Genomic DNA, 72,089 nt, shown 5'->3' on the forward strand with positions numbered 1-72,089 from the left:
TTCGAAAAGTGCAGAATTCCATGTGTTAAAGGCGATATTGCTGAAAAAGACCAGGGCAAGAAGGTCATCGTAAGTGGCGTCGTACACCCCATAACTGTTCTTGCAATTGGCCCGAAGACCAACAAGAGACACCCGGGCTAAAATTGTTGGTACAGGTAATCAAATGCCAAAAGCCTCGTTAACAAGGATGCTGAGATTATAGCACCGACACACCGGAGAGAATTTTACTTAGCCCGACATTGTAGGACTCGACTATACAAGAGGTGTGCTCCTGTTTATGATAGAAAACCTAACAGAGTCCAGTAAAGACGAGCTAAACAACTCATGTACATGTTCTTTCAGTCTTACAATGTGTAAATCACTTTTCCTCTAGAGCAAAAAAAAAAGAAGCTTTTAAACTCCAAATTTAGCCACAAAGGGGCTTCTTGTTTTTCACTGTTCGCTCCTAAATTATTTGTACCTATCAACTTTACTCCTCTTTCATTTTCGTGAAGGGTGGACCAAGGGTTACAGAAACATCACAGGAGGAGAAGGTAGAATGCTCCAACCCGAATGTAAACGCGGACAAGAAATGACCAAAACGGTTATAGGCTTAAAATTTCCACAAATACGATATGGTTGCAACAGACTTAAACATTTCATGAATCAGGATAATTAAAGTTCTTTCTCGCAATATTTCTTTGCCCTCCCATCTTAGATACACCGCGTGTATTATGAGTCACTTCAGTTTTTCTTACGAGGAAATTCGGGGCGAACTCTAAACAACTTCCCAGGGAATTTTCCATATTAATAAAATAACATCAGTCCCAACCTATCCTAACCTAACCAAGAATAAAGCACTTCCAATCTAGGAGACGCATATTAAGTTAGGTTAGGTTACGTAGGTTAAATCAGACTTGGTTGGTTTGTTTGTCTTAATTACCATAAATCACGGGTGGCGGGTTGGTTGATGTATCCGGCCATGAGACACTCTTCATGTATGGCCTTCCCCAATAATATTGCCAAACTAATAATACAAAAATTGTCGTAAAACCTCTTTATTTATCGGTATCTATTAATTTAATAAACAATTTATAATCGTTTGAACAAAGATGTTCAAATGTTGCAGCTGCCGGTTTTTCGTTTTTATGTCTACAGATGTTTGCCTTTGCGCTCGTGTATATAGACAACTGATAACAAGGAAAAACAAACGTATAATTTTGCAAGACCTCCACACCTTCATGGATATTCCAAAGGTAAGAAACACATTTTCTTTTGTAAATATTTTTTACCTAAAGCGGCTCAATAACACGCACTCTTGTAAACAATTACCAACAATTATTCACCATAGCAAAACAAAAAGTTTGTAATAGTCAGTGACGCTTCCTCGCTTTAACAAGCAGCAATTTGAGGATATTTTTCTAAAGAAGAAAACAGGAAGGAATACATATTTCGGAACATCTGAGATTTTACGATTTCTTCCGTTCAGCTCACAAGACGTGTTCATTGTTCACACCAGACATGCTTTCAAAAACTTACCACCTACAGCTACATTAAATTATTTATCGTGTGAAAAACGTTGAATCGTTTTATTTATTTATGATCTTCCCTATTTGCGCAAATGCTTAAATAAAATTATACACTGGAAGGGATGCTGTTACCTTCTTGCCTAGCATCGGAGATTTAAATATACCTTCGACCGAAAATAATTTAATATTGAGGTTAATATTCCGCAAACAACAGAAAACGAGTCTAAATCGTATACCAATTACCAAGAATATCCACTGTAATACGAGGTATATTACTGTAGTTAAATAACGAACCCAAAACAAAGAACTTACCTATAAGGGACTTGGTGGAACTGAAGCCTGCAGACCCTATGATCACTTCACACTCACTAAGAACACTCGATTTGTTAATAAAACTATTTTCTTTAGCCCTTCAGTTAAACACATATTACATGTCAATAACTCTTATCTTAGTGTCTATAAATCAACTTAAAACTATTATTTACACAAGCGATTAGCGACATGTCTCTATGGCCGCCTCTAAACTCTAGTTGCCAAAAGTTCCCTAGATAAGCCCTCAAAATTTCCCTGTTTGTCGCAGAATTGTCGTAAATTAATTTTGCTATACTGTATATTTATAAGTAATATATAAACATATGTAATTTATTTTTAAGAAATAAGTTATTTAACACAATCAGAAATTATTATAGCCAAAGTAACAGTTATAAATAAGCACGTACTCACTCTTGTGTTCTGTTCTTGTTGAAGATCTCTAGCTTTATAAATTTGGTCTGCCATAAACTATAGAATTATGCGTTAGAATGAAACAAAGGTGTATTAATGTATTGATTTTTTGCACAATCTTCCATACACTAATACTGGATCAGTAAGGTTAATTTTTTGCAGAATCTAAGATGCACCTTCGATATAAAGTCAAGACATCTTAATCTGAGTGTTGCAATAGTTGTTTGTCGTCGATGTCATGACTGAAATAGGTTTAGCATTGGCAGAGGTCAGATTTCTCTAGATTTGGGCGTGTTATATGTTGAACTCGTTTCTTCCCTATAAGCCTTGGAAATACCCCAAAACACTGAGACCGTGACGTCATAGTCGTCTGCCGCAGTGATTGGCAGATTTTCGGAATGAGTTGTTTCAATATTAACATAAACAACATTACGATGTATACATCTAAATATTAGTACACACGCTTTATTATTTTGAGAAACCAATTAGATCTTGAGTCAGCGGAAGATGTAGAGAAAATACAAGAATATTATTAATTCTCAAGGTAATGTAGACGGTTCTACAGAGTTAATTAAAGGCTTGTAAGTTGCGTCCTTATCATTCTCCAGTAGTCAGTGAATTGTTTCCTAGATAAGCAAGTGTTGTGACTGCTGACGTTGATCAAAGTGGTGGCAGAGCTCACAGTGTGTGCAGGCATAACATCACGAATCTAATCTATGTTATATACCTTACTAATGGCATATATAAGTTTCTCCATGTACGCCACCGAGCTTAACGTATGCAAAGGCTTTTTCAGGAACTATCGCCGCATATCAGTCCTCCCAACCTTAAGTAAGATACTCAAGAAGCTGGCATGTAGAAGAATAAACTCCTTCTGCACTGACAATAACATCCAGTTTGGTGTTTGGGCAAGAAAGTAACCCTGTGACATTTTTAACTCCTTTGTTGGTAGTCAGTTCACAGTCGAAGTATTTCTGGACTCTCAATAGCCTTTGATACCGTCCACAATACCACCCTTTGCTTCACACGTCTGCTATAACGATCATCAATTTGACTCCTCACATATTTTGTAAGGCATTCCACAAGGCTCTATTCTTGGACCAGTACTGTTGATGTATATAAATGATACAGTCCACTCTAGCACACTCGTAAAATATATTTTATTTTCATATGATAATAATCTGCATGTCAGTCACGGACAGTAGATCCTCATTGTTTAATAAGAAATATGAAGTGTGAATAAACTAAAGTCAGGAACTGAATAATGTGTAATCAATAGCCCTGAATCTTGAACAAACTCACTATACTACAATCTTTCACAGAAGAAAAAGTTTACCCTGACATCTTGACTCCCTTTACCTTGGCAGTACATCCTCAAACGTGAATAGAATACTAAATTCGTTGTGGTTGTGGCTGATGAACACCTCAACTGGAGAAACCACATACAAGCCATTCACAGTAATATCAATAAACAGTGCGGTATCCTGTACAACACTCGTCAGTCAGTCACTTGCCGCAAAACAATATTCTACCAACACTTGATTCAATGTCATATACTGTTGGGGGGGGGGGAGGGGGCTCTGGTTACTGCCCATCGTTTCATCATCTGAGGATATTAATACTTACTGCTGTCCTGTATCTATTTATGAATCATTTAACCACTTGGCTGAGAAAAGCAAACCCCCCACCCATCCCAGCAAAGACTCCAACCACTTCCTTTCTTTTTTCTTTTAATAATCTCTTAAAAGATGCTTACTGTTGGAATATTGAAATGATTGGAACACTTACTTTTTTACTGTTCCACAAAACTGATATGGTGATAAGAATTGCTCTTTGACAAAACCCAAGTTGTGTTACGGTCACTCACGTATCAGCTTACTGTACACCATTAACTATACTAAAAAAAAAAGATAAATAAATAAAAGATACAAAAAATAAGTCCAATATTTTTTCTAACACATCATTTGTATTCTCTGGTTTTATTGACTTTGTTTCTTTTTTATTTCCTCTCAATATACTGACTTTCTCTTGATATTCTTGTTTCATAATTTTAATGTATTTATATTTACATTTAGATCATTAATTTGAGTTCCTACTTGCGGTATCTTACTTTTTTGAATTTCACTTTGTACGTCGATTCGTCAAACTTATTCGAATTATTATCTCTGGGGTTTCGACTTTTTCTTATCTTCACTTCCTCTCGGCATTTTTATTTGTATTTTCTGTTGATCCTTTGCTCTTGTATTTTGTCAGCTTTATTTTTACTTTATCGCTTTGTTTTGACTTTCAATTGATATTTTCATCTTAATCTTTTTCCTGTTTACCTGAGGATAAGATATTAAATTTATATAACCTCTTTTGGTCACGCAAGTCTCTTAAATTGCAGTAGGTTCGGTTGGAATAGTTGATGTTAGGACGTTATTGCGTATTTTCGTTTGATTCCCCCAAAAAAATTATACATTATACATTATTTTGAAATATTCTGAATAATTCTACCTGCTGTATCATGGACACTGACTCCTCTGAACTTCACCGGATGCTCGTCACTTAATAGCGTTACGTAAGAAGGCAAAGGGGGGATCACCTTACTGGACCCTGCAACTACTGACAGATGGTTGGTTCACAAAACTTTCGTCTGCAGCTACCGTGACCTACTGCTGTCATTATTGGGATAATTGATCGTTTATATCAGTTTAGTAAAAAAATCATAAGACAACAATTCATTGATCATCAAACTAAAATTTATCATTAATTTTCATCCTATGTAGTGAAAAGAAAAAAAAGACGTGTCATGGTCGACGTTAATGGAGCTTACTTGAATGATAACTTGCGGTATATAAATATGTTGTGCAGCCACATCATAGTACGGTTGTTGCTCATAGCTCTTCGCTGACTAGGAAGACCAGCGCCAGGCAGTACACACTACCGCTATTTTACACACTAAAGGAGGCTGTGATGACACGAACAGTCTCCCACGCTCGCTACCTGCCCCGCTCAGTTCCGCCACTGTTCACAACCCATGTAGGGCTCCGTGTCACCCACTTTTCACATTTAGTATTTGTGTTACTTACCTACTCAACTTTCAGTCACAAGAGGAATCGAATAAGCAAAGTCTATAAAATTGCTTTAAGAATGACACCCCACAGTTCAGTTCAGTCTGGACTCGCATTCCCAAAGGTTCAGAAGTTAATTTCATACACCAAGGAAGGGATGAGAGAATTAATCTTGTTATGGTGAAAACTGTCAGTGTAATTTCGACATCAATTTCATCTCTGCCCTTGTGTCGTAGCTTCATTCAGAGGGAGATGCTTTTTCACTTCTAGTCTCCAACCAAAAATTTAACTTACGAATCTTTGAATAGCAAGTCCCGTAGGTACCCAAAACTTGAGCTCTAGGTGATACAGGAGGGAGAGAGAGCAGGAACATTCCCCACTAAAATCCCAAAGCCCCTTTAACGGGCCCCAAACTCAATACCATTCTGAGTTTGAGTGAACGTTAACATACGACGCGTCTCTCCCTCCTCCCTCCTCCCACGACAATGACGTGATTCACCCTGGGTCGCGAGGCCCCTCAGGACTAGAGTAATAACTTCAGAATATTGATTTAAGGGGGGACGGTGGTAGAAGCAGTATCGCTCTTGCCTCGCAAGCAAGATGTCGCGGGTTCGATTCCCGGGCCGGTGGAAGTTGTTTGGACATACTTCCTAGCCCCCATCCCTGTTCACCTAACAGTAAAGTAGGTACCTTTGGGAATCCGAGTCCAGACTGAACTGAACTGTTGGGTGTCATTCTTAAAACAATTTTATAGACTTTGCTTCTTCGACTCCCCTTGTGACTGAAAGTTGCGAATTCGTATTCAGGGAGTTGCTGGAGCTTCCAATAACTTGATGACATAAAAACCATTGACTCTTCAGGCTTCTACGTCCTAAACTCATGAGACACAAAGGCAGGCATGAACTTAGCATGCTTCCCTGTTGGGCGCTGTAAACGCTTCTGCGCTTCACCTTACACAAGGATGTAGGGGGGTGCCCAATAAAAAAAAAATAGTGATTTATATATATACAGAGTCTTAGAGCCATCCATTAGTGCAAGTGGATGATATCTCGAGAACACAGTACTGTACTTCTAATCTCGGTGGACAATACAGCTTCTTCAGAAGATGATGTGCGAAAGTTATAACACTGAGCAAATTTGCTGGCGAGTATCCAGAATTTTTTAGCTGACGTATGGAGTGTCAGAAAGGGTCGAGGAGCGTGATAAGTGGCTGGGGAAGGGTAAGGGCGGAGTTACTTCCTTTCTTCACCCAACATATTTATGATACATTTTGATTGCTCCAGCAGGAGCAGGAAGAAGATAACGCGAGGTAACGGGGTATAGGAAAGGTTGGTGCTCGTCCACGGGAGGGAAGACAACACTTGGACCCAGGAGAAGAGTAGTTTAGGTATTCTCACAAGAAATTAAACGAAGGAAAGGTTTGATTGAGAGGTGTGAATGTAGGTAAATACAGGGAAAGAAAAAACTAGTAAGAGAACACGTTGGGAGAAGCACAAAAGAAACGAGGGGGAAATTTTCCGGAGGGGAGACCGAGGAGAGAAGGGACAGAAGAGGGGTGGGGGGGGGGAGAAACTTTCAAATATTTTCTCATCTACTCACAATGGATGGTAATTTTGTATTCGTCTGCTTTTTCTATCTTACGAAATATTCCACAACCCCTTCACGCAAAATAGCATTAATCTAATTTTCTGTAAGAGTTGTTGGAAGATGTGAACTACAGTACAGTATAAGTGTTTAATAGCATCTATGAGAGAGGATTGCGTGTTAAGCCTGGATATCTGGGATCAAGGCAACTGTATCTCGGGGAAGAGTGGAAAGGTGATCCTCACTGCTCAAATTTGATTTACATCAACGGCGTAATCAAAGAGGGAACACCCCCCATCTTTCTCATGGAAATACGTATTGTACAGTATTTTGGCTGCTAAATTGGTGATATTTTGTTGACACTCGAAAAACATGATTGTGATTTTTGTATTTCTGTAAACTGTAATTGGTAATGACAATGAAGACCCGATCGTAATTTCCATTTAATTTTGGTGTATATTTTTGTGGGGCGAGGACGCCAGACACCCCCCCTCCCCTCCTCCAGCCACTCTCATTATGTCGCTTCATACCTCCTCCGGTAGCCAGGCAACCTTGGCTCTGGTGTACCCAAGTGAGATGACTTGGTTATTTTTTCTCATCGTACTCCACGGTTTTCACTGGTCTTGTCACTAAATTCAGTTGCCTCTGAAGATGTCTTGTGTGTGTGTGTGAGGTACCTAGAGTGCTGTTGTAAAATATGTCACCACATTCCTTCACTACTCTCCTAGATTTGGGTTATTGAATACTGAATGACTGATTGGTAAACTGAGTTTTATTGTGTTGATGAACATATTAAATACAATACATTAAGATGAAACATTTATATACAATGCAACAATAAATTCCTTGAACTTAACTGGATATATATTTATATATCAATTTCCAAAATACTGTACTATAATTTAAGTATAAAAATATTGGTGTCAAACATGTCCTCTCCAAGGATTAAAAATACTGTACGTATTTGTGGAAACAATCACAACAGACACACTGGAATGACCTTTATCCTGTTTTGAACATGTTCTGGTTGTTCTCCCATACAATTAAAACATATTCTTAAATCAAGAACTAATGATCAAATTTGAATGAGCCTTAAAGTACTGTAATGGAAGGCCAACTTCACATATCAATTACTTAACTACTGTATCTATGTTATCTAAGCCATTTTTCCCCACTCCAAAAATGGTGGTGTCAGAAATCTTCCCACATTCCACTTACTGAGTAGATCCATATATGTTAAGTGTCAAAAATATTCTGAAGAATTGTTAATGCTGTCACACACACATTATAGCAGCTACTAACTGTTCTGTTCACATATGCAGCAGTCATTAACTTGGTCTATTACATACAGTACTGTATACCATTATAATGGGTATTTATGAAGTTACTATGAAATGCATCAACAAATGCAAACACAGGTTTCAATAGCAGGGATGCAGGAAAGTAGAGACTTAAAGAAATTACAGTACTCCACCATAATGTCTTTTCTTAATTACAAGTTCAAGGACTTAGTGGGACCGAGTTATTGCACAAAAGATCTAAATATGAGAATCAACACTTGGATTCATGTGGTCCCTTGCAGCATATTATTATACAGTATAGACAACTGACAGGACAATGTGGCCCCATACCACTAGCTGCTCTGAAATTATTTTTTTCTTGATTTGGTGATACAGTACAGTACTACTATTACATCACACCTGAGTAGTCTGCCATATGGTCCCAAACTAAACATTATCAAAATATGGTAAATTCAAATTAATTTATTCCTTCCCCCTCTTGCTCTTCTTAAGTGCCAATGTTGATACACAGTACAGTATACAGACAGAACCTTCATTATTGTAAAGTGTTCAAATGGCTCAGTGTTAAAGATAATGCATAGAAAGATTTTGTACTGTTTCCTAAAGTTTGATCAACTATACATTATCATATTGATTACAGTCACATAATACTAGAATGGATACATAAGCAGTAAAGTACATCATGTTAAGCTTACTAAATGCTTTCAATAAAAAATTACTTGTTACTGAGCATCAACAAAGAAAAACAATACAGTATTGAGAACACGTCCACAACAGAGAATACGTCCAGTGTCTCCTCCTACTCCTCCTCACACTGAGAACAACTCGTATCTTCTTCACTGATGTAAAGGACTCACTTTACGGAAGTTTGGGACAGCTATCACAAAAGTTCAACTACGGTAAGTCTCGAAAAATCAAGACTAATATAATTTCACTATTTTCAGCTCTTTACATCAGCTTACTTATTAACAATGCTGTAATACTACAAATGGAATACAGTATAAAGATGGGAACATTATATTGTATATATTGTATATATTATTAATTCTATTACTGTATTATGTCAAGTAAAATATACAGTAGGAACTGTTTACTATAATTTTTTTGATTAATTCTTCCTAAAAATTCAAATTTTCTTTCTCATATACCCTGTATATACAGTTTAGATGTATGAAGTTTCTGTGCCATACTACTGTATAATAAACCTGAACATTTTCTTGTCACTTTATTCCTTAAAAAAAAAAAAACTGCTCTTGAAATAACAGACATGACCATAAATACATAAATGTATAATGTACAGATATATACATAACTTGAACGAAGTTTATATTTCCTCCACACTTATATCACAAAGTTGTTCATTACATGTCCCTGCTGACAAATTGACTTAACACATCATTTTCATCCTCAAATCACAGTACAGTATCGGCAGCAGATTCCAAACTAATACTGTACTAACTGACTGTACAATTTACAGCATAACAGCCACACTGAGGACACAAAACATGTTGCCTCTCATTACACAGTTGTACGTACTGTACGTATGTGTTTCAAGTTTTTTGCACGTCACAGTGATGGGGTTAAGAACTGACTATAGTAATGATGAAAACAATGGATGTTGCTCTGATACACTTATGATACTCTGAGAAGCATACTACAAAGGAAAGCTAAATTAATGGTGAATGAATATCAGAAAAGCCGTTGTAACAGACACTGTATAATACCATATGCACTATGATTTTGTACATGTGTAAATTCAAGATTCCAAAGACAATGTCAGAGTTTGTATTGCATGACCAGATAGATAACTAATATAGTTGTGGATTACAATGACAAATAATATTAAAATTCATATACAGTACTGAACACATCTCATAAAATATAACATCTATAAGTTTTCACCATCGTAGGTTACATATAATTCATACTGAGAATGCTATGAAAACTACGGTAATTTTTCAAGATAATTAGCTTTGATTAGGGCTACAGAATCATGCTCTAATGAATGTATGTGTCTGAATGTGAACTCACTCTCTTTCTCCTTCTCATTGAAATTCATACAAATTGTTTTATCTACCAGTACAGTACTTTGAGCAGAACATATATGCAATAGTCTCTCTTTAACTAGGAATAATTATGGAAGCATCCAGACAATAGTACAGTACAGACACCAAAATCAAAATCCCCACTCTTTAAGGCTGCATATGGAAATTATCACTGCAGGACACCTTTCTGTTTTCGAAAGGGTAGAAAGACGAATATATAAGTAATACAAGTAGAGTAATATAAGCCCTGCAGTAGATGGTTGTACTGTACCGTACTGTTGTGGAGATTTGTTGGTGTTGTGGAGGGCCTGAGTACCCCAGTGTTCACCAAGTTATGCTCCGCACCAACACAGTACAGTGCAGTATCTCACATGCTGACATAAACCTACCTACATGTGCAGATACAGTACAATGTTATTATAATGAATTAACAATAATTCATATTGCATCCACCTCCAGAATATTATAAGATACTGTACACAATAGGCCAGGTCATTTGGGTCTTTGTTCTTGCCAGTTTTTCAAATTTGGGGGGATTCTCCAATTGGGTATTGTCTCCTAATACAGTAGGGGCAAAAGCGAACCTCATTTTGACATAATTGTTGGATTTTTTGACGATGTAGATTTCTTATAAGATGATACTTATGTACATATGGAATAATGGAAAAATACATTTATGAAATAAAGATTAAAATACATACATACACGAAGCTTCTTTACAGACTCTCCTGTTAACTTTTTTTGCTTATTATGATGAGTGAAATTTTTTTTTTAATTTGCAGGCCATATAATTTTTAAATCACTTACTGGCCTTTTGAAAGACATTACCATGACAGCTGAAGGACAAGATTATGAAATATAAGGCACAGATAAGGCAAACACACTCCTTACACAACTAAACGATGGCAGTTGCTTGGGTACACAAAGATGGCTGACTGGCACACTATAACAATGAAGTGAAAAGACAGGTTTATGAAAGAATGTTTTCGGTTATAAAAATTGCCAGTTTTCAAGAAGCCCAGTATTTTTAATGCTAGATTATTGATGTTACACCTGTACAAACTCTACCACCTCTGTTGCTTGTGTAAGGACTGATAATCACGTAAGGGTGTGGTGAAGGGCAATGACCACACTCACCACAATATTTGTGATAATTTTAAACTCCATTTTCTCCTGTCTTTATGTATGAATACTAACAACAAAACACAAAAGAAGTTTGTAAACAAAACCAATATAATGTAAAATATAGCACTTCAAGACGGCCAGGAACAAAATTACCATGCATGTGTATGGGGAGTTGTGTGTGTGTATTTTACACTGTACAGTACAGTGTATAATAATGTTAATACAGTATTCTTGTTCTGCAACTTATCACATATACACACAATTTAATAATGTACATTTCCACAGAAAACTGTAACAGCAAGCTTTTACACATTGCTCTTTCAATTACTGTACTTTAAAAGTATAAGTGAATATGGACATCTAATATCTTCAAACACATTTGAGCAACACAGGTTTTATCTTGGGTTGGGGTTACTGTTGTTGGAAAAGGCAAAGTGCTGCTGAAAAGGAAAATTGACTGAAATGGGACTTGGGTGTTGGCCAGTTGCACACTGCTGACTATGGCCAGTTATGATCTGATCATGTTCAAGGTGTACACAGCTTGAAAATTTTAGCAAGTAAGTCTTCTCCACTCTGAGTGCAGGAGGTTCCAAGCTAAAAAAGCAATATACAAGAACCTTAAAAAGAATTACTGTAGGGTTTCTCAATATCACAATGTCTTAATTCTACATAAAATGTATTCAAGTAATATTATGACAAAACCATCAGAAGGAAGAAATTCAGCATAATTCTTCATCATGCAAAACTGATAATACACAGTGGCAACAATTTCCTTCAGATTTCCTAAAACAAAATTAAATTACAGCTTTCCTCAGATGAGTAACATGCACATTAAGTTTCAACATTAAAAAATAAAGACTAAGTATAACCTATATGATACACTGCTTCTTTAATACTTCCTCACCAACCAAATTATTTTTCAATTCAAAGTTTTTCTTTGTATGACTGCCATTCATCAAAGACATTTACAGCTCAGCTCTCCCCATACCAAAGACAATGAGAAACAAATACAGTTTCTTTTCTGAAGGTCTTAGCCACAAGGCATCACCACACCATGAAAAGATGAAACCCAATACAGTAGTAACTTTCAATACAATATACAATATTATACAAAAAAAAAAATCTACCTCCTGCTGAAATCATCATACAGTATATGAAACAATCATTAGTTGCTCCCACTAAACACTATGAGCGTTTGAATCAGTAAATAATATTTCTCCTAATTATGAGAATCAGGTGATGGATGAGAGATGTACAGGATACAGTACAGTACACACCAGAATGTGAAATCACAACTATGACAACAGAAATATATAATAAAAAGTACAGGAGAGTAAAAAGTTATGAATGCAAGCTAAAAAATATTAAGGAATAATGTTTAGTCTGTTTTAAAATATAAAGTGGTTTGCCAGATGGTGAGATTAAGAGAAATACCTCTCCTAGATTTACATAATCCAACTCAGACATCAGTTAAGGTGAGATGACCCCAGACACACACATATAAACACTAAGAAATCAACATTTCCATAAAATGCCTTAATTTTTCCTAAACATGAATTATAAACTCACAAAATAGAGATAAATTAATATGGCTTCAAAATAAAAATCTAGAAGCTTTGAAATTGAATTGATTATGCTCAGAAACATAACAGTATAGTACGGTAATAGAAGTACAAGTTCATATGGATATTAGTATTCATGCACAAAACTCTCTTCAACTCTAATCATTACTAAATTCCTTGTATGATTATTATTATAATTTATATAAAATGTGTTTAATTGTCCTCTGTGTTGGGGTTTTCTCTCATCTTGTACCCAAGTTTCTGTGTGATAATGTGACCAGCCTTATTATCTAGTTTATAAGTTTAAAAAACTTTACTGTTGCTCTAAGTTGATCTGTTGTATTAAATAGAATAAGAGAATTGCAAATTTTATAAATACTTTTATATTATAACAACATCTACACTACATTAAAACTTCACCTTTAAATAAAAAGGTTAAGTATATCATTCTGTGTTAAGCTACCATCAGTTCATCACTCAGCTAATTACTACCCAGAAAATTTGTCCTAATACTTTAATGAGATATTGCTGTAGTGACCTTTAACATACATATCATACTAGGCTGTGATTTATTAACATAGGTTCACACACTCCAAAAAGGATCTTTACAGAAGAGGGGTTCAGTGAATTTTAAAATGAACACCACAACTCCTGTTGTCTTGGTAGGGTTGTCAAAATCCTTCACCTGTTGTGTCATAATGTCTCACACAAAATCGTAAAGATTCTTTTTGGATTAAGTGTTCAGTAGCATCCATTTCATACATAAGTCACCTTCAGCAAGTTTTGGGGCTCTAATTGTGCTTTTAAGAGTGCATCATGAATAATGGATCATTCATCTTAATTTTCCTTAAAAATAAAATTTAATGGGTAGTATTCCTTCTACAACAAATAACACGGATCAACTGGGGTGTTTTTTTGTCTAAGAATAAATGTATTTTCAGCACAGTACACCAACAATAAGACATGGCTAAACTGTAAGTCTTCTTGTGGTGCTTGTCATGGCATTTACAGAAGTGGTTTAATCACCATTCCAGTTTTCTGACTAGTTACATTATATCCCTTCAATTATGGGTTCCTTCACCACACATTGTTGGAGATATGTACAGTACATGGTTATGAAGATTGTCTAATGCATCATCAACAGCCAGCCAACTCAAGACAATTTTTGACTGGACTAAATTAAGAGATTTTTGCTTGGAATAATTTATTCCAGATTCTGAGTAAATACCTGTACAGGTATGCTTTAAAATATGCCAAATGAGCCATCTTCTATGATTAAACCAGAGAAATTATTGCACCATCTTTGTGTGTGTATATATATATATATATATATATATATATATATATATATATAACATATATATATATAATATATATATATATATATATATATATATATATATATATATATATATATATATACCTAAACGGAATTGCTGCATGTCTTTATTCAAGACATCTTCATGTCTTGAATAGTGAAGCTACCGTTGTTTTCATTTTCCCGTGTGATTTTATCAAGATTTATCTTATCCACGTTTTCATTGTGGATTTACATGAAATATATATATATATATATATATATATATATATATATATATATTATATATATATACTGTATATATATATATATACAGTATATACAGTACTGTATACAGGGTATAACTTTAATATTGATACTACAGTATTCGCAAGTTAGAAGCACAGGGTCATTAAGAACAAAACATTCCATTTTAAAGTGATCCATCTCCCCATCAGTACTGTAAAATAATACTGTACAGTATTCACTGTTGTAACAAGATATAGCTTCTGACGTAATTTTAAGCATTTAACTAAATCTTATACTGTACAGTAATCTGTTCTTTCAACTATCCTCCACTTTTACTTCTTAGCCCAAACTGTTTCCCATATCAGTAGCTGAATTACCGTAATGCACAAGGATCAGAGCTACACTGCCAGCTGGAGGGAATTACTAAATTTTCATGATATAATAAATATGTAGACCTTTTAGCAATATTTCAAATGATATTGAGATATCAACGACACAAAACAACAAAATTAATGTGTGTGGAGAATAACCTTGCTTCTAAGGAAGACACCAATTTGACATGATTAATACATGGACAGCAATCATCTTTATCTTCTCTGTTGAACAAAGATTGCAAAACCGAGGTTCTTGGGAGTTTGGGTCGGTAATACACACAAAAGTTGTAATCTACTCTATAAACAGTTTTGCATGCCGTACATTTTCAAGCATACAAGTATATTCCTGATAAGAAAACCATCATTTCAATAATTCTACAGTGTACGTATAGGCCTTTGCCAAACCCACAGCAGCCTCGTTATTTTAATTATTTCCCAAAGGAAAAAAATAAACATGGACTGCGTAAGTTAGCTGGCACATTACTGACCAATCATGAGATAAAAGATTGTTTCTATACATTACTGTCAATGTTCTGAAACTAATAAAAACAGAATCAAACTCGACTTTTCAGCAAAGGAATTTTTACTATTTAAATGTACTTTATCATACGAACATTCTCAAGAGCCCCATCAAGGTCCCACATGTTCATTATGAAGTTCCTACCCTTGATAGAATATAAAAATAAATAAATAATCAAATAGATAAGGCACTCATCCGAAATCAAAATTGTATATTCGGTTCAATAAATTATTACACTTGATATAATTGCCACATGACAATTACTTCTGATGAACATATCAGTCAACAAGCCATATGAGCAAGTACTGTATTAAAAGAAATTTATATATGCACCTTCATTGCATGCAATTAAGGGAAACACTTGGCACTATGGAGTAGTTTTTTAACTTTATAACCTCAGTGTAAATTTACAGTCCAACCTAACCTTTTGTAACAGGCAAATGAAGAACAGATGATGAGCCTACCACACAAACAAGACTTACATACTAACATCATTAAGGTGAATTTTGAAATTTCTAAAACAAAACCTTAAAATAGCTTATCTACTGAATAACATATAAGGTTCTATACAGTAACTACAAAACTCTAAACACCAGAATCTGATCTGAACTCCATCATTGTGACTATTCCTATACTGTATTAATGTCTTTGTTTTTTTAATTAATTGGTCTCAGAATACACTCACCAATGCTAGTAACACCAAGCATATGAGGCATATAAGTTTCACTTTGTGGCACGAGCATTGAGGGAACCTGAGCCATTGCTTGTTGATATTGAGCGTGTGCCTGGGGGTTCTTTGGGGGTCGACCTCTTGGCCGTTTGGCAGGTGGCATAAGAGTAGGTTCAGGGGTCGTATTATTAGATTTCTGTGTCAGTACTTGCGAAGTGGGAACTGTGCCAGCTGGTTGATTTGCTTCAGAATCAGATTCTTGAGTGCCATCATCTGGATTGTATATTTGTTTTCTAATTTTACTTAATTTGTCCTCAGCGTCATGTCTCCGTAAATGGTCCTTAAGCTTGTCTCCCCGGGAAAAGTCTTTACCACAGATGCTACACATAAAGGGCTTCTCTCCCGTGTGCATGCGGCGATGACGCTTAAGATGTGAGGCTCTAGCAAAGTTCATCTGACAGAATTCACACTCAAATGGTCTTTCACCAGTATGTAATCGGATGTGGTCTCTGAGGCCGGACTGACTTTTGAACTCCTGTAAGAAAGACATACATGAGATTCTTGATGCAGAATACCATCACTCCAGTACTGTATCAAATGCTTCAGCAGTCAAAAAAATGCATGCAGTAGTTTCTTAGGGTAAAACAATTTTGGATTCAGCACATGAGAGTTAAAAGGAACAAAACATGCTTATCTATAATAACTGTACCACTGCCATCATGGATATTACCGTCAACTTAATAAAATCTAATTCTGATTAACCCTTTCAGTCCTACAGACGTACAGTAATGCGAGTCAAAGATTACAGACCAGAGATCTAAGGACGTACAAGACGCACTTGTTTTATTCCTTCCCGTCTCAAATATCCTGGAGCAGATAATGAGTTCTATAATGATGGCATATGATACCAGCAGTAATAAATCATCCTCATAAATTTCACTACTGCTCCATTAGCCTCCAAACACCACAGTGAAAGACAAATATCAGAACATAAATTTGGCAGCCACGAGAATGATACCCGTACATCAGGTAGGCGCAAATACGTACAAGAGTAAATGCAAACAAATGACAACAAGGGATGATATGCACACAGTTTTGATGTAAGTAAAGACATAGAGGAATATAATGATGATGATGAAGTTTAGCTTGAGTGTACCGGCATCTCCTTGTGCTGGACAAAGAGATGCCACAATGTTGTACTGTAGTGTCCCAAACTATCACACCACTAAGAAAACAACAATGAAACAGGAAATGCTAACCAAGATCTATTATTAACTAATTTTTATGTTTTATTGCTTTTAAGATTATGTTTAATTACCTGTACTGTAATTTATAAGGTCAAGTTACCCTTTTTATTTACTTTTTATTTTTTAAAGAACCTTAGGTTACAGGGATGCAAAACTGAAAAGGATTATGCTTAACAAAATTGTTTTCAACTGAATAGATATTGATTGTCATCTCTCAACAAAGATTATTACTGGTTGGTGTTCTCATTCTTGCTTGGCCTCTGTTCTCTTCACAATGTATCCAGACATGTTGCAATAGAAATAATATACTGTACATCATATATGAAACTGATACAGTGTAATAAGTAGCAATGCCAAAACACTCAATTTACTTCAGTTCCATTATAATTGGATGTGTAGGAATTCCATAGATATCGTTAGCACAAGAGGAATATTTGCCATTCCGACTCTACTCGGGTTATCACAAACACAATCATCAACTTCAAACTTGCACAATGTTAGATCATCACTTAGCCCAAACAATCACTGTTCCTTTCAAACCAATTACAATCCTTTCTATCTGTTATTTGTGTGTTGCAGTCCCCATTATGATCTACAGTATATCACTCTTAATTCATTTAGTTTCCATACAATTCATTTTCTCATTTCACTCCACTCAATTAAAATACTTGTATATAAGTTAAAAAAAAGCCCTTAGTATAAAAAGACTAACCTAGCTACAATAATCAGCCAGCAAGGGTATCTCACCTTCTTACACAAAGGACAAGGCATAGAGGCACTTTGAATCGCTTGTTGAAGGTAATAGTTCAAGTCAATTCTTCCATCACTTGTGACGTCAGCGATAGCTTCATTAGTTTCGGCTGGTTCCTCCTTCACACTCACTTCATGTTTGATGACCTCAAGTCTCTCGCTCTATAGACATATAATAAAAATTGTAAGGGCCATATTAATGTACTGTACAAGATATCAGTCATGATGCAGTATTTCAGGTTCTAAGAATACCTAATCCCCATTAATTCAATAACATTAGAGTTATGAATAAAATAATAATATAAAAACGGTATAACCATTTAACATCTTCACTATGATGACACCATTTCTAATATTTGATTTGGCTAATGTCACACAATTTTATTCAGCACAGAAGGGAGCCTGTACATATGGGGTTAAAATTATATTTGTTTTGAAATACAGTACAGCATCATATTATAATTCCTCAAGAACATCACGTTTGTTGGACTAAAACCAGGATCGGCCAGGAACAGTTCCATGACATTTAGTGAAAACAGACACTTAACATTTTTCACACCTGATTCACACAAATGATAAGATAATAATCTTTTGTCAATATAAAAAATTCCTAGATACAGTGGTTATGATGATCAGGTACTGTAAACTATTACCAAAGAAATCATTAAATAAAGATGCTGTACAGTACTTACCACCACGTCTTCATCTTCTTCATCCTCTTCATCTTCTTCATCAGCTTCTTCTTCTTCATTTTCATTATTGTTATTACCATTAACAAACTGTGGTGTGGAAGGTTCATCACCAGCTTCACTACCAGAAGTGCTGGAACTTGTATCAGACTTGCTTGGAGAATCTACCAGCTACACACAGGTGAAGTAGAGGAAATAAAAGGCTTTAGGGAAAAATTAAGAGGCTAAATTTGGACATACAATACTGTAGTCAATACTGTACTATACTACTAAAAAAAATTATAATTACAGGAAATATTTTTGCATGTATTCAATTCAAAATAAGAGCACAAATTTGTAAGGAAACAAATTTTAATCAAGAATTTTCAAATGAATGTAAACGGTGACTACCAATAACTAGAGGTAATATCCAGGAAAATTACAAGTTATGCCTTTTCATCAATACATACTCTGTCTCCTTCCTCAAGACCCAAAACATGTAGGTGTTTGGCAGTCCTAAGGAACGATGCTATGTGCTGCTGGTGGACGTCTACCTGGCCACGATATATAAATGAGACCAGGTAGAGAACATCTTGCACTGGGACCTCTGGCAGCAGCAGCGGGGCATCAGTGTCTGGACAAGCTCCTAAAACAATGGCTGAGAAGAAATAAAGCAGTTGTCTATTACCCATTAAAAAAGGAAATAAACTACAGGAAAACAATACTATACAGTATAATACATCATAAACTGAATTCTGAAGTAAAGAAGAATATTATGCTGTACTGTGCAACATTCAATAAGCAATACAGGCTGCTTACTTAGGGAAAACCATACCCTTTAATGCAAGTCAGGGTTAATTCAGTATTAGGTATACAAATACCATTCCTTCCCCATCACTCCTATCATCCTCAAAAAGGGAGATCAGATGAATCAACTGCCCTCATGCAGCAGATCTTACAGAGTTGTATCTGTCCTATAAGAACACAGCACCAAGACTTTTGCAGATTCATAAGATACAGGATACATTGTTACACTTTGTTTGACTTACAGAGGGTGGCAGAACCTATCTATAAATTTTTTTATTTCAACATGTAGTATCACAAAGTCAAGTTTCTGGTGAGCAAGGTCCATTGCATTAAGGTGAAAGTCAATTTTACCAACTATCATGAGAATTAATTGTATATACACAACCAAGCTTTGTACAATACACATTAGAGTACTGTAATACACAAGTATATCCCTTAAATTAAATGTTCAATTGTACTTCTCAAAAATGATAGGCATCAAGTTTCAATTACTGATAAGTGGTTACAGTGGCACTGAAAAATATATTATTTGTGATACAGTACCTGTACTTACTTCTACTGTAGGATTAATAATGTACTGTACTGAGGTCTGAATCTTACCTAGATATGGTGAGCAGAGGGACAGAACAGCTCGGTGTGCCCTAACAATACCTCCATCACACACTAGTGAGACATCAGTGTAGGCACGACCATGATGGAGGTCTGAGAGCATGCCGGTGAAGGTGGTGGCGTGAGAGTGCCATCTTAAGTGTAGTTGAGTGTCTTGTACGGACTCTCCCATCCTGCAGGAAAAAAATCTTATTCCATTATGTATTATAGACTACAATTAATATGATATTCCAGGGAGCGAGAAAAAACATATTAATGACAAAATACCTTATTCCATTGCATATTAATGTCAAAATAGTGATAATGTAATGATATAGTACTGTACACTTGTTTGTACCATATATCCTGATAATTACTAATATTCAAATGTTCAGTGTTGGACCTTGGTACAGTATAAAGGAATACTCTGGGTGTAACACTAGTGAGTAAAGAATGCACGAGTTGGTTGGTATCTTGCGAGATGAACACTGCGTAGATTGTGGGCGAAGGAAGATTATATGGCTGACTGAGTAAGAGGGAGAGCTGAGTGGCTGGGTGAGGACTGGATGGCTTAACAAGAGGGACTGGATGATGAAAGATAGAGAAGACTGGATGATAAATGAGAGAGAGAGAGAGAATACAAACTGATGGATGGTTGAATGGATAAACGTGGATATGAGAAAACTATCAGAAAAATTACTAAATGAGAAAAAGAAACAAAAATGTGAGTGGCAGACAGTACCTAGATGAGTAAAGACAGCATGAGTGGGTAACACAAGGAAAACATTTAAAGAGGACACTGTGGGTGTGGCAAAGGGGTGTAGTGAGAGACCTTACGTAGAAGAGGGAGGACGTGGGCAGTAGGTGGGACGCTAACACTAGGGCGGGTAGGGCGCGCCGCCACACAAACAAGGGATTGGCAGTGGCGGTGGCGGGGGTTGCGCGCCCGACCCACCAGGGAGGGGAAGGGGGGACTGGGACCACCACACAATTTGGCCGAGAGAGGGGGAGGGTGGGCTAGACACGGAGGGTGCGCGGGAACCAACCTCTTATGTTAGCAACACAATTTATGTTATTTGGTCGTTGGGTCTTCACATATATGGAGGTTTTGATGGTGGAGGTGTGTGGTAATGCTGAGAGCGAGGCAGAAGGACAGTGCCTCCTGCCTGCTGAGCTAAAGTATGGAAGGTGCTACAGGGCGGGGTTCTGCTCCCACCACCAGCACCCACGTCGACGCCACCACCCCTTCCTACATCACACACACCTCCCCTCCTGCCACCACCCCTCCTTACACCACACTCCTCCTCTTCCTACTATCCCACCACCCCTCCTTCCACAAAACCCATCCCCAACCACCAATCCCTCCTGACACCACCCTTCCTTAAACCAAACCGCTATCCTACCACCAGGTCCTCCCAACACTACACCGCTACCTTGTCACTACCCTTCACAACATCATCCCTTTCCACCACCACCCCCTTCGCTCACACCATTGCTACCCAACACCACCGTGAATAATCGCCAAATAACAACTATCACCACCACCACCCTTGTTGGCATTAACACCCTACAACAGAACCAAAATCTTCATCACCATCACACCATTTTCAACGCTACATCTACCACTATGAAACGTGTTAAAACTACAATCACCATTACCTTCTAACCTACTTGCCTATTACATTATTATTTCCACTGATTTTGTACATAATATTTGTATTTGTGTACCTCGGCAGTAAAGTTATTATTAATATTGACGTTTGTACTTTTCCTATCAACACTAGTCTACCAGTCTTGACCCTCGCTCACCCAAAATCCTCCTCGCAGAGTAAATCTGAATCACCCTGTGGTCTTTGCGCTCTTCTGTGATCAATTATAAAATGCTTGAATGTTTTTTTCTCAAGCACCCGTATCATATGGCAGCTGACCACACACACACGACTTCTTAAGTGCATTACAGTATAAATTATCATTAGTATTGGCAGCAGTGGTAATATAGCTTTAGTAGTAGTAGTAATAGTAGTATCAGCAGTAGTAAAAAAGTAGTATTGTAGTAGTACCATCGTTAATAGTATCACTCTTTCTACCACTACTACCACCATCACCTTTACAGCCTCCATCGTGCACCATCATTAACAACATCATAATTTATCACCAACAACTTGAATATAATCACCATTTTTACCCTCACCATTATCACCGCTACCTCCACCATCTTTACCTTCACCACTATCACCACCACATCTACCCTCCACTCAGAGTGATAGAGCCACAGCGTCCCCCCTTCGTCATCCCTAACCCCTCCTTACCCCTATCACCCCAACCCTTCCCTTTTATTACCACCCTTCACCCTATTACTAACCTTCCCCCTACCACCACCACCACTACCACCACCACCACCACCATCCATTCCCCTACCACCACCAACCCTTTCCCTACCACCACCACTAGTATCCCTTTCCTACCACCACCACCTCACCACTAGCATCCCTTTCCATACCACCACCACCACCACCAACCCTTTTCCCTACCACCACCACTAGCATCCCTTTCCCTACCACCACCAACCATTCCTCTACCACCACCATAGCAACCCTCCTCCCACCACCACCAACCCTTTCCCTACCACCACCACCACCACCAACCCTTTCCCTACCACCACCACCACCACCAACCCTTTCCCTACCACCACCACAAGCATCCCTTTCCCTACCACCAACCATTCTCTACCACCACCAATAGCAACCTCCCTACCACCACCACCACACCCTTTCCCTACCACCACCACCACCAGCCCTTACCACCAACCCTTTCCCTACCACCACTAGCATCCCTTTCCTACCACCAAGCCATTCCTCTACCACCACCACTAGCAACCTCCCTACCACCACCACTAACCCTTCCCTTTACTACCACCAGCACATTAATGGCCCCTCCCCCCGACCAACCACTTTGCCTTGTTTTCACTGGAGGAGGATAAGAGGCATTTTGTGTGGTGCCCCACCTCACTCTTCTTCCCCCACCCTATACGTCCCATGTGTTCCTCTCCCCCCCCCACCTGTACACCGTATGTACTCACATGTACGCCGTATGTGCTCCTCTCCCATTTGTCACTTCATGTGCTTCCCTCCCACTTGTACACCTCATGTGCTTCCCTCCCACTTGTACACACCTCTTGTGCGCCTCTCCCATCTGTACACCTCATCTGCCCCCGTGCCCCCCCCTCTTCAATAAGCTCATACTCAGAGCTGGCATGAAGTAAACTAGATTCCTTCTGCGTCAACGATAATATCCTCACAGAAACTCAGTTGGATTTTAGAGCAGAAAAATGAGCATAATGTGCTCTACTGTCCTCACCAACGACATCCCCAACTCCTTTGATGACAACCAGTTCACAGTCCGAGTATTCTTGGACCTCTAAAGCCTTTGATACCGTCCACCACACATTCTCATTGACGAAACTAGAGCACTACGGTGTTAGAGGCCTATTCAACTACACGGTTCGCATAATAAGTGTCGTACAGGAAGCTGCTGCCAAGAGGCTTAATTCATTCACTCCCTCGACTATTCTACGTGGTGTTCCTTTGGGCTTCATACTTGGACCAGTGTTGTTTCTGTCGTACATACAGTTCACTCCAGTGCAGTTGTAAAGTATATTTACAGATGATAGTATTGTATATGACGAACATGTAGCCCTCATTCATGGATAAGGACTTGAATTCTGAATAAGTTAATATCAAGAACAGAAAACACGGTGATAAAACTGATAAAACTACATTACCGGAGTTAGGCATCAAGTACATTAGAACTCCACAACTTAAACGAGAACAAAGTACAAAATTCCACGATATTATTAATAATAACCACTTAAGCTGGAATAAACACACTCCGTATATTTGAAATAAAATCAACAAACAATGCGACCGGACATCTCGCCCTACCCGCCATCGCTCACCACCGGACCATCCCAACAAAGTCTACAGCGTAATTCACACCAGTGCCGGATTTAGACCTGTGGAGGCCCATGGGCAGCCTCTTTGTGGAGGCCCCCCTCATTATAACTACCCAAGAGGGTGGGGTGGTGAGTGAAGCGAGCCTAAACATCTGGGAGTTCCAGGGGGCGCTGTAAGCCCCCCGGGAAAATGTTGAAATTTGAACACTTTTTTGGAAATTTTTGAAGCCATATGCAGTTATATTGAGGAAGTTAGAACATTGAGAAATTTTCAATTAACTGTATATTTATTGATAGTGTACAAATTCCCAAAAAACACACCCACACAAAAGTGAGACATGACTGGAGTCATTCATGTGGTTTCAAGTCGACCAGCCCTGACATAGCTACTGCCGCACATGTCAAAAATAAACATGAATTTTAAAGAATGAAAAAAAATAATCCAAATGAATAAACAAATAAATAAAATATTGTAATATGTAGAGGCCCCCAGATTGTGGAGGACCCTGGACAGCTGCCCACTTTGCCCACTCCTGAACCCGGCCCTGATTCACGCCTCATTTCCTTAAATCATCTCTTATAACTAATCTATCACCTAAATACCGTATCGTTAGACACAGATACCTCGATAATGAGTAAATATTTTTTTTTTACTAATATCTTAAGTCCGTCTTTTATTTATGTAACTTGTCTTCACTTACTTAACACCTTAACAAAGAGTTACTGTACTGCAATAGGGGTACTTAACTGAAGGTGATTTTTAATGTAGTATTTTATCATATTTTGATTTTTAAATTTATTAAACTTCTTATTTTATTTATATTATAGATTTAATATGTGATTTTCCTCAGTGCTAGAAATCACTGGTGTAGGTTCATTCATCTTTTGTATGTTGACTGAGCAATATATGAAGGATGAATACGATAGCGACGTGAGGCTATCAAATCGGTAATCTAAATACATTTATGAGGCGCCATTCCAAGATAGCAGCATCTATAAACTCCTAAACATGTCATTCTATTTCATACCGAATAACTTAATGGTTCATAATAGCTGTTTCAATTCAATTTTCCCTATGTACACTACACCTCATGTGCTCCTTCCTCCTCTAGTAACTGTGTGCCTCTAGGTCCGTCTATCAACATCTTAAAGGGAAATTGCGTTTACTACTTGGTATTCAACAACCTACTAAAATGCCACCAGATTACGTGAGTCTCCTAGGCCTGGGAACTGTTAATATGACATACTGTGTACTATGCCAAAAGGAACAACTACTCGACACTGCACTTCACCGCCTTCACTTCCCGAATGGTAAAGTTAGGTACCCATTTAGAGCTGATAATGTAGGGAGGGTGAGACCGAACCAGCGACCATCAGGACAAGAAGTGAACGTTGTATCCACTCGGCCACCGCACACCGTCACGAGAGAATATTATGCAAATCGTGACGAACAAGACTGGTTGAATAATAATGGTATGGTAAACTGACTCTCTTAATTAGTTATATTTATTTACATTCTTTCTCAACACTCCCCGTACATGAGTGTGTGTGTGTGTGTTAAACAAATTATAATCCTGAAAAAAAAAAAGGTTTGACTGATTCTGATGAAACTTAACAGGATGTTTTGGAGTTGTAGGTCAAAGGTAAACTTTATATAGAGGTGAAAGTAGACCAAGGCTCACCGTCACAACCCTCAAAGTACCACATCTCGTCGTTATTGTTTTCACTCTGATAATTACTTCTTCTTTTTCGTATTTTTGTGGGTCATCAAACTACAACTGAAGGGCCTCTAAGTACAGCTGTGTGAATGTCTGTCTTCCTTGTTGGTAATAAGCTTCAACATTTATAAGTTAGATCTTAAAGCACAGGTAATAAGGTTAGATTGGGTTGGGTTAGGTTGGGTTGGGTTAGGTTGGGTTGGGTTAGGTTGGGTTGCGTTAGGTTAGGTTAAGCTAATCTTTAGGTGAAATAAAATGGGGTGGAGATTCTTCTTTAGGTGACCCCGTCTTTCTCCTTAACTCAACCGCTATCAATAAGTTTGGGTTATATCGGTGCATAGATGGCGATGAACCCCAGGTATTAGTTGACGTGTGTGTGTGTGTGTCAAGAAGGGCGTGTATTGTTGAGCCAGGAAGCGTGAGAAAGTTTAACACAGGGGGCGTGGTGTTTGAGGTACATCATGCGGGTGGAACTAGACGGCGTGGATAATAATACTTGGATACACGGATGAGTGATCTGAGACACATCATAAGAGTGGCTAAGCTGAAGGGTGTGGAAGGCTAGAGTCGAAAGGTGTGGCTGGGTGTATGAAAGGTGTGGGTGGTGAGTGAGATGATATTTGGCCTATACCAGAACCACACTACATAAGGTCATACTAAACACACAGGGCCACACTACACATAGGAGCCACACCACATGAGACACCATACCAAAGAAGTGCCATACTATTCACAAGGCCACATCACATCAGGGCCATACCACAGATGGGCCACACTACACACAGAGCCACATCAAACTACCACTCTCAACATGATTTGTGACTGAAGGAAACAATTGGTGGTAGATGAATAACACACAGGGGCCCGACCGTCTGTGGTGTGGTGACCCTGTGGGGATTGAGGGCCAGTGTGGGGGCCATAAACCACCCCACACCCCCCCACACACACGTCATGCCTTAAAGATATAATGGTTCATATAACTAACCTTGTATTCAACTTTGTGAATAAATGTATAATTCGTGATATGTGAAGAGATGACCCCCTTCTCTCTCTCTCTCTCTCTCTCTCTCTCTCTCTCTCTCTCTCTCTCTCTCTCTCTCTCTCTCTCTCTCTCTCACTTATCAACACAACTCATCCCTTTCTCAGTCTCCTTCCCTCTATCCTTTTACACTGTCCTCCTTACTTCCACCTCCTCCACAACACTGCACCTCTATCACCTCCACCACCACCTCCTTCCTAACACTCCACATTATTACGTCTCCTCCGGAAACTCCTCACATTCTCCCTGACTTGTGGCTTTCCGACGACGACCAGCTGGGCTTGACGGAGGTACAGCTGGGGTCCTGAGGGGGGGGGGTGAGGATAATGTTGGGGTCCTAGGAGCTGTGGAGGGTGTGTTGCTGGGAAGGGTAAGGTGTAGGTTAGATCCTGGGAGCTGAAAGGTGAGGATATGTGGAGGTCGGTAGTGGGAGGGGTGAGGAAGGGGGTGGAGTGCAGAGCTGGGAGGTGGGAGTGAAGGCTGTGTGGTGGGGGAGGTGGGGGAGAGTGGGGGGAGGGTGGGGGGGAGGGGGGAAGGGAAGGTCCACAACTGGGAGCTGAGGGAGCGAGGGTGTGTGTGGTAGTGGTGGGGGAGGAGGGCAGGACAGACAAGTGATGACTAGGGTGAGGAAGAGGGAAGGGGGGAGAGGGAGGAATGGTAGGGGGCAGCGTACCAACAATGCACGCTGCTGCACGTCTCTCCCCTCCCCCCACCACCCCTTACGACAACACACACACAAACACACACACACACACACACACACACACACACACACACACACACACACACACACACACACACACACACACACCATAAATGCATGCACTGGTGGGGGTGACAACAAGACAGTGCTTGAGTGTGATAAGTGCTAGAGCTAGTATAACAGTGCAGTGGGTGATGGGATGACTCTTGCAGCTATACCAAGATGACAACAGAGTAGCACTAGAATGACAACAGGACGATGCTTGAGTGACAACAGGGTAGCACTTGAATGACAACAGGACGATGCTTGAGTGACAACATGGTAGCACTTGAATGACAACAGGACGATGCTTGAGTGACAACAGGACGATGCTGAGTGACAACAGGGTAGCACTAGAATGACAACAGGACGATGCTTGAGTGACAACAGGGTAGCACTTGAATGACAACAGGACGATGCTTGAGTGACAACATGGTAGCACTTGAATGACAACAGGACGATGCTTGAGTGACAACAGGGCGATGCTTGAGTGACAACAGAGTAGCACTAGAATGACGTGGTTAAAAGTCACTGACAACCAGAGAAAATTATAATGTGAGAGGGAAAAATGTTTGAATATAAAAATAACATTCGAGTGACAGACAGATAGACAGACAGACAGACAGACAGACAGACAGACAGACAGACAGACAGACAGGCAGTAAGGGAGGAGAGATGAAGAGTGGAGGAAGGTAACATAATTGGAAAGTCCTTCACAGTCAAATGGGAAAAAAAAAATATGGCGCCTCAAACAACCCAAGACTGTATCATAACCTGGAACTCCTTGGGTGTTATGTCGATAAATTATGCAGACGAGAAAAAATTTCCTGGTTTGGTTTGGTTTGTGTAAACGCCTTAGTTAAGGACGTTCAGGTTACGGGCAAGTCGAAGGGAATGATTGAAACCCGTCTTTTGACGCATTCAATATTATTGATGTGATCAAAACCTGCAGAGAAGGCGTTCATAATATTACAAGGTGATTCATCTGATACATAATTAGTTAGTCCCACACAATTTTATCTTTAATTACAATTTATTAAACATACTGACATAACACAAAGTTCATAACTCTATTAATCTTAGCTTCGCTTCATTCTGCATTGTCTTATTACTCCAGGTTAGGCAGAAACGAGTAGGCGTAATTAGTCAACAATATTTCAGTACCGAGGGGTATGTCATCACTTAGGCTGTACTTACAAGTGCGGGTCAATGCAGATCAGTATGGTGTTCCAAGAGAAAACAGTACTGCGTAAATCGTCCCAGCACAAATTCTCGGACAGAAGGCTGGTCTTCACAGCATCACTAGAGAGGGCGAGCTGTCTCATGGAGGGGCGGGCAGCCACCGCCACCAGTCTAAGACAGTCCACTCAGAAGAACCAGGACTTGTCTGTAAACACTTCTACATCTGGCGAGGTCACAGGTCGAAAGATTTAATGGCATCACACGCCAGCACTGTAGCTGAAGCCAGCGGCGATAACAGTTAGGTTAGGTTCTGACACGTAATCTAAGACGACGTGGTGAAGGAGTTTAAATTACTGTATTAGTCATTATATTACCCAATGCTTTAGTTTCTTTTCTCTCTCACGGTGGACGAGGAGAGGTGTGGGGCTGACAGTGTGATCGATAGTCATGAGAGATCTGCTTAATACACCATAACAATGACGATTAAGTAGTAAGCAGCTTACAGGTAGTAGGTAGTAGGCAGCTACCAAACAGGGAGGTACTACCGCCTGGGAAGATATTGGAAGCATAATGTATTGTCTAATGGTAGACCCTGCTGCCATATGGCATCACGAAAATTGTGCCCAAGTCCCAGGTTGCTGATCTAACTTTCTGCCTCATTTACACACAATTGCAGGGTTTCAATTGTTTCTCCTACCATTGACAACACAACATACAGGGTATATATACAGGGTAAGCATACAGTCTTTTCCTGAGTACAAACATTTATTACACAAAACATATGCTAGGTACAAACATACAGTTTTTTGCAGCTTAAAATATGCATGAAAAAAAATCTATGAATTGTAACAGTTTTGTAACAGTTTATTTAGCCAGAAAAATACAGATACAGAGTGGACAATAATAACAATATTAACACAATTCGTCTACACAATGCTACAACATTCATGTTTCCATCTAGAATGGTCTTCGAGATATGATTTTTCATAATCAGGGAGACTTTATGCTCACCCTGTATATTTTTTCTCAATTTTGATTTTTTCTTTATGGTTCTTTATTATTATTATTATTATTATTATTATTATTATTATTATTATTATTATTATTATTATTATTATCATTATTATTATTATTATTATTATTATTATTATTATTATTATTATTATTATTATTACATTTTCGTCCCCCAGGTCCCGAGGTGGGTCAGTGACCTGTGCCCAGGTGGGCTAATCCCCGAAAAATAAAAATAAATAAATAAATATACAAATAAATAAATCTCACTCACCTTGTCCATTACTAGAGGTCTTCAGTAGGACCCTCCCTCACCCTCCCCCCCATCGGTAAAGTGAAAGTGGGTTCCAGAGGCGTGAGGACCCGTTAGAAAATAGTGTGGCTACTGAACATTGACTAATAAAAGCCTTCCGTACACCAGGATGGAGTGTGGGGTATGCTATAACGAACGGATCCTACTACGAATATTCCTATAACGAACGGTTTTACCTATAAAATTGAGAATGCTATAACGAATGCAACTCCTACAACGAACGCGGATGAATACGGGACTACTTCACCTGGCGCATGAATATTGTTGTACCGCGACCCACAACAAGAGCGTCAGGCGCCATCTTTGTCTCATTGTGTAGCCAGTGCACCACTGTTATTGTTGAAATTTCGTCTTTTGATGTGGAAATAGAGTTATTTGTATAACTATTTTGTTATACAAGTATACAATTGTAACAATGAGTCGTCCAAAGCGAGTGAGAAAGCTAATAACCCTTGAAACTAAGAAAGAAATTATAAAGAAACGTGAGAATGGAAGAAGCATTGCGAAACTTAGTGATGAACATGGGATGGCTAAATCGACTATATGTACGATTTTGAAGAATAAAGAGGAGTTAAAAACTGTGCAAGTGGCAAAGGGAATCTTTAGACTTAGCAAAGCAAAGTGTAATGTGATTGAAGAGATGGAAAATTTACTCTTAGTGTGGATAAAGGAGAAATAAATGGCAGGTGGTAACATTAGTGAAGTGAGAAGGCCAGATAATTGTTTGAGGACCTTAAAGCCAAGACTCCATAGTGCTGTGCCAGTGTTTAGGGGTACCTGCATGCTGAATAACACTAAGGTAAGATAAAGTACCGTATTTTTTACATTTTCCACAGAATTTTTTCAGTGTTAAGCGGTTGTATTTGGGGGCCTGGAACGGATTAATCCTATAACGAACGAATGCTATAACGAACGAGATTCTGGAACCAATTACGTTCGTTATAGCATACCCCACTTGTATATTATGGTCAACACTGCACTCGACCGTCTTTACTTCCCAAACTATCAAGTCAGGTGTTTTCATTTACCCTTCCCCCCCCTCTCAACATTCCTTAAATATAATCTTTCCGTATATTTTTGTTTTCTATCCACTGCTGAGTCGTCCCCAAAATATGTTTCTGAGAGAGAGAGAGAGAGTCGAAAGACAAAGAGAGGGAGGCAGAAAGACAGAAAAAATGGGGCAAAAAACAGAGAAAGGGGGGCAAAAAAATAACAAACAAAAGGGGAGGGGGCAGGGAGAGAGATAAAGATTCTACCTTATCAACATTAAGCTATAGCACGTAACTGGTGAACTCGTTACAACAACAAGGACACACTATGTATTCACACAGTCTTGAGGTTCGTGCTCCGATCCAAGTCCAGGCCAGCACCTTATGTAGTGACCCTTCCACCACCACCACCGCGGCCCGCTGCTTCTTTAGTTATATAATGAAACCTTAATTTAACGGACATTATGGAGAGGAAAATCCGTTATATCGAGGGTCCGTTAGATTTGGATCCTCTATCTAACGAGCAACAGGTATATGGAGGGGAAAATCCGTTATATCGAGGGTTCATTATGAAATCCCCCATTTAACGGATTATATGGAGAGGTAAGTACGTTATATCGAGGGTCCGTTAGATTACATAGAACAATAAAGTCCGTTATATGGAGGTTTCACAAATATCAGAAAAAATTTAAAAAAAATAAATTAATAAGTTGACCACAAGGGCCCCGCGTCGACCGTCACCTCGAGGAAAGAAGTTAACCACAAAACACATAATAAAGAAACAAAATGTCAGATTATCAGTATTGGCTGAAATCGTGTTGAGTTGAGGCGTTATCACCACCGCCGTGCGCCACCTCCCTTCCCACGAACCCACTCCCTCCCTCACATGAACCAGCCCCCACTCCCTCCCTCCTATGAACCCCTTCCCTCCCCGAACTCCTAAAACAATGGTGAAAAAACAAAACCTAAATTCAACCATTTCCTACAATTTTAATCATTTCCTTCAACCCAAAACTCAAGATGTAACTTCATAATAACTGAATAATTATATTTTTTCCCAATAACCAATGTCTTCACTCCCTCAACAGCCAATGTCTTCACTCCCTCAACCGCCAATTTTTATCCCCATCGCCAATTTCCTTCTGAGGTCGCCAATTTCCAACCATTTCAACTCTCAAGTGAAAGAAGGAACATTTATATTTGTCTTATGGTCACCCAAACTGTTCATCAGCAGCGAGAATATATGGTCAATAGTCGGACGGATGGACGGATAGATGAACGGACAGGATGAATGGATGGTTGGGCACTACAGTATTACCATCACTACCCCACTTTATAAACTTATCTAGAAAAAAAGAAAAAACCTATTATATAATTATTAAAAAAAGACACTTTCTTCTATCAGGTGAAGTGAGAAATAGATTACACCCAGGTAATATCAACACACGCCCCCCCCCCCCAAGTAACTCCTGCCACAGACTCCCTAGTGACAGGTGATGGTAGCCAGTGGGAGGCGGGGGCAGGCAGGTAGACAGTGGACCAACACCTCACTGTCATAATCTTGCCAACCTCATAAAAAAAATTAACTATAGAATTAGAACTAAATATATATATATATATATATATATATATATATATATATATATATATATATATATATATATATATATATATATATATATATATATATATATATATATATATATATATATATATAAGTAACTCCTGCAAAGTGGGAGGAACCATCAATAGAAAACGTAAACAGAATGGAGGGGTAACTCTTCTAAATTTCTTTGGACATCTTTATACTGTACAAAAGTCTCTGATCTGTCTCTCTTCCCCGTCATATATAGTCATGTTTAATGGGACTTATAGCCGGGTGTCAACTTCTGATCCTCCCGAGTTATACGACGAAAAAAAACTCAATAAATAAATAAAATAATTAAGGTAGAATATACAGAAATCTCTACACCATATCAAAATTTTTAACTATAAATGGACGTGTACAACTTACTATAGGTTTAAGGAGTCTACATCACATCCATTACACGAAATAGTGAGGTAGACGGTCAACACGAGTCATACCGAAGACACTCAATAACGACAGCCATACGACACGCTGTAATAATGTCCACAAATAATAACATTACTAATAATAATTGCGATTTTCAGTCTCAGATTCCTTAAACTTGTTATCAACTCGGGCTAAAGATCTTTATAAACGAGGCTGCTGATGGAGAAGGCCGGATCAACGTGTATAAAGTATAGTGTTATTTATCTGTTCGTGTGGATCATCTCTACAGACGAAGTTTTATAGACAGACAGCTGCAACTTGCCACTGACTGATTATTTGTTTACAGTACACCTGCCGGTAATAAAATAAGTCACGTTACGTTGTACTCACTTAAAAATTATGTAATACAACTATAGATAAAATACATACATATAGTTGTAATTATACTTCAAAGATTTATATAAAAAAAATAATTTACCTCCGCTGGATCGATAAACAAAAACGTTATATCCTCTGGGAATAAAACCTGAGTTGTGTATGTTCCCGGAGTCAGGAGAGGCAGGAGTTACCATCCCATCCCTGAGCGTTCAATAGACCGGTGATGAATTGTCCGTCCAATATAAAAAACACGTCAATATTTTTTTTGTTTGTTTACTATGCACCACCACGGTTTTTAAGATGGAGAGCTGAAACTTGGCGTGTTTACGTAGATAGCCCCGAGACTGATCACGAACGTATAAATTGGGTGCGACCCAACCTAAAGAACCCCCCGTGTACGACTACAGCTTTTAATATAAAGAGTTGAAAACAATCCCTTGCACGACGGTACCCCAGCTAGTACGTGTATATGTGTGTGAAGTTAAATTGATTCTCTCTTTCCATCCTTGATAACTGGATCTTGTCAATAAGACCAAAATATCATCATGTGTCAGGTAATACAGATGGAGTCTTAAGATATCGTCCCTGGGCATGACCACACATTATACTCCGTCATCCCCAGTCATCAGGACTTACTGCTGCTCTCCCTGGTAAGACGCTCATCTACACGTACAACATCAACAGACGTGGTGACCGAGGGAACACCCAGAGTAACAACAGGCTTCTTACACTTACTTCCGCGACGTCATAGTCAATTTTAAGCAATTTTGAGCGAAGAAAACATTTACCTCAACCACGTATATAAAGCGTCACGCACTCCACCCACCACACTACAGTCTGCTGCTGTGTTTCCTCTGTACGATAATAACTTAACTGGAAATTACATGTCAAACTGATAGAGCAAAATGGTGGCGACGTATCCTGTACAACTCTTATGCTTCTGACTGGTTAGGTTAGGAAACAATGATTACTATAGTCCAAACACGTCATTTAGCAGCTTATAATGATGTTATAATGTTGATTAGTCATTCTACTCGGCGGCAGCAGATTAATAACTGTCAAGAGCATTATACCATATAATAACACAGCTAAAACAAGGGGCAAGGCGGTACCACGACACAGCTCTTATGTCTAATAGTGTTAAACAAGCCACGCTAGACGGCTGCCCCTCACAGCTGTGGGGCCTCGTGGGGTACATTATAACTAATGACTTAAGTCCTTCACAAAACACAGTGACTGAACCAACTCCTAAATCAGAAAATACCGTTTCCAACACACTGCAACTTGTCCAAACTCAGGTTATGTTGTCAGTACACATCAATTAACAAGTTCTTAGTGATGTTCGTTGTCAACGCGTGAAGGTAAACACCCGTGTAACCCTGCGGCGGAACACTATATAAATGACTAAAATAATGATTAATGGAACACAGCGCAAGGAGGTGTGTGTGTGTGTGATGTTTATGGTATCAGGTGAGGCAAGGTCATAACCACGTGTCAATAATAATACTTTAAATGTGTGGGTTTTTTCTCATCACTTATCAATGGTAAATATAGTTTCATTTCTTATATGGATGCAGCTTTGAAGAAAATAAATCAACTTTATTACTATTTACACCAACCTTTCTCTACGGCCGTAACCCAGGTGTGTAATGGAAGCCCTCTCATAACACACACACCAGGTAAAGACAGAGAGAGAGAGAGAGAGAGAGAGAGAGAGAGAGAGAGACACACACACCGGGTAAAAACAGACACACACCTATTGAGAAGCCTTAACCCATCCCTTGGTCACCTGCTAGTGGTGGAGGTAGAGAGGGAGGAGGGGGGGAGGGGAAGGGTGTTTAGCTTCCGTCTCTCTCCCTTTCCCTCCCTCTACCTGATCCAGTCACTAGATGAAGGGTGTCGTAAGTGGAGGGAAGGGGTGGGGGGGAGAGAGTGGGGAGGGGTGGATAAGTGGATGGGGGAGGGGTTAATAGGGTGGATAAGAGGATAACTATTTCTTCTCCTTCCCTCCTATACGTGTGGTGTCAGTAGTTTGTTTACCTTCGAGTACCAGAGTCATCTAGTGGCGTCTTAACTAACCACAACAACAACTCGAGGACAGCGTTTCGAGTGATTCCCGTATATACGCTTGGTAACCTAACCTAACCAAACCTCCAGATAGTGTTAGGGTGTTTAATCTTCAGGTGAAATAAGCAGGTGGTCTAATCATCAGGTTAAATAAGCAGGTGGTCTAATCATCAGGTGAAATAAGCAGGGGGGGGGTAATCTTCATGTGGTCCCTTTAACATAATACCACAAACAGACACGAGTGGGTACAAGGGACGACCGTACGTATAAAAGGGCAACGGACAGGTGGAAATCGATACGCCCCGTTGCATAGGGAGAGGTGATTGGAAGTGCAGCTAGGGTGAGTTTGGTACGGGAGGGAGGGAAGCACGGTGAGAGAGAGAGAGAGAGAGAGAGAGAGAGGTGCGTGAGGGAAGAAAAAGCTCAGATGGAAAGGGAGGAAAGGGAGAAAAGAAGGGGGATGCTGAAAGGAAGAGTGTAAGAGGACAGGCAGAAGAGGGGAGATAACAAGATGGAAGGAGGAGAAGGGTTTAGACAGGAGGGAGGGAGGAAAGGGTTCAGAAAAGAGGAGGGAGGAGGGACGGAAAAGGGGAAGAGAAGGTACTAAAGAGGGGGCGGCAAAGGGTACAGAATGGTGCGGGGTGGGTGGAGGTGAATGAGGGGAGGGAGGGTACAGAGAGGAGGGAGGGTACAGAGGGGAGGGAGGGTACAGGGGGGAGGGAAGAAGAGGGTGATGGGGGAGGGTGCACATTGAGGTCTGGGTAAGGAGGGGGAAGAGAGATGAAGGCGGGTGGCGACGGAACCCCTTAAGAATTGGAGGGGCCTTGAAATAATGTGATCCCATGGAGGTGGTGGATGGTGTGGTGGTGTGGTGTGGTGTGGTGTGATGGTGTGGTGTGATGGTGTGGTGTGGTGGATGATGGAGTATATCTCTTCCAGTAATATTAACGGGGGGTTCTTCAGCTGTGAATGGGTGTTGATCTTACTCGCGGTCGTCCCCTCCCCTCACCACCCCCCTCTCCGCCGTGATGTAATAATGTGGTACTGGCACACACCCCCCCCCTCCCCTCCGCAATTAGAGACTCGAAACTACAGTACAGTCGTTGGAATGTGACTGGTGATAAGTTAGACACTACTACACATCGATGGTAAATTGAATAACGTGGCAGAGATGAAGATAACTTGTATAAATATTTCTGAAGTGGTTTTATTTTTTATTTATTTTTTTACAATTCCTCGTCAGGTGATGTGATAGACCTTGACTAAGTTAGGAAAGGTGTGGGTGTGTGTGTGTGTGTGTGTGTGTGTGTGTGTGTGTGTGTGAAAACCAGGAAAAGAAAGATAGGGAGGAGAGATGTAGCGGCTATACTCTCCTGCACACTGCCCTCTGTTCTGCAGTAAGTGGAGGTGGAGGACCATCGTCAACTCCACCCCAATACACACCTTTATCACGAAGTTACTGAAGGCTCCACCTCTACACCTTCATGACCTACTTCTCTCCCGGATGGTGAGGGTTTCCGCCCCCCTCACCCCCCTCCCACGTCCCGTCCAACAGTCAGCTCCGATCCTATTTTATATCCCTCGACCAGCAGCATCCTGACTCTACTCCACACACGGCTTTAACCACTTCACACACTGCAGCGTTGCTTTATACCCATGATCCTTAATCAGGTCCAACAGGGAAAGGGTGTGGGTTTTTGTTTTCTTGCAACTAGAGCGACTGCAATCTGTTCCATATACTGTAACTAATTTTAAAGTTCACTTATATACGGTTAATGTATTGTTATTACTACAGGGGTGAGGGACATTTTCATGACCTGCCCACACGTGTATGGACAGACCCGCTGCAGGGAAATTTTTTTATTCTTGAACTTTGACTATTTGACCTCCACACTGGTGAGGACAACGACTGTGGATCAAGATTTTCACATAGCTACACTCTTGTCAAATACTGCTACTTTTTCATATATCCTAACGCTGTAAAACATGTGGTGGGACTTGAGAGAGGAGGAGGTGTGGGACAGTCGAGAAATAGTGGAAGGAAAGAAAAAGGGGAGACTGGAGTGTACATAGTGAGTGTGGAGGGTGAAGGGGAGTGGGTGTTGCCCCTGTGGGTCCATGGGTGACGTGGCGGCGCGCCCTGTGGGAGTAGGGGCGAGGGGGGCAGTGGTGGTCGGGGTTGTGGGCCCTTCCCTCCATACCAGAACCCCCTCCTCACCCCCCCCCCCTCGTGGCCCTAGGCTGCCACCCCCATCCCGGCCACTACCGCCCAGTCATTACAAGGGGCCGCAGGGGTGTCGGTCTCATCCACGAACTACAGCCTTCAAGTTTATGGTGTCTAGGCTGCAGGTACTCCTGCCACCAATATAATATGCGGACGATGGTACGACCGTCAAGTTGGTCGCATGAAGTACATTGACCAGCGAGCTATACATGTGGACCGCAACCAGCTACCAGGGTGCCAGCGTGCATTTCAGCATCACATCCTGCATAACAAAACGTTCATGTTGAAGGGGAGGACGCAGTGTTGAGGCGGTGGTGACCGCTGCCGCCCTTGTGTGACGCCGCGGGCCAACGCTGCCTCTACCCTGCCCACCCACTCTCACTCACTACCTACACCGCACCACACTCCCACTTTCATCCCTTCCAAAGTTCCAATACACACATACAACAAAACACATACATAGATACATAAACACACATACATAGACACAAACACACAAACAGACACATGCATACACACACACACACACACATCCCTGATAACAAGAGCCAGATATTCCCGGGATGACCCGCAGAGGCCACTGGCCGTGTCAGGACACCCGCGGCAGCCCTCCAGTGTGGGTGTTGGTGGCGACCCTCCTTTTTCTCGACAACACAGCTACTCGTATTTCTCCAGCAGGACACGCCTGGCTGTGCTGGCCCACCTGTTTCCCCGCCTGGCCACGCTGGGCCACCTGTGTCCCTGCCTGGCCGTACTGGCCCGCCTGGCCGCGCCACTCATCACCCAACATTGCCGCACCATCCCTTCCTTTTCCGCTATCCCCGCTTATTATCCACACAAACTATTCTTGCGTGTTCCTGGTACACAGACCCTGTGTGTTGTGTAACTGTGTTCACGGTGAACATGAAAAAACGAATTATACATATTATAATAAATGAGGCTAATTTCACTAGTTTCTGCAACTTTCAATGTTTAGTCGAGAATTATTAACATATCTGACACTAATTCTTAGCTTCTCACTTTCACCCACTCAAGGCTTACTGCACCTGGACTTGTCTTTCCCAACATTATTTTTTGTGTATTATAAATTGCGCCTGAACATATATCTTCATCCCATACTATAATCATAACTACTCGTACAGTACAGCAGTTCTGGACATACGAAGTGTTACGTTTCTGGCGCCTCTGTGTACTTAAGAACATAAGGAGTCTGCAATAGGCCGGTTGGCCTGTGCATGGCAGCTCCTGTCGAGAGTTAATACCACTCTCTATCATTCATGAATCTATCTAGCCTCCTTTTAAAACTTTCAAGCATTCCAGCACTTACTACAAAGTTGCTAAGCTTGTTCCACTCGTCCACCACCCTATTTGTGAACCAGTTCCTTCCTATCTCCCTCCTAAACCTGAACTTATCCAACTTAAATCCGTTGCTACGAGTCCTACCCTGCTCAGATATTATAAAAACTTTATCTATATTCCTTTTATTGATTCCTTTCACCCACTTAAATACTTCTATCATATCTCCCCGCACTCTTCATCTTTCTAGGGAATGCAAGTTAAGTTTCTTTAACCTATCTTGATATGGTAGATTTCTAAGTCCCGGAATCATTTTCGTCATTCTTCGCTGCACCGACTCCAGTGAATTGATATCCATTCTATAATAAGGGCACCAGAACTGAACCGCATAATCGAGGTGCTGCCTGACTAGCGCAAGATATAGTTGCAATAAGACCTCTGCACTCTCATTACTTACACTTCTGATATAAAACCTAATATTCTGTTTGCCTGTTTTCTAGGCCGTAGGTCCGGGCTTACAAGTACCCCGAAGTCTCTTTCACAAGTCGACTTCTCTAGGTTGATGTTGTTAAGGCTGTATATATTGACAGTATTTGTTCTCCCAATATTAAGTACGCTGCACTTGCTGGTGTTGAATTTCATTTGCCATTTTTCTGACCACCCCTGCAGTTTATTTAAATCCTCCTGTAATACATTTGCATCCTTCCCTGAATCAATCTGCCGCCCTATTTTGGTGTCATCCGCAAACTTGTTTATGCCACTGCTGATCCCAGTATCTAGATCGTTTATGTAGATTATGAACAAGAGTGGGCCTAGTACTGACCCCTGGGGAACCCCACTGGTTACACAGCCCCACTCAGATTTAACACCATCTACGCTGACCCTCTGCGTTCTATCGGTGAGCCATGATTTTATCCAATTTAAAACTTTCCCCTCAATACTATGAGCCTTAACTTTTCTCAGAAGCCTCTGATGCGGTACTCTGTCAAACGCTTTGCTAAAGTCTAAGTAAATAACATCGTAATTTTCGTCATTATCTACTACCTTGAAGAGTTTCCTAAAAAACGTCAGCAGAGTTGTAAGATTTTCCCGATTTCGAGTGTTTTCTCGAACAAAAAATCAGACACAAAAAGTTACACTTAAACGTAATAAATTATATATTTGTAATAGTACAAAATTATATGTTAACATATTTTACAACCATAACTGACAGGCAGTCTACCAGTCAGCCTCACCTCGTTAACTGTGTTTATGTTCCCTCAAACTTCGCAGTTTTAATCATGTTATCAACCTTGACCACCACTGGTGATACGAGCGTCCCTCCCTAACCTTCTGTACAGTTCTAACAGCGGACTCACTCACGCTCTGGTATCAATATGTACAAGTCTTTACACCTGTCACTGCAGGCTTCCCTCGTCCGCCATGACTGACACCAGCGTTCTAAACAGCCAGTCATCTTAACTTCGTCTTTATGGCTTCTCTTTACATACTAATTCACCATTTTCTTCCTTTCTTCATAAACTTATATAATTGTGGATATTTCTAGCCGTGTATTTAAGCATAGATCGCAATATCTAATAGTATTAAATTCCTTTTGTTGTTTACTAATGAAATATGTTCTGTACCGACGCGTGCCTCCGGGATGACTACAGTACTCTACTCTGGGATGGTGGACAGTATTTAAATCAGTGTCATTATTCACATAAAAAAATCACCTCATCAAAACTTCTCGTGACTCAATATAATTTCAAGATGAGGGTACTTGATGTGTGTGTGTGTGTATTTTGATAACAGAGCAATTGTGGATAACTAGTAAGAGATAAGGGATAGCATATGATAAATATTAGTCTAACCAATAAACACGAGAAACAGTAAAGACTCAAGGTAAACAACTCACTCCAGCTTATTTCACCTTAAGATTAACTTAACTTAACCTCATCCCCACAAATATTGTTAGGGTGGTTAATCTTTAGGTGAACTAAGCAGAGGGTGTCGAGTTCATCTTCAGGTCATCCGAAATATCAAATAAATATTTGTTCGTCAGATTAAAAGTATACTTGTATTACTTTATAGAGATACAGAGTTTGACATCCCTTTGGTCAGGGTCGGCCGCCACAGGGTATCACAGCTCTCAATGACCATTCCTGTCACCACTAAGCTGCTCCCGGCGACCCTCCAGTACCGTCATCATTAACCCATTAAACCTTTTTTTTTCTAAAGTTTTATGCAAATATCGTCTTTGTTCGCCTTCAGCTCGGCGAGGTTTTGTCCCACGTGCTGAGGAAGACCAGTTAAAACATGGATACACACCAGCCAGCGCCCCCACCCCACCTGGCTCCTCCAATGTCAGAAAGAGGACGTCACAGTAATCCTTCTATGCCTATGGTAAAATTCTGTCTACCCGAAAATGGTAAAATATCATATAAATAAATACATCATATATAAGTAAACAAATATACATACGAGTATACAGTTTACAGTCGTGTTTATGTTTAGCCACCACGACCGCACCTATCCTACAGGCCACACCCTCATCTTCCAAGCACCACACCCAAGCCGTCTGCGCAATCACAAATGCCTGCAAGATCTTGGTGTTCCTTGCATAACAGCTCACGCAACACCAGTGGTGGGTGGCTGGCTCTCTCCTCACCACCGCTCCCTCTCTAGTAAAAACTATACAACTGCGAGTAAATCAGAGCAAAAGTAAAGGGTACAGTACAAATTTTAGGTTAAGAATAAGCAACAAGTTGTGTGGTGTGGTGGCGCGGCGCACCACCACGGGTAGTGGCCATGGGTTAGTGTGCCCAACCCACCCACAATCCTGCCCAATCTTCTCCTTGTTAAAGACACACGTGGTTAATCCACTCCTCTCTAATGACCGCTTACTCTCAGCCCTTACACCAACCGGTCGTTTTACCTGACGCATATACCGTCTTCCACGCAGGTGTGTTGTGGTGTGTTGTACCAATAATGTCCAACTGTGAATTATAGAGGAAAACTTATTACCACACGAGGAAACACCTCCATATTACACGGGGTAAGGCGGCCAGAAAAGGTTGTGGTGCCCGGGTCTCTCCTCGGACATCCTTCATTCCTGTACTGTCCCGAAGGGCCTTTTATCTACCCCCCGCCTGTATAAAAAACAGGTAAGGGCACAGCGTCCAGCCCTAGGGTCGGCCCGGTGGGTGAGGGAGAGAGAGAGAGGGCGGGCGAAGGGCGGGGGCAGAAGGCGGGGAACGGGGGAGGGGTCGGCTAGCCCCTTCACTGGACCCCAGCCGTCCCTCCCAGACTAACCCCGCACCGCCACCCTCCCTCCTACCGTTTCAACACACTAGTACACCCTGCCCCCGAGCCCTCCTCCCCTTTGCACGAAAAGTTTCTCCTCATCATAAACATACATCACCGAACTGGAAGACGTCAATGTCGCAAGATTACCACCTCGGTCCTAACAAGAACAACGCGGTGGAGCCCTCGGTGTTAGCGGGGCCGGCTGGTCCTCCCTCCACATGCATGGGCATTTTCCTCGCCACACGGCATCGCAATTTCCTCTTATACCTCGAGGAAGCCGCTTGGGACCCACACCACTTCCCCAGCTCCCAGTTCCTTGCGCCGCACACTGTAACTTGACCAGGGTGACGGGGCGCGGTAACGGAGTAAGATAGCGAGGGGAAGGGTAAGATAGCGAGGGGAAGGGATGAATGGAGATGCAAAACAAAATAATTGGATAACGGATGGGAAGGGTAAGGGAAAAGAATGAGGAAGAAGGAGGATGAAGAAGAAAGATGATGGAGGAGATAAATGACGGAGGAAAAGAAGGATGAAGAAAGAAGAAAGGGAGGTAAGGGTGTCCAAACAAGACTTGTCCTTCACAGCCTCTCTTATAGGAATAACATTGGTAGCAGACTGACTGACCGCACTATAGTCACGTTGACACTGACACGCTCTGCCTCTCACTCAAAACTACGACAAGTCACACCAACTCCTCATTTAAAAGTCAACTTGTGATTGAATACAGTTATACCAAATTATCACAAGTTTAAACCAAAGTGAAAATTAAAACAATGAAATTATATCAAAGTAAAACTCACGGAAACTAAAACAGCAACGAGTAATATAAAAAAATTATGAAAAAAATAATTTACAATAATTACCCACTTGGCCGCGCTCAAAACTTTAGTAACAAACAACAGCAAGTCCTGACTTAGTTTACTGTATAAGTAAACAATGTCAACTCATGAACCACCAGCGCTCACTCCGCTAAGAGGTGCAATAAAGGTTTGGTAGCTGTACAGGTCCCAGCAGCTTGTTATAAGCGCATTCCTCAAAACTAATAAACACCACTGGACGGCTGACTCGCCCTGCCCGAGCTCGCCGGCTGCAGCAAGCACTATAACCCTGAGTTCTCACGCCCCATGTTCAGGAAGACAGTCAGAAGACTTCTCGGGCTATAGCTGGTGTTGTAGAGCTTAGTGTAGCGTCGAGATAATAGTGTATGACTCTTACTAATAGTGTTACACCTTGAAGTATAATGTTTCTCACTTGACAGTTTTACAACAATGATTCACAGTCGATATTTAGGTTACGGCGTTCAGACCTCAGTTGGCGTTTGGTTCTACTACAGCGTGACGTTCTAATAAACCCTCAGGTGATGATGACGATGATCCACCTCCTCCCGGGTCTGTACACGAGAGTAATCCTTATAAGTGCAAGAGAAGAAGTCACATGCATATTCATGATCAGCGACTTACTTTACATACGCTCGATATATGACTCCACTCCAGCCTTGACACTCGTTGGTCATAAATTTACCAAGACGAAGACAAATGTTGATACACCCTCAGCCCAGCCAAAGAACAACACTGTCGGCGGCCAGACACGGAGGATCTTAGCGTGGTCTCCAGCAGGGTCGGTCAGGGGAGGTGGTGGTTTACTCAACATTTACATCCCAAAGAAAAGCTAAAGTCACTTCCCTTTCCCAATCCAGCAAAACAATCCAATAACATCCAGCCTTAAATTCTGTGTTTGCAAATAGTCTACTTAGTTTCCCACTACCGTCACTAACTACAGTACACAACCCATATCTAAAGGGATATATATATTCCGTCCCCTTTCAAACCTCATCTTTCGTCAATGACATGAAATAAAGAGTTTGTCCTCTATTTTCCTCTAATCTTTAAAGATATCAGTCCATCTCGAACACAGTGCTACGATGTTTTGCTGAGACATACCACTGTGTACATTCATTCCCTTCTCTCGATACTCAAAATCTGGTCTATAACTTAGTGAGTTCTTTAGTATTGTAGTAAACTTTTTTTTTATATAATACCTTTTGATGTAACTCAGCACGAAGCTTCTGTCAAGCCTACACGATCTGTGTTGCTCTCTTTTACCCGCCACCATATATCAGCTATTTCCCCCCATCTACACTAGGCTATCTCAGGGATGTGTTTGCCTATACATTCTTTGTTACACAACAGAATACATATTCACACAGGATCTCCCCTCTTACTCCACTCACCGGGCCATGACAACATCTACACAGACACACATTGTCAAAATCTCTCAGCTTTGATCTCACTGCCCCTCGACATCAGGAAGGATTCAGACTTGTAGTACATCATGTTTTCATAACTCGAACACGAACACTTTCTAACATGGGGGATAATTTCCAACCATACTTTCTCCTCAATACATCTACTGTTTCAACTTTACCCCATCACTATCTTGGCCGTGCATAGCAAAGAAACAATTCCACCTTCGTGACACCCCTGGGGTGTACGAAAAACATCTACATGACAAATTCAACTTACTACCTTCAAAACTGCTGTATTATATAGTTACATACACAAATGTACTGCAGGTGACCACCTCCACATTTCTTTATACCGTCATGGTTTACTAACACGCTGAGATAACTTCGCACAAAATTTCAATTGGATCAGATATTTCGTTTAATATTCCTTTTTAATTTACATTTATTGGTTTTCCACCTATCCATCATTCGGCAGCAATACTCTGGTGGTGTGTCTCGTGTACACTGACGAATGGTGACCATATAGAGAAATCTGGAGATGATCTTTGACGATTATTCCAAAATATTCGATTTTATATGGATCTATCTATCTATATATATATATATATATATATATATATATATATATATATATATATATATATATATATATATATATATATATATATATATATATATATATATATATAGTATATATATATACAGTATATATATATGTAAGGCGTCATAACCAGATTGTTCCAGAACCAGAAAACACAAGTTCGACAGCTGGCGGGGTAAGAGTGAGGGGGCAGAGACCCCCCCCCCCAACTTCCGGCAACTCACTACCGGAGGTGTATCAACGAAATGGGACCACACACACACGTATATATATATATATATATATATATATATATATATATATATATATATATATATATATATATATATATATATATATATATATATATACTGTATATACATGAGGAACAACACAAAAAGAAAGGCATGGGCGAGAACTCAACACCCTGTAAGATATTATTGTTAAGACCAGAAGTGAGTGAGGTGAAGTGGTCAGGAAGAGACCAACACTGGCTCAGGATGTCCTCACCTCCATCCCTGAGGTAAAATACACTAACAAAGACACAGAAGAACAGGAGGTGGGTGGTTGAAATAAGGAAATGTGGAAGTGCTCAATGTACCTGAAAGACTCGTGATAAAAAATTGTAGTAATATAGTTTAGTTATGTGTACAGGGGTAAGTGAACGTGTGTACACTATATACAAGGCAGCGCCCCATAGGAATATAAAGAATCTCCACCCCAGTTTATTTCACCTAAAGATTAACTCCCCTACCACTATTGGGGGGGGGGGGGCGTTGAAGTCGGTTCGGTTGTTCACACATTTTGTTTCGTGTGGTACAGTAATTAATTTCTTTGTATTTGACTAAGTTCACAACTATCCCTGTATAAATAAGCTATAATAACAGACTTCATATAATAGGTGGTGTTTCAGTGTACTAGCGATTATACAGTACATCAACATAGGAGAAAATTTGGTGGAATTATGACGGATATGAATCAATCAACACGATATTATTAATCTACTTCACTTCATTACAATATTTTCCGTTTATTTATGTGATATTTTGGCACATTTTCGACAGAATGATTTCATGATCAAGTACTAAGCCATAAAATAATAAATACAGTCTATTTGTTAACTGACATGATATCTGTTTACGTGGCTGTTAATCACTGTTTAATTAAGTCTGATTGTGGATGCAGTGAATAAAACGTATTAAGACTAGGAAAATTTCTTCACAACAGGAAATCGTAGTCGTGCCTCGTGAGACAAAGTGACCAGGAAAAATAACAAGAAAAGTCGTAATTTCGAATAGGTGATGTGAGGTGAGGTAGGTGACGTTTTCTCACTTATTTTCGTCACTTTATTATCTCCTTGATTCTAAGACAAGTAGCTTTACAAAACTAAATAACGAAATGAATACATAAATCACCAAGACCGGTACGTAGCTAAAAGTTAGATGTGTGTGTGTGTGTGTGTGTGTGTGTGTGGGTGTGTGTGTGTGTGGATGTGTGTCCGTCTGTATATAAAAACATAACAATACAAACTGGCTTTAACTTAGTGGTACAAGACACACACACACGTGATAGTTTACCGCCTTCCTCCTCTTCCTTTGTGAACATCGTGAACAAGAGAAGCTTTTCTTTTAGTCGTGTACATTTTACCCATTTATTATTGATTCCCAGCTTCATCTTCCCTTCAATTTCACCAACACTTTACACTAATTGCAAAATAAATGTTAGTGAATCCCCACAAAATATAAAACGTTTAGTGTGTAAATTTGGTTACTTATTTGGTCTGAGGAGTTATTTAATACTAATAAATGGATAAGATAAATGGAGTGAGAAATAAAGCCTCACAGTTCAACATTTACGTAACGCCAGCTGAGAGCTCTCCTGGCCCGAGAAAGGATAAAAAGCGAGTCTTGTTAACGCTCTGGGATCCACAAGTGGTTGATCGTCGGGAGAGAAATCCAGTAATGGTAACACCACTGCCAGGCGCATACTGCGTACCTCTTCACTACCACACAACTATCAATGCCATCGTCATATTGGCAGTAGGAGATGGTGATGGTCTTAAAGGTATTGTTATTGTTCAAAAGATATCCTTAACATGACGTACTGTGGAGGGTACAACAAGGAACAAGCGTGGACCCAGCTTACTGTCCTTGTGTACTTCTGCCTCACACCCATTATTTTGGTCTTCGTTCACTTGGATCTATTGTAATCTTGATGCTTTGTGATCTCTGTAAAGCCGAGCTTACGTAACTGATGTGTATGAGGTAGTTGATATGTATGTAGACATGTAACCACGCACATGTTTGGTACACGGAATGTGTAGTAGGACTGTGAACACTTTCATTTTCAGTGTACCCACACCAACTTGAAGTGAGGGTGAGAAGAGGGAGAAACAGATCACTTCAACAGAAATAATGCACTGTCTTACCTTGTATTGTGTCCTTATAAGTATCCTCACTAACAAGAGTAATCCAGTTTATAATATTATAGCTCTCCAGTCACCACGCCAGTGTGAGTTAAGGGGCGACTACACACTGGCTGGTGGTTTCGCGCTTTGCTTTAGTCGAGCGGGGAACCCTCTGAACCAGACACCGCTCACACCAATATATTTCTCATTTTATTGTTCAGCTTTGATCTTAATAGTGTCACCGCTTATAAAACAATGCTAATAAAATATCCAACATGGTATTACTATATAAAATCGCTGTAAAACACATATTAGTTGTTAAAGGAATCACGTCTGGAGTTTTGAGAAGGAACTGGCAACATTTCGTTCCCAGAGCGTTGACATATTACGGGCAGGGAATTGTTGGACTTTAAATCCGGTCCTTGTTCGCGTTGGTAAACAACACTGTGACACGTGAGGGGAACTGATGCACGAGTCATGGAGGCCGCCCATGAAATATAAACTGATACCAGCTGAAACAAACAAATAAGGAAATACTACGCGATACCTACCCACCATGGCCGGGGGCGTCGCGCAGGGGTCGAAGAGGATGGTTGGGGGGAGGAGGGGAATGGGGGGTTAGCGGGGGTAGGGGGCGTGTGAGGGGGCGTCGGCGGCGGCGGTGAGGGGGTAGGTAGGGGTCCTCCACCTAAACGCACACGGGGGCCAACAAAGGGGGGCGCGCGGCAACCGTTACAACCATGACTAGTGAGTTGGTTGACACTGGCAGAGTTAGTGTCACCCAACACTACCACCTCTACAGTCTTATCCTCTCCCCCTACATCACCACCAAAAATAAAAAAATAAAAAAATATTAAACACCTATCATGCCTGAAATTATTTAGATGTAAGTATATTAAGTTATGTATTATTGGTGTAACGTTCATGTAAAATGTTGTGGGTGAGTGTGGCGACTAGGGCAGTGGGCGGTACAGTCTGGTGCCCGGATAATAACATGGTTCTCTACCCTGTTACGTCAGAGCGGTGTTTAGGGTCTGAATTTGTAGTAAATCAGTCAAGTGATTCAGGCAGTTTCCCCCAAGTCTCGTGTATCTCTCCAGGATTCGTGTTTAATAATTTCATATTCTCTATCCCATCAATGTTACATAAAGTGTTCAGTATCCACAGTGTAGGAGCAGACAGTGACCTCGTGATACTAGACTTGTGCCCCAGATAACGTCATATACAGGGATATCACAGATACCGTTCGTTATCTGTACTAAGCCTATCTAAATACCAAACATTAATACCATCCATCATAACACTTTATCCAGAACATTTCACCCACATAATTATCCTGGCCGTCTAGGTGAAAAACTTAGTTCCCAGGACAAGTGAAACGGATGTTGCTCCGGGTGAAAATCCCAGGGTGCACTGGTGCCTCTCTCCCTGGTGACCCTCTACTGGCTCATGTTCATTCCTCTGCTCTCTGGAGACTGAAATGTGACGTATTACGAGAGTTTTAACAGCCTCCCGCTCCTTCACTGACCAGAGAAATTCTGCGTGATGTCAAAATGATTGGTAGAGGATAGTGGTTGGTGTCGAAAAGTCATCATGTGAAGTACTTGAGATTTACAGTACGTGTCTCTTGAAATGATTGACTCATACATAAAAACTCTTCATTAAGAGTTTAGGGAGCTCGGGCTAGAACTTATACAGTAATTTGGATATGTTCGCTAGTGGTGTGGGCAACGGCGGGGCGAGGCAAGGCTCCCCACCACAGTGTCCCCCCCACCCCAACACTTATCACGGAAGCCCCGCCCAACACGGGGATGATACACCCAGCCAGTACACCCCACTGACTCCCCTTTATGTATGACCTACATATCGCGTTCTTAAGTCATTAACTCTTTACTATTAGAGTTATAACAAATGTTCTTTCGCCTAAACATACTTAAGGAGGAGTAACAGCATCCTCGTCACTGGGTCAAACCTTCACACTCATGTTTTTTTATTGATTGATTTAAACATTATATATAGACCGAAAAATACAGATGCAAAGTGAACAAGTGAGGGCCAATGCACTCTTAGTGGTACTTGAAAAATGCTTTACATTTATCTCCATGAAGTCATGATTTAATATTAAGTGTCATCTGGATTACAACATGCTTCAGGTGTTAGTAAATAAATATTGGACTTATTTTTTTGTATTTTGTATTTATTTATCTTCTTTTTTTTAGTATAGTTAATGGTGTACAGTAAGCTGATACGTGAGTGACCGTAACACAACTTGGGTTTTGTCAGAGAGCAATTCTTATCACCATATCAGTTTTGTGGAACAGTAAAAAAGTAAGTGTTCCAATCATTTCAATATTCCAACAGTAAGCATCTTTTAAGAGATTATTAAAAGAAAAAAAGAAGGGAAGTGGATGGCGTCTTTGCTGGGATGGGTGGGGGGTTTGCTTTTCTCAGCCAAGTGGTTAAATGATTCATAAATAGATACAGGACAGCAGTAAGTATTAATATCCTCAGATGATAAAACGATGGGCAGTAACCAGAGCCCCCCCCCCCCCCTACAGTATATGGCATTGAATCAAGTGTTGGTAGAATATTGTTTTGCGGCAAGTGACTGACTGACGAGTGTTGTACAGGATACCGCACTGTTTATTGATATTACTGTGAATGGCTTGTATGTGGTTTCTCCAGCTGAGGTGTTCATCAGCCACAACCACAACGAATTTAGTATTCTATTCACGTTTGAGGATGTACTGCCAAGGTAAAGGGAGTCAAGATGTCAGGGTAAACTTTTTCTTCTGTGAAAGATTGTAGTATAGTGAGTTTGTTCAAGATTCAGGGCTATTGATTTCACATTATTCAGTTCCTGACTTTAGTTTATTCACACTTCATATTTCTTATTAAACAATGAAGATCTACTGTACGTGACTGACATGCAGATTATTATCATATGAAAATAAAATATATTTTACGAGTGTGCTAGAATGGACTGTATCATTTATATACATCAACAGTACTGGTCCAAGAATAGAGCCTTGTGGAATGCCTTACAAAATATGTGAGGAGTCAAATTGATGATCGTTATAGCAGACGTGTGAAGCAAACCATTTGTTGGATAGTACATCATAGTAGGGTGGTATTGTGGACGGTATCAAAGGCTATTGAGAGTCCAGAAATACTTCGACTGTGAACTGACTACCAACAAAGGAGTTAAAAATGTCACTGGGTTACCTTCTTGCCCAAACACCAAACTGGATGTTATTGTCAGTGCAGAAGGAGTTTATTATTCTACATGCCAGCTTCTTGAGTATCTTACTTAAGGTTGGGAGGACTGATATGCGGCGATAGTTCCTGAAAAAGCCTTTGCATACGTTAAGCTCGGTGGCGTACATGGAGAAACTTATATATGCCATTAGTAAGGTGTATAACATAGATTAGATTCGTGATGTTATGCCTGCACACACTGTGAGCTCTGCCACCACTTTGATCAACGTCAGCAGTCACAACACTTGCTTATCTAGGAAACAATTCACTGACTACTGGAGAATGATAAGGACGCAACTTACAAGCCTTTAATTAACTCTGTAGAACCGTCTACATTACCTTGAGAATTAATAATATTCTTGTATTTTCTCTACATCTTCCGCTGACTCAAGATCTAATTAGTTTCTCAAAATAATAAAGCGTGTGTACTAATATTTAGATGTAATTACCGTAAACAGGCCGTTAGGCACTTGCTTCTCACTCTGGTTTAGAGATAAACATTTTCAATAAGTAAAATTCTGTATATATTTTTACTATTATCTTTATAAGAATAAATATTATGCTCATGTCCACACAAATCCAGTGTATACATCGTAATGTTGTTTATGTTAATATTGAAACAACTCATTCCGAAAACCTGCCAATCACTGCGGCAGACGACTATGACGTCACGGTCTCAGTGTTTTGGGGTATTTCCAAGGCTTATAGGGAAGAAACGTGTTCAACATATAACACGCCCAAATCTAGAGAAATCTGACCTCTGCCAATGCAAAACCTATTTCAGTCATGACATCGACGACAAACAACTATTGCAACACTCAGATTAAGATGTCTTGACTTTATATCGAAGGTGCATCTTGGATTCTGCAAATTTATAAAGCTAGAGATCTTCAACAAGAACAGAACACAAGAGTGAGTACGTGCTTATTTATAACTGTTACTTTGGCTATAATACTTTCTGTTTGTGTTAAATAATTTATTTCTTAAAAATAAATTACATATGTTTATATATTACTTATAAATATACAGTATAGCAAAATTAATTTACGACAATTCTGCGACAAACAGGGAAATTTTGAGGGCTTATCTAGGGAACTTTTGGCAACTAGAGTTTAGAGGCGGCCATTGAGACATGTCGCTAATCGCTTGTGTAAATAATAGTTTTAAGTTGATTTACAGACACTAAGATAAGAGTTATTGACATGTAATATGTGTTTAACTGAAGGGCTAAAGAAAATAGTTTTATTAACAAATCGAGTGTTCTTAGTGAGTGTGAAGTGATCATAGGGTCTGCAGGCTTCAGTTCCACCAAGTCCCTTACAGGTAAGTTCTTTGTTTTGGGTTCGTTATTTAACTACAGTAATATACCTCGTATTACAGTGGATATTCTTGGTAATTGGTATACGATTTAGACTCGTTTTCTGTTGTTTGCGGAATATTAACCTCATTATTAAATTATTTTCGGTCGAAGGTATATTTAAATCTCCGTTGCTAGGCAAGAAGGTAACAGCATCCCTTCCAGTGTATAATTTTATTTAAGCATTTGCGCAAATAGGGAAGATCATAAATAAATAAAACGATTCAACGTTTTTCACACGATAAATAATTTAATGTAGCTGTAGGTGGTAAGTTTTTGAAAGCATGTCGGATGTGAACAATGAACACGTCTTGTGAGCTGAACGGAAGAAATCGTAAAATCTCAGATGTTCCGAAATATGTATTCCTTCCTGTTTTCTTCTATAGAAAAATATCCTCAAATTGCTGCTTGTTAAAGCGAGGAAGCGTCACTGACTATTACAAACTTTTTGTTTTGCTATGGTGAATAATTGTTGGTAATTGTTTACAAGAGTGCGTGTTATTGAGCCGCTTTGGGTAAAAAATATTTACAAAAGAAAATGTGTTTCTTACCTTTGGAATATCCATGAAGGTGTGGAGGTCTTGCAAAATTATACGTTTGTTTTTCCTTGTTATCAGTTGTCTATATACACGAGCGCAAAGGCAAACATCTGTAGACATAAAAACGAAAAACCGGCAGCTGCAACATTTGAACATCTTTGTTCAAACGATTATAAATTGTTTATTAAATTAATAGATACCGATAAATAAAGAGGTTTTACGACAATTTTTGTATTATTAGTTTGGCAATATTATTGGGGAAGGCCATACATGAAGAGTGTCTCATGGCCGGATACATCAACCAACCCGCCACCCGTGATTTATGGTAATTAAGACTGATTTAACCTACGTAACCTAACCTAACTTAATATGCGTCTCCTAGATTGGAAGTGCTTTATTCTTGGTTAGGTTAGGATAGGTTGGGACTGATGTTATCTTATTAATATGGAAAGTTGTTTAGAGTTCGCCCCGAATTTCCTCGTAAGAAAAACTGAAGTGACTCATAATACACGCGGTGTATCTAAGATGGGAGGGCAAAGAAATATTGCTAGAAAGAACTTTAATTATCCTGATTCATGAAATGTTTAAGTCTGTTGCAACCATATCGTATTTGTGGAAATTTTAAGCCTATAACCGTTTTGGTCATTTCTTGTCCGCGTTTACATTCGGGTTGGAGCATTCTACCTTCTCCTCCTGTGATGTTTCTGTAACCCTTGGTCCACCCTTCACGAAAATGAAAGAGGAGTAAAGTTGATAGGTACAAATAATTTAGGAGCGAACAGTGAAAAACAAGAAGCCCCTTTGTGGCTAAATTTGGAGTTTAAAAGCTTCTTTTTTTTTTTTGCTCTAGAGGAAAAGTGATTTACACGTTGTAAGACTGCAAGAACATGTACATGAGTTGTTTAGCTCGTCTTTACTGGACTCTGTTAGGTTTTCTATCATAAACAGGAGCACACCTCTTGTATAGTCGAGTCCTTCTACAATGTCGGGCTAAGTAAAATTCTCTCCGGTGTGTCGGTGCTATAATCTCAGCATCCTTGTTAACGAGGCTTTTGGCATTTGATTACCTGTACCAACAATTTTAGCCCGGGTGTCTCTTGTTGGTCTTCGGGCCAATTGCAAGAACGGTTATGGAGTGTGCGACGCCATTTACGATGACCTTCTTGCCCTGGTCTTTTTCAGCAATATCGCCATTGACACATGGAATTCTGCACTTTTCGAAGCTTTGGAGGAGTCTCGAAACAAGTTTCCTGGTGGGAATTATTAGCTAGTGCTGTACTCAAAATATCGAAACTTCGAGATCTCTCCAGAGCTTCAAAAGGGTGGTATTCCTGAAACAAGATCAGGGCAAGAAGGTCATCGTAAATGGCGTCGTACACCCAACGACTGTTCTTGCAATTGGCCCAAATTTAGAGAGAGCTCTGGTGCATTGTGGGTTAGTACAGTAGTGTTATCATTCGTCCTAGAGGGCTGTGAACTTTGCGGGTTGATAGTGTTTTCATTATTCTTGTTACAGGGGATTGAACTTCGTGGATTGGTAGTGTTAGTTAGAGCTAGACTATTTACATAATTTATGGATGGGTCGTCTGGTTTAATTGATTAGTACAGGAGTAGTAGTCTAAGTTACTCCATTGATGAAACAGCCCCTCGTTATATTGGTTCCCAGCGGTGGGATGTAATTCACATGGTATCAGGTCAGGAGGAATAAATGTGATACTGTGGGTAATTTTTGTTTAAGTGTGATTTGTAATAACCATTTTTCTGTACAGGTACCTAATCATTTCACTGTAAGTTTAGGTTCAGGAGGGAGATAGGAAGAAACTGGTTCACAAATAGGGTGGTGGACGAGTGGAACAAGCTTAGCAACTTTGTAGTAAGTGCGGGAACTCTGGAAAGTTTCAAAAGGAGGCTAGATAGATTCATGGAAGATAGAGAGTGGTAGTAACTCTCGACAGGAGCTGCCATGCACAGGCCAACCGGCCTATTGCAGACTCCTTATTTTCTCATGTCCTTATGTTCTTATGTAATTAATGAATATTCCAGATTACTAATAATTTTGTTCTGAATTTTTCCAGTGTACAGTAGAGTATGTAATTCTGTGCACAATTTTTTTTTCTGTGGTTTTACTGAGAAGTTGAAAACAGTTCACGGCAAATACTTTACTTGGAGTTAGGTTAGACCATTGCCTCAAGAAAATTAGAAATCTGTTTTAAAGTAAAGTGTGCGGTAAAATGTGGAAACTTGTAATGTTCAGAGCATTGAAAAGTGTCTGAAAAACAGAGGTTAGCTCCCTAACGTTTTTTTTGTAGTCTTTTTGTGAAATCTCAGGAAAGTGTTGGTTGTATGCCAAGGTAATATATTTTTTTTTTGGGTGCCTTTCTGCACTGGTAACAGCAATTGTTGTGATCACTCGAGTTAATACTTTGATATTTACAGACAATGAGCGAACAGTGAACCTCTGCCATGTTAAGAGTGTTTTGGGACAGTGTTTATTTCTGAGTGCCACCGGAATGCCGTAATTGTACTAAGGTTATGTAACTGAGTGTTATTTGAAATTGTGACATATTTTGGATGTATTTGTTCTGATTTCAATTGGAAGTGTTTTAGTTCTCAGTTGACGTCAGTTTTGACAAGAGAATTTATTTGTATAACACGAGTTGTGTTATATATTTCCGAGTATAAGGTATTTTTGTGTTTCTATAAGAGTATGATTTTACTGCCAAGGGCATTGTCAGTAAGTGTGTTTTATGTTTATGTGAGATCTAATACATGTATAATTTCAGCAATTGCATTGATAGTTTGAGGACTCTGTGGTGATATGGACATCTGAAAGAACGCAATCTTTGAAAATTGATTGTTGAAAGTACATGTTAGGACCCCCATTTGTGATTACAACAGAGCACACTGTGAAGTGATAACAGTGTTAAAATCAATGCAATTGAAAAGATAGTGAATACATGTTGAGCACCGAGGGGACAGTCTCGTAAAGTATTACAGTATTACCACTTTATTTTTTGTGAGCAAGACTCTTCGTAATGGAAATGTCTTTGGTTCTTTTTAAGTTGTTTGATTTGCTAGAGTACAGTGTTGCACCATACAGAGATTGACCATAACAAGTACCATTGCTTTGAGTGTGCACAGTGAGTCTTGAAAAGTGACAAAAGAGTACAGTGATGTTTTTCTCGTGCATTCATCAGTGAAGCAGTAAAGTAAAAGTTCACATTCCAGTATTATCACTAGGGGAGTGAGTAATAATTTTAGCAGTATTTGAGCAGTATTTTGAACAGTATTTCAAGAGTTTTTTGTGTATTAGAAGGTCAGTTAGGAAGTAATCCGTTGTTTTTGAAGGTGTGCACTGTGCCCGTGTGGTGTAGTACAGTGAGTTGTTGTGACCTCCAAGCATGATGGCCGTCACAAGAGGACAGTTCAGGGTAACCAGCTCAGAACCGGTGTCCAGTAAGTTGATGTGTAGAGTTGAGAAGTATGTGGGTGGAGACAAATTCATTCACAGGAATGACACCCGGGTCTCACCACCAGTTGTTTCATCAGGTGCGTGGCCTGATGGACAGGGAAGTGTAGAAGGAGAGAAGAGTGTGGAATGCCTCTCTTGCTAGTTATGTGAGAGACTGGCATCAGTGTTGCCGAGATTTCTTTAAAGGGTTGTCGTCCTTTGACTGAAATGCATTGGTTGTTGATGTGCATGGTGAAGAGTGATGTTTTCCATATTTGTGTTGCAATTGAGAAGTACAACTGGTAAGTGAGAGAATGTGTTGTTGCCTTGCATCAGTAAGTTGTGGAAAGTGAGTATGTTGTTTGCCCATGTGAGAGTGGAATGTGGTGCATGGGAATGTTTGTGAGTATGCAGGTGTTTGTGATTTTTTTTTTCCAGAGAGGGATTGTCAATTGGCAGTAAAGACACAGAGATTGGAAGATGGTGTGGGGTACGGGTTGTTTGGTTCACACTCAGGATGGGATGGAGAAAGGAAACTCACAATGTGCTCTCTATATACATGTTGTATTGGATGTACAATGCAGCTTGGTGCTGGGAAGGCAGCATGGTTACAAGCGTGATGTAGAGAGAGCTGGTTGGTGAGGATGCTCAGAGGAGGACCAGCCTGTGGGTCGCCATGCTCGCCGGCGGGAGCGAGGACCGCCAGGCAGGCGGAGGAGGAGGTGTTGTTGGCTGGTTGGTGTAGGTAGAAAGAGACAGGTCGCCACGAGGTCAGGTCTTAAATAGCGGGGGGTAGGCGTGGCTTAGTAGTTGACCCCCGCTCCGTGATGTATGGCGGCGCTGGTTGACCTAGACCACGAGGCATACACTGGGGAATTGGTGGGGTCGGCTACTCGGCGACAAACAGGGTTTGTAGGGGAGAAATCCACTACAATGGATTGGCTGGTTTATAAACCCCTGAGTTGCCAGCGATCGCTACTCACGCAATGACAGAAATAACAAACAAACCAACTGTCACATTCAAGGATGACCCTCAGTTGACAAAGGTCTGGCGAATTACTTGAGTTGATTTACACAGACTAATTCAAGATTGAGCTTGCTAGGAGAAGTGGAATAAACGCATTGATAACTGTGTTCGAAGGCGGGACTTACTGGGAGGGATCATGAGTATGAACGTCGATGGGGAAAAACACGTCTCTTAGGAATCGCTAACCCACTCATGTTTTGTGTTCGTGGAGTATAATAAGAAGCATTAGAGTTAAAACAGACTAGCAGTCAACGTGACCATGACAGTGATAACAAAACTGTCGACACATAACGTGCTTCTATGTGAGGTCATTTCAACTGCTAGATTTAGTCAGATGGATGGTCGATCATTTAGTTCAGTACGAAATCGCCTTTGCTGTCGACTGCGTTCTATGTCAGTTGTCAGTTAGAGATAGTATTAATTCTAATTGATTTTTTGTAAGATTACCAAGATTTAGTTGATGTCTTTGCCTTCTCTAGCGTTATATATTTTTTATAGTTGCTAGGATTCGATTATGTAACTACAATTTTTTATTTTTCGGTAAATAATGGATATTTCCTGTAGATCAGTAAATAAGAGTGTAGTCCATTAATTATTAAAATTTATGAACTTGTTTACCGTATATATTACTTGAAATTTCATCGTATTTTCGTCAAAGATGTTGATTGTTAAAGGGAGTAAGACGGAATTCATAGTTTACCTTAAAATTCGTCAGTTGTACCATAGAAAACGGTATTTAGTCGAAGGAGTGCTTCTGTAAAATTTGAAATAACTATATTGACTGTAATGTGCTTATACATATCGTATAAATATCCAATTCATTGATTTTAAATATGTAAATTAATGTACAGATACTCAATTGACGGTTTTAAAGTAACATTATTGAATTTATTTTCATTTTTTTTAGAAATATTGTTTTGTGTGATTCCTAATTATAGAATTTATTCATTAAAAGCGCCATAAGTTTACGGTTTCTTTTGGCATGTATATAAACTATACAGTTCATATATAGACAACGCAAGTATTGAGACTGTACACAGTTCCTAAAGAATCTAGGAGGTAGTGCAGGTACATAAAGTTAAAACAGATTATCTTTATCCTCTTCTCCACTGATCGGGGCTCGTTAGCCTCTTGGTCAATCGATCACGTCTGTTAGGTACGGTTGGCAAGTACTGGGCATGTACTGGTTCCAGAATGTATCGGCACCTGCGTCAGTATTGGTCAAGTCTGGTTTTGAATGAGCTTCCACTTGGCACCATTGTAAGGGCGGGAACTTCCTTACTTTATTTCATACTATTCTTCAGATTTATTCATATTTATTCCCAATATTTATTCTCTTCAATAAGTATCCTGTTTTATATTTCTCTTCAAGTATATTTTGTTCTAGTTATATTCTAAACCATGGGTTAGTCTGGGAACCATGTCTTTTTTATTACCACACTTATTATAATTACAACGGTAGCCTGCCACCACCCAGACGTTTATTAGAATATAACATATCTTAGTTAACTGTTAGGTAGCCTGCTAGCGAGCTTCTAGGCACGTGAGTTACAAAGTTATTTTCTGAGAACCAATGTGTGAAAGGAATAGAGTGGTGATACTAGTAGTTTACTAATTCAATATTTATTAACATAAGGAGTGAACAAGATGTTAATCAAGTACATTCAGACCAGACTGGACCACTTAGGTCTTACTTTACCATTCATAAAATAGAGCTTCAGTACTTATTACATCATTAAACAACTTCAGTTACTTATTACATCATTACACAACTTAAATTACTTATTACATCATTCAACAATCATTATATTATGTCATTGTCACTACAGATGGCTATATGACACTTTGACAATATCCCGAAATAAAATATTATTTATAACAACATGCTATTTCGGAATGAATAACATGGTACTCACACAACATATTTACTGATACCATCAGTTGTTATGGGATCACTACTCAACCTGGGATAACCATACTCTGTTAAATATCCCCAATCATATAATGTATAACAACAATACTTTGGCCCATATAACTGTAAGGAGTCCCCCAGGGTGTCACTGGTTTCACCACAACAAATGAAAAACGTTGTTAAGGTCGATTGGAGTCCGATACACTGCGAGGGAGTTCGAACTTAATTCCCAAGGTGCAAACTCACACAGTTCAATCCTGCCAAATTAACGCCATCTTCCAATGCAGCTATCGGTCCCCAGTAGTTGTTGGGTATTCCGTTAACACACACACTGTGCCTGAGACAATGATGGAGAAACGTCAGAGCAGTCTAATAATTCAATCACAAACAATCTTTCGTCTAGCGACGACAGACGACATTTACGTTATATTAATTCTTTCATTGGGTAAATGACAATTTCACTGTTACAACATGAACACTGATATTCACAAAATTTACTGAGTTAAACTGACTTAATATGGCGGGCGGATAATCGTACTCATACCTGAGACAATGATGGAGAAACGTCAGAGCAGTCGCGCTCTCCTCCTTGCACGAGCTTATATACGGCTAACTGGCAATTCAGGCCTGTGCGGATCACATGTCAGAAAAGCCAGTCATGCAATGACAGAAATTACATTCAACTCAATCACTGTACATTTAATTATGACAACCAATTGCCACCGGTCAGGCGGATTTCCTACGTCTATTCATATAGATTGAGCTTGCCAGGAAAAAGTGAATTTACACACGTTGATAACATTCGTTCTCCCAACATAAGCGAATTTCTAGACAAGGACCCTCTATGGATATAGGTTGAGATCTTGGAGATAAGAAGTTTGACATGTTCTTTCAGGAGATTAATGGCTTTCTTGAATAGACAACTCACACTAACTAAACTCCAAACATCAGACATTCTCTGATGTTTGGGCATCAAAATGATCTAATTTCAGTAGTATACTCAGAAATGCATGACTATAACCAGGGAGAATATCCTTGGACACTATTCGTACTGATAGACTCGACACTCGCTTACTTAAGTTTTACTAACAATAAAGACAGGTAAAGCTATCAACATCACTCACAAAGGATCTTGTATGCTTTAACTATAATCAGACATATCTAAGTTGACTCAAAACAATGGTGTTCTCTCTCATATTCAGATTTACTTTATAGAGAGGTTGGTTTCAGGAAGTCAGAGAAAATAGGAAAACGGAGGACTCAGGCGTCTTGGAGCGATGAGAAAACGGACGCTTCAGATGGGAGACTCAATAAAGAAGACATAGCTACATGATTTGTGGGCTATTGAGCGTAATATGAATCATCTGATTTTACGATAATGACGTGTATGACCGTGGTCATTACAAAAAGAGTTCACAACTCTCACTCCAAAATTTACCCTGACAATATTCTGAACTTTGGGCTTCTTCAACCTTAAGATGTGACCTCCGGGTATTAATTCACCCCTTGCTCGTCTATAATATAAGCTAGGAGGCCAACTGCAAGCGTTCTGGTCTCATGATAAGCAGTAATTCGACCAAGGACAAAGACGATAGATGCTTATTTCCGTGTTAATTTTCATATATTATAACGTACTTGGGCGGTTCTGTGGCTTTGGAATTATCTCCTATGTTCAAAAGGAAAATCTGGGCTAAATATTACTCAACGAATTCTTATATCTGTTCGTATATTATTTCTTTGTTTTATTATTATCAAGAGGGTATGCAAGGTGAACTGTACAGCATATATCGGACGTTACTGAAAGTGTACCATATACGTAAGAGGCACTTGTTTTTGTCTAGTAGGACATATAACTGTTCTCAAATGATTAATTACATTTTGCAGTAAGTGACTACAACTGAAGGTCGTCACTATTTTGATCTGTAATGTTTTGCCATTTAACAATACCCATTCGTCATAATGTACATCAGCTCTCATAGTGTAGCAATAGCTTTCATAATATAAAAACAGCCCCCATAATGTAACAACAGCCCTCATAACTCATTATGTAACGAGTGGAGTCATGAGTGACGAACCGAGGATCTTGTGTTAACGAGCGTACAAGTCAGCAGAGGTTACTACTTTTTGTTTGCCCCGTCACACACTGTTGGCTCACTACTACGCTTGCACAGTATCGGTGAAGATGTATGTATGTTATGTTCCCTCCTGGCTCTTGTGAACGAGTTAGTGGGGCTTTGTTATTGTGATTTAGTGGGTACTGTTTGACAGCTTGTGGATTGAGAAGCTTAAGTTGTGAAAAAGAGGAGTATATATTTTGTTTTTTTTATTGAAAGTTGAGTCAGACAGGAGCGCGAAAGAAGACAATAGAGAGAGTGAGTATATATACCTTATATTATTTAACTATGTCGCATGCATGGATGTCAATAGTTAATAAAGGTCTATTAGCGGAGTCGATACGTGAGGAAGCATAATGAGTGCGTGGGCCAGTGTTATAAGGCTCCAGTTGTCACGAGTGTGGCGGCTGGGAAATTAACTGTCACACTTCCCCGCGCGCTCTATACACACACACACACACACACACACACACACACCTCCAATTACGTAAACACGCTCGAAGTAAGAAAATTGGACCCAATATGTGTACCGTGTAGATATTTTTACCATTAATAACTTTGCTTTGCCTAGTGTTGGCAGGTGAATGAGCTATGTAAATAAAAACAAAAACTACCTTTAAAATGAAACGGTGAAACAAACTTTGTATACAAGGAGATGCAGTTAGCGCTTTAATTTACTATAGAGTTCGTCTTAGAAGATCTTAGTTTACAAGGCGTGGGCTTTGTTGACGCGCGCCTCAGTTATCGCATCAGCTAGCGTGTTGTTTATCTTACCATAGCGTCGACCACGGGGGATGACATTACCGAATATTATAAAAATGACATGTGGTGGTCATTACCAGTATTTGTGGTGAATGGAATAAAGTCACAGGAAAAGGTCGCATTTTATTTAAATATAATTCACAAATAAAATAATAAAAATGGTTAGGTTAGGTTATGTGATTTTTTTTGTGATTTATTTTCCTGCGATTTTTTTCCTGGAGTCGTATTTGCGGGAGATGATAGGAAAAAAGTCGGTTATTGGCTAATTAGCGATCAATTTATTTCGTCATATTTCAGTACTCATTATTTTTAACTATTGTAAAGATTTCAAGTGTATTTTATAGAAACGTTAAAATGTAAGTATGTGCAGGATCACGCTTGTAGCCCTTGTGACCTTTGACCTTGGCGTAGTGACCTTGTCTCTCAGGTAAGCAGTGTATGTTTTTACCTAGATTGAATTGCTCACCGTGATAATTGACGTGCAGTAGATCTTGTGTGGCTAATTTCTCGGAAACTAGAGGAAGGAAACATTTTATTTTTCGTTAATGTATTGGTCATAGGGTGAGGAATTAGTGCTACTGGTCTGTCAAGGATCAGGTCAGGTCAGGTCAGGTCATTGAGCTGGCTGGAGGTCTCTTGCGAATTCCATGGTTATTTTTTTATACGGACGCTTAAAGCCGAACACATAACTCTGCAGCCTCGTCAGTTCTTCTCTTCGTATTTTTATTTCCCAGACGAAACTCGAACTCATGTATACCAATGGACGTGATATTGCCACAGATTCTTCGCCCAATGGGAGAGGAAAGTGTTTATTTATTGGGTCATAGGTTAAAGTCATTGATGTCTGGTGGTGGTACTGATGAGCGTGACACTGTAGAGGTACCGGTACTTTCCCCTTAAGGCTAGAGAGGAGGACTCTATCGATTTTGAGATCACTGGTGTTACTAAAGTTAGGTTTGTGGGTTTTTTTACCCTAGACCTTGTGTAGTTTTTTCCCTAGACCTTGTGTGGTTTTTTTTACCCTAGACCTCGTGTGTTTTTTTTTTACCCTAGACCTTGTGTGTACTTTTTTCCCTAGACCTTATGTACTTTTTTCCATTGACCGTAACTCAGATTTCCTTGTATACTGATGAACAAGACGTTAAACAGGTATTGTATATTATGATGATGTACTGTACACCTTGTCGCTATAAGGGAAGGTCGCTTGATTTTGCAGTTACCGTGGGAGTACTTTTGTGTGTTGTGTTGTGTTAAGATGATCCACTCTATATAGGATTTTACCTTTGTGTTTATCTTATAATTGATTCGTTAGTACTGCTTGGTGCGGGAGGAGGGAAGTTGGTGCGGGAGGAGGGAGCTTGGTGCGGGAGGAGGGAGCTTGGTGCGGGAGGAGGGAAGTTGGTGCGGGAGGAGGGAAGTTGGTGGGGGAGGAGGGAACTGGGTGGGTGGGGGTACTGGTGGTGTGAGGGGAGGGAGTTTCGTAGGTAGTAGTAGTAGTGGAGAGATGTTAATGGGTGGGTAGTGGTGGTTGTTATGAGAGGATAGTTGTAGTAGTGGTGGTGAGGGAGGTTGGTGGGTACTGGTAGTAGTAGTAGTAGTAGTAGTAGATGTTGACGGGTAGTAATGTTGGTGGTGGTATAGTAATGGCAGCAACACCAAAAACAATAACAACAACAACCCATAAGTATTGTAATGTGGAGGAATTGTCACACGCACACACACGCACACACACACACACGTACACACACGACCCGAATTTGGTATATATATATATATTTTGTTATTATTCATTGGAAGTATTTTTGGGACTTTCAGATATTTATACTAATTATAAACCAAAATACACTCAAGAGCTGAATAGTGTGAGTCTCGCCTGCCCTTTTCATTGCCTCTGTGACGTCATGCAGTTGGAGTTGAGCCAATCATACGCAAGAATGGCCGTGAAAGGCGTTCTCGACAGCAGCCAGCGCAAATACTTCGAGACTTTCATTAACGGTGTTTTTTTTGTGTGTGTGTGTTTGTTTGTGTTTGTTTTTGTTTGTTTTTTGTTTTTTAGTTTGTTTTTTTGTTTGTTTTTTGTTTGTGTGTTTGTTTTTTGTTTGTTTTGTGTGTGTGTGTTCCAATATTTTGCCCCCTCTCCCCCCCCAAGAAAAAAGTTAAAATCAGTGACATGACTTAATATCAAGTTAATTTAGTTGGTGTTATTATTTGAAGAACAACAACGTCATTATATTGTTGTTCATGTTTAGGAAACCTATTAAAAAGATATACCCCCGTTATGGAGAAAAGCTATCAGACCCCCCACCTCCCCGGTGTAAAGAAAGGATAACTGAATGAGGTTGAGAAAATATTATTGCATGCTCGTTAAAAACACGTGAATCTCTCTCTCTCTCTCAAGGTCTGTGACTCATTCTCCTAAGGTCTCTCTCTCAATCTCTCTTCAACAGCAGTCATAATAAGTATTACACTTACTTTCACTTGATGGAGTTCCGTTTGTTGCCTCGTTGATGCTACTTACCACCTCCTCCTCCTCTTCATTGTGTTACTTAGATAAACATAATAATAGTTACTTATAGTTACTTAGTCTCCCGTGTGACTTAAGACAACATTATATGCTTCAGGTTTCTTAATGTACAGGAGGAGGGAGGGGGTCAGGACGTTGGTTTAATTTTGTGGATTAATATCTTGCAAGCAGGTGTTACAGAATTAGATAGATAGATAATAGACACAGATAGATAGTTTAGCCGGGAGAGTTGAGTGGCTGACAGGTGTGGAGACTGGCTGACTGATTTGACAGGTACCAGTTAGGTGTGGAGAGGACTCTTAAGTGGCCTGCCTGCCGAGTCAACCAGATGCCAGGAATCTAACTGGCGACTCGCACTAATTTATTTCTAACAGGAACCTTAAACTCAGTCCGTATGTATGTCCTTTAAAAAAAATCATTTACTCGTTATCTATGGTTGTTCAGTTATTGAGTAGTTTATTATTTATTTTTTAGTGGCGATTTAGGTGTTTGTAAGGGTATCAGTATTAATGGCTTTGTCGTAGGTCCATCATTGTGCTTATACTGTAGTTCCTGGTCAAAACTTTACGCCGTCGGGTACGTTTTCTTTGATACCGGAGTATCGATGTGAGGAGATACTATCCTAATTCTGTACATCTGAGGCTGTTCATTATTTACTTAAAATTGTTACAGTATCATAAATAAGCATTGTTGTACTTGTAGTATTTTCCAGTTTATATTAAATTTTTAATGTATTAAAGCACCACAAAAATTAATATTTATGTATAACTGATTAGTAAAAAAATAATTTGGTGAAAATGAATCATACGCAGAAACCTCACAAATCAGTAACAAAACCCGCGTTAATTATATACTGTACATGTAAACCCCAATTGACAAAAAAAAAACTTCGCTGAATAATACATAGAGAGACTACAATGCCAGGAGTGTAGAATTCTAGTGACCCAGGGTGTCTTAACCTCTTGGTGGTGAGAAATAAAGAGAGGAACGTCGATCTATAGGAAACAGCTCTTGAACGTGCAGTGGCTGGCATCGCGTCACATCTCGTATATATAAAACCCCGCCTTTTACTTGTATGTTTTTGATAGGATGGTGTAGACTCGCGGCGGTATGTGTATTACTATCGTGGTTAATATCGTTTAGTAACCTGGAGAAAAAAAACTAACACTGTTGTATGTCGGTGAATTTTAATGGTGAAATTCGTGACGGGTTTAGAGAGTTCAGAAAACCGGTTGGTCTTTGTATTGCAGATGTGATATCGAGCCTGCACGCCCTGACTGTGTGACGCAAGAGTACAGAGGAAGCTGCACTGTTTCTGTCTGTTTTTATGTGTCTCTCTATCTGTAACTGTGTCACCTATGAACGTGTGAGATGCTGGAAATGATGAGAGGGACCGTGACAAAACAGACAGCATCTCGTGTCAGCTATGAACGTGTTGTGTCTGTCTGTGAGAGTGTGTGCGTGGGCTGCTGGGAGTAATGGAACTAGGCTATGTTGGCTCCCGGTGACGATTGCCAATTTGTGCATTTAAACTTTTTTTTCTAATTTAAATAAAAAATGCGTTGATTTTTTGGCGGGAAGGGGGAATTTTTTTTTTCTGAAACGAACTAAAACGAAATCTACCTTTATTCTGTAAATGTCAGCTGTTTGATTGTACGGTTTATGTATAGGTATGCTGCCGCCGAATTACACACATAAATTGGAAAGTCATTTTTTAGGGTGAATCTCATGGCGATAGGATTTAGAATTTCCACGGTGAGTCTCTTGCTAATATTAAAGTTTATATCGACTGTGTGGGTGTGTTTGTTTGTTTGGGTGGTTAAGGGATAATGACACTAGACTTCTGTTAACGTTTTGTACCATTTGTGAATGTTTAGGATGTTGAAAATAATGAGAATAGAATGTATTAATAATTTTGTACCACTCATGAATGTTTAGAATAACTGCCCTAATTTTTACTTATATTCCTGGTGATATCTGACGAAGAAAGGTGATTTTGACAGCCTTACCGAGACAACAGGAGTCGCGGTGTTTACTTTGGAATTCACCCGACGCTTCTGTTGTTGGTCAGCCTTCAACATAGATTGGTCATTTCGTTATGGATGGGGAGGGGGGGGATGACCTGTTGACACATATAATAAAAATACAGAAAGTCAAATTCAACTATACTCGACTACCTCATATTGTCTGTTTTAATGACTTTAATCCCCGTTAAATTGTCATAAATGGTTCTTTCAAAATCTAAATATGTTGATACCATTCTTTAATATCTATACTAAGGTAATAATTTGACTGGATGGCTTAACCATTTTGATTCCATATACAATTCTTGAAAAAAAAAATCAACAAATATATTATTTGGGTGTATTGGACCACAGGGTACGAGACTGCCTGGTTCCAAATTAATTGAGGGAATGATGCCGCTGATAATGTTAACTGTCAGTGATAATTACCCGCGTGATCATTTACTGGTTCCCTGCTGTCACGGTCCAGGACACACCAGGTATGTACCAGAGGACAACGACAGCTCTGATTGGCTGATGAAATTAGACGTCACCGTACACTAGATTCAATGTGTGTTGTGGCTTTGTTTAATATAGTCCCAAGGAGTATGTGTAACCTGATAAAAATGTGTATACTATTTACAGAAAAGATAAATACATATTCATACATACACGAGAGAAGCAACAGCAGCAACTTTTGTCACTCCGAGTCCGCTCTCTGACCTGTGCTTCATTATCTTCGCTGTAAATATTATCAGCAATTGTACTTTGAGCTGAGAATTAATTACACTGTGCTTATAATATTTATATAAAAGAACAGTTAGTCTTCATATTTTACTTTCATGTGTATTGAAATAAAAATATAATGATATACTACGTCAGAGGGAGGAGGGAGGGGAGGGACATTTTTCACACGCCTCCCCAGTAGGTTTTATCGGCCAATCAGATGCCGTCGTTACACCGGATTATACCAGTTGCTTATATAACAACGGGGACCAGTTTACACGTGCATGGGAAGCTCCTGAACTGTATTTCCTTAACTTCATATCTAATTCTTTCTCCTATAACAATCATTTCTTTTGTTAGCGTAAAGATCACACCTTCAGTAGCTTAACACTCACAATCTGGATGACTGTAGCTGAGCTTAACGACCGTCTCGAGAGCTATCAAGTTGAGGCAAGGTTAGACACAGTCACTCAACATGCACAACTGCATGGTGGCGACCGTGGCAGTTGCTATGGTGATGATGACGTCAGTGGCCAGCGGCTATGTGCGTGCGTGTGTGTGTGTGTGTGTGAGTATCAAAGTATCAGATACAGTCATAGTTGTATTTTCCTGTACCACACACACACACACACCGTGCTGTATTGTATTATGTCTTGTTATAGATTATTAACCGAAGGCCATTACGTTTAAAATCACGCAGGTTTAGAAATAATGAATAAATGGGTAGATAATTAATTCATTTATGGGCTTAATTAATTATTCTGGTGTATGAGAAAAAAAAACTTAGTATGCAAATTCATGTAATGTTTGTATAAAGAGATTCTGTGTCGTGTTTGGATTATCATATTTCTTTATTAATCGTCTTTAAATATAAGCAGAGTGGACGGGGTGCTAGACTCTTGGATATTTGTATTTATTAAACGTGATTTAGTTAACTTTAGTACAGTAGAGGATAGAAAGTCATAGTACACAAGGGGCTAACAACAGACGGGTGAATGCTATATTGTGAAAACGAACGAGGGGGCGAAATTTAACGAGGTTAGGCCTAAAATTGAGTAAAAATGGTGGTTTTCTGTTATTCAGCCGACCGACCGACCAATCCGTTGTTGATGTGTCTGATTCCTGGAACCCTTTGATATTTTTCCCCCCAATCTGATTTTCAGCGTCCGCATTTTATTAGACTTTATTGTAGTATTATAGCCGCAATATTTAACCCGTTCTCACAGCTCCTCCAGTGAATGAGGGGGTGGTGAAGGAGAGAGAGAGAGAGAATGGGGCGGACTGCGGGAGAGAGAGAGAATGGGGCGGAGAGAAAGAGAAGGGTGAAGGAGAGAGAGAGGAGAGAGAGAGAGAAGGGGACGGAGAGAGAGAGAATGAGAGAGAGAGAGAGGGGGGTGAGAGAGAGAGAGAAGGGGCGGAGGAGAGAGAGAGAGGGGACGGAGACAGAGACAGAGAGAGAGAGAGAGAGAGAGAGAGAGAGAGAGAGAGAGAGAGATTACCAGGAACAACCTTTTATCGGTAATACTAACTGATGGGTAATGTGTAAAGTAGTTCACTGTTGAAACTTGTTATGGCAAGACTAACGTTACTCTTCAACACAATGTGGTGGTGAGAGCCGCTATGACTAGGCAGCTGTGGTGAAGACAGTATGTAAAGTATAAAACGGAGCAATTTAAGACCCCGTAGTGTTTAGTTCATTAGTTAGTTAATGACCAGGACACACACACACCTACCCACCGACCCTCTCTCTCTCTCTCTCTCTCTCTCTCTCTCTCTCTCTCTACCTCTCTCTTTTTTTTCTCTCTCTGAAGATGATGTAATGCAGGGTGTTGAAAGAAAGCAGATGGTGTGTGTGTCTGGGGTTGGTGCCGCCGCTGCTGTGCCAAATAAACTTTATTAAACCTACTCTCACGCTGAACTGTTTCAAATATATAGGTTGGTGGGCAGATACACACGAGCGATAATGGTTGTCGTGTTAGTAGAAGGAGCTGTCACGCATTGTGTCTTTGTCCTACGAGTTAATACAACCCTATTTCCCTTTGGTGGAGAGGTTTGGTTGGGTTGGGTTTGGTTGGGTTCGTTTGGGTTGGGTTTGGTTGGGTTCGTTTGGGTTGGGTTTGGTTGGGTTCGTTTGGGTTGGGTTGGGTTGGGTTCGTTTCGTTTCGTTTGGCTTCGTTTCGTTTCGTTTGATTTAGTTTAGTTTGGTTTGGTTTAGTTTAGTTTGGTTTCGGTTGGTTTAGTTTGATTTAGTTTGGTTTAGGTTGGTTAGGTTAGGTTATGTTATGAGTCTACACAACACTTTTCCTTGTCGCTGTGGTCTCATCCTGGAGAGGTTTCCTTTACGAGGGAACCCAAGGGGAAAATTATATTTCTAAGAGGTTTCCAGAGGTTTTCATATATATAATATTTTTTTTTATATTTTAAATGAGAAATAACCTGACCTGAACTGACCTGACCTAACCTTACCTTTCAACCTAACCTAAGATGCTGCCAGAGGTTTTCATATTTTATTATTCTACATTTTAATTGAGGAATATTAGCTTAGTTAACTTTTTAAGCTGGTAGATGGCGTCACTTGAGGGAGGGGGGGGGGAAGACTGCGTATTGCGTGTGATCTTAAATACAAAAGATATTTCACAACATTTCATCTCTTATTTAATTCAGTAGATGGAGGTTTCAACATATAACGGACTCTCGATACAACAGACTTCTGATATTAACGGACTTTCCTCTTCATTATAGTCCGTTAAATAGAGGTTTCACTGTACACAAGCTCCCACAGTTTTAATCCGATGCTGACCAAACTTTCACACAGCTGGGCAGACTTTGCAATATAGTTCACCACTGCTTATGGAGGCAAAACTTGCTTGTTAACGGAAACTTTCTTTTAAGGAGGAGAAGAGAAGGAGTCACAGGCAACTTACATACATACACACATACATCCATACATCCATACATACATACATAAGCCGGGGAACCTGTGTACAGTCACTCAAAATAAATATATATATATATATGTATCTTGGCGAAATTGTGTTGAGAAAATATGACACAACGGACGAAGGATTTTGACAACCCTACCGAGACAACAGGAGTCGCAGTGTTCATTCTGAAAATCATCGATCACCCTAAGTACAGATAGTTTTTTGGGTGACTATATCTTTTTTTGGGGGTGACTATATCGTTTTTTGGGTGACTATAGTTTTTGGGGGTGACTATATCGTTTTTTGGGTGACTATATCATTTTTGGGTGACTATATCGTTTTTTGGATGACTATAGTTTTTGGGGGTGACTATATCGTTTTTGGGTGACTATATCGTTTTTTTGGGTGACTATATAGTTTTTTGAGTGACTATATCGTTTTTTGGGTGACTATATCATTTTTGGGTGACTATATCGTTTTTTGGGGTGACTATATTGTTTTTGGGGTGACTATATCGTTTTTTTGGGTGACTATATAGTTTTTTGAGTGACTATGTACTCCATTGAGAAATGATATGAGAGTTCAAGCTATCACCATATTGTCCTTTGAGTAGGATGACCTTTTCCCTTGAGTACCTTGACAGTGTTTTGAGTACAGTATCTTAACCACTTGAGTGCGATGACCCTGTACTGTGGGCGTTAGGTCATCGTACTCGAGGGGTTAATTCATCATACTCATGGGGTTAAATCGTCTCCTTCAACGCTTTTAATCGCAGTCAAGGGTGTTAAATTATCGTGTTCAAAGGCTAGGTCGATGGCCCACTAATTTTCGCCACACACACACACCCACACACTCACACACACCCACACACCCACACACACTCACACACACTATTCGACCAGGGTGTTGATGTTGTAACCTTATCGCGGAGAACTGTGTAGGATTTGTTGCTTCATGATCCACTGGGATTAGGTGTTGCTAGATGTGGTTATTGACTAATCTCTTTTTTTTTCATTTGCTTGATTATCTATTTCTAACCTGACTGATTTGTTGATTAGAGGTGATCGTTGTTGATTAAAGATACTCGTCGTTGTGTTGTAAAACTTGTCTTTGTGAAGGAAGCTTTATAATAATCGTAAATGGGTGGGGGTGAAGGGGTTAAAAGATACTTAACATAGCGATTGGTATTAAGAATGTCACTTAAATCTTTACACACACACACACATTTTTGGGCAGTAAGCCAAGGTAGATCTACCAAACGATGTGTTCTTTCTCAGAGTAGAACATTTAGTAAACAAACCATAGCCGTAGTATATAAGCATGTTACAGTCACCCACCAACCACAAACACCCACTATAAAAAGTTCCTGTCTTGCCTCTACTCCTGAACCACGAACCCCGAGATTTCAGACTCGTGAATCCGAAGCAATTTTTTTAGACCGAATATAATTCATCAGTGGCTCTTACTACTTCGGATTCATGAGTCTGAATCTTGGGGTTCGTGGGTTCAGCAGGAGAATCGAGATAGTACTTGTGGATGAACGTACTTGATGATGTACAGTGTGTTGATAGTAAAGTAGTTAGTTGTCAGATACCACCAGACATATCGACCTCTTTAAATAGATGCCAGATATCACCAGACATATCGACCTCTTTAAATAGATGCCAGGTATCACCAGACATATCGACCCCTTTAAATAGATGCCAGATATCACCAGGCATATCGACCTCTTTAAATAGATGCCAGATATCACCAGACATATCGACCTCTTTAAATAGATGCCAGATATCACCAGACATATCGACCTCTTTAAATAGATGCCAGATATCACTAGACATATCGAAGTTGACTGTATTTTATTATACAGGGTGTACAGTATTTCAGTATTTACATGTATTTGCCATAATTATTTTTATTGCTATTATTATTTTTTTATGGACACGGGGAGCGCAATAGATACTTTGCCTGTTAAGTTT

The 72,089-nt window shown here is 39.8% G+C and overlaps 1 protein-coding gene across 2 annotated transcripts; it reads right to left on the reverse strand.

Moving 5' to 3' along the window:
• Positions 1-14,459: 14,459 nt before the first annotated feature.
• LOC121866222 (zinc finger protein 583-like) lies at positions 14,460-47,689 on the reverse strand. 2 transcript variants are annotated; one of them, XM_042365831.1, is made up of 6 exons: positions 47,538-47,689; positions 20,084-20,265; positions 19,147-19,334; positions 18,701-18,868; positions 18,006-18,170; positions 14,460-16,546 (listed from the first exon to the last, which is right to left on the reverse strand). In XM_042365831.1, the coding sequence occupies exons 2-6, from the start codon at positions 20,262-20,264 to the stop codon at positions 15,998-16,000; spliced, it is 1,251 nt and encodes a 416-aa protein (XP_042221765.1). In that variant the 5' UTR covers position 20,265; positions 47,538-47,689; the 3' UTR covers positions 14,460-15,997. The 2 variants fall into 2 exon arrangements, with proteins under 2 accessions (XP_042221765.1, XP_042221766.1); XM_042365832.1 differs by having other exon boundaries at positions 20,084-20,280; positions 47,538-47,674.
• Between the last annotated feature and the right edge of the window lie 24,400 nt (positions 47,690-72,089).

The sequence above is a fragment of the Homarus americanus genome, unplaced genomic scaffold (assembly GCF_018991925.1).
Source record: "Homarus americanus isolate GMGI-L3 unplaced genomic scaffold, GMGI_Hamer_2.0 scaffold46974, whole genome shotgun sequence".
NCBI classification, from domain to species: Eukaryota; Metazoa; Arthropoda; class Malacostraca; order Decapoda; family Nephropidae; genus Homarus; species Homarus americanus.

What these genes read in the sequence shown, in the direction of transcription:
- LOC121866222 (XM_042365831.1), bottom strand. Translation starts at nt 20,264, where the DNA reads ATGGGAGAGTCCGTACAAGACACTCAACTACACTTAAGATGGCACTCT. An exon ending in CCTCTGCTCACCATATCTAG is followed by an intron (nt 19,335 to 20,083) that starts GTAAGATTCAGA and finishes ATTTCTTCTCAG; the next exon opens with CCATTGTTTTAGGAGCTTGT. An exon ending in AAGAAGATGAAGACGTGGTG is followed by an intron (nt 18,171 to 18,700) that starts GTAAGTACTGTA and finishes ATATGTCTATAG; the next exon opens with AGCGAGAGACTTGAGGTCAT.